Here is a 72,089-nt window from a genome sequence, read left to right as displayed (position 1 = left end):
GCCAAGCAATTTTTTCATACTTTTGATGTTCTCAAACTTTTTGAATCTTCACGCAATATATGAGCGTGACCCATGGATATAGCACTATGGAGGAATAGAATGGTGGTTGTGGAGAAGACAAAAAGGAGAAGATAGTCTCACATCAACTAGGCATATCAACGGGCTATGGAGATGCCCATTAATAGATATCAATGGGAGTGAGTAGGGATTGCCATGCAACGGATGCACTAGAGCTATAAGTGTATGAAAGCTCAACAAAAGAAACTAAGTGGGTGTGTGAGGGAGTCCTGGATTAGGGGGCCTCCGGACAGCCGGACTATCTCCATTGGCCGGATTGTTAGACTATGAAGATACAAGATTGAAGACTTTGTCTCGTGTCCGGATGGGACTCTACTTGGTGTGGAAGGCAAGCTAGGCAATACAAATATGGATATCTCCTCCTTTGTAACCGACCTTGTGTAACCCTAACCCTCTCCGGTGTCTATATAAACCGAAGGGTTTTAGTCCGTAGGACAACAATCACAACATACAATCATACCATAGGCTAGCTTCTAGGGTTTAGCCTCTCCAATCTCGTGGTAGATCTACTCTTGTACTACCCATATCATCAATATTAATCAAGCAGGACGTAGGGTTTTACCTCCATCAAGAGGGCCCGAACCTGGGTAAAACATCGTGTCCCCTGCCTCCTGTTACCATCCGGCCTAGATGCATAGTTCGGGACCCCCTACCCGAGATCCGCCGGTTTTGACACCGACATTGGTGCTTTCATTGAGAGTTCCGCTGTGCCGTCGCCACCAGGAAGGATGTCTCATCTCGTCTTTAAAGACGACACTATCGCTGAGGGAGCTTTGGCTATCAGCCAAACTCTCCGGCTAGGTGGTTTTCTTATGACCGCATGTTCGGCCGCTGCGCCGATGATGACTTCTCGGGTCATCGAAAGCAATCTTCACGTCAACTCGGAACTCGCCGAGCAGTTAGATCCAAAGGATCTTTCTTCCCTGAACGAGCTCTTGGATCGCATCGCCGCCCTGGGAGTCGCTACAGACTACGATCAGATTGGGCCTAAACCCGATCTGAGAGAGATCAACTCTCCCCAGGTCACCCATCACGTTGCAGTTATGGAGGAACAATGCGGCAACCCTTCATCTATCTTAAGAACTAGCTATGTATGTATTCCCGATCCCTCCAAGCCGGATACCCGCGGAGGGGAGGACGTCACTGAAGGCCCGAACCTAGAATCAGGCAGCAGGCTAGATTCATCGGAAAACATCCAAGAATCCAAACTTTCGAGTTCGGAAACTCCTTGGCCCCTGAGTCTCAGATTGGGTGAGGATTCGGATTCAATTCCACCCACCCACCCAAACATACGCGATCTATCCCAAATTAGGCAAGAGCCCGAAGAAACAGTACACCATTACTGGGCCAGATTCCTCCTGGTCATGAACAGGATAAAGGACTCCGCGAGGAAGACGCAATTTCGTTCTTCTGCAATAATTGCATGGACAAGGGAATCCTCAACGCCATAAGTCATCGCGAAATTACATGCTTTGTCGACTTGGTGTCCATAGTACGAAAGTACTGTGCGATGGAAAGCGCCTGGAAAACCGAAAAAAAAATTGGGATAATCCGGCCCTGAATACAAACCCAGTCCGAAATAAAAGGGTGCATTGTCACAATACACCTGGGTTAACTACCAAAAAGCAAAATCCCTCTACGGGGCAAGGAACCGTACTGGAGGGATGGCTCAACGGACCCTGCAAAATTCATAGTACAGTGGATGCAATACCAATGCGCAGCCTTAGAGCATGTTGGATACTCCGGCAGGTGGCAAAAAGTGGTGAGGATCTACTCCTCCCAAAGACCACAGAGCACCATCCCGTGGACAACAATACGGTGTTAACGGTCTCTGAGACCTTCGCGTCAAATAATAGACGCAAGCGAACACTCCGCAGCATGGCCGAAATCTGCCACATAGCAGAAATAAATCTTTGGAGTGACACGACTATTACCTTCAATGCCAGTGACGAACCTAAATTCCGAACAGCCTGAGCACCAGCCGCACTGGTCCTCAGTCCAATCGTGGACGGCTTTCGACTCACCAAGGTACTCATGGACGGCGGCAGCGGATTAAAGCTCATCTATGAGGAAACTCTTCAAAAGATGGAAATAGACTAGAGCCGCATTGAGCAAAGTAGCACAACCTTTAGAGGAATCATCCCCAGTCGGGAAGCACGCTGTGCTGGAAAAATCACACTAGACATGGTATTCGGCACGCGGATAATTACAGGTCCGAAGAAATTACATTCCATGTGGCCCCGTTCAGCAGCGGATACCACACTCTATTAGGGCAGGAGGCGTTTACAATCTTCCAAGCCATACCCCATTACGGGTACATGAAGCTCAAAATGCCCGGGCCGAACGGAATCATCACTCTTGTTAGTGATCCGGACATAGCACTCCGCACCGAAAATAAGATAGCTGCACTGGCCCTTGAGGCACTATCCGAAGCCCTAGCGGCTGAAGAACTAACTGCGCTGCGCTCCACGGTGAACAGGGACGACGTGATACTCGATAAAAGATCCAAGTCCACCTCCTTTAAACCGGCGGACGAAATAGTCAAATTCCAAGTCCATCCAATGGACCCTACAAAAACAGCTTCCATCGGGGCACAATTAAACCCTGATGTCGACGCCGCACTGCGAGAGTTCCTACATGAGAACTGGGACATTTTTGCCTGGCACCCTTCAGACATGCCAGGAATCCCACGCATGCTGGCTGAGCACAACCTAAATATCCTAAAAGGATTCAAGCCAGTCAAGCAGGCTCTTCGACGTTTCTCCGAGCCTAAAAGACAAGCCATGGGAGAGGAACTAGCCAAGTTATTGGAGGCCGGATTCATCAAAGACATAAAACATCCGGACTGGCTAGCAAACCTGGTGATGGTACCAAAGAAGGAAAAATCCTGGCGCTTGTGCGTCAATTTTAAGGACCTTAACAAGGCCTGCCCAAAGGATCCCTTCCCCCTCCCCCGCATCGATCAAATCATCGATGCTACCGCAGGACACGATTCATTGTGTTTCCTCGACGCATACTCCGGCTACCATCAAATTAAAATGGCAGAGCCAGACCAAGCCGCAATGGCATTCATCACACCATACGGCCCATTCTGCTTCAACACAATGCCCTTCGGGCTAAAAAATGTCGGCGCAACATATCAGCGCATGATTCAGACATGTCTGGCAAACCAGATTGGCAAAACAGTGGAGGCATACGTAGATGACGTGGTCGTTAAAACCAAGCATGTCGAAACTCTAGTAGACGACTTGAGGCTCACATTCAACAACCTCCGAACATATGACATCAAGCTCAATCCGGAAAAATGCGTTTTCGACGTACCAGCCGGAAAGCTCCTGGGATTCATTGTCTCCAGTAGAGGTATTGAAGCCAATCCGGCCAAAATCCGAGCATTGTCACAGTTGGCTACCCCAACAGACCTCAAACAAATACAAAAATTGACTGGATGCGTGGCGGCTCTAAGCCGCTTTATCTCTCGCTTGGGCGAAAAGGCATTACCCTTTTATCGCCTCCTCCGGCGCACCGAACGCTTTGAGTGGACGGATGCCGCCACGGCCGGACTCAACGAAATAAAAGCCATATTGGCAACAAACCCAGTCCTGGCCGCGCCAAACATTGGCGAACCAATGCTATTATACATTGCGGCAACTCATCAAGTTGTAAGCGCAGTGCTCGTCGTCGAGCGAGAAGTGGACGGACACAAATTCCCCCTTCAAAAGCCGGTTTATTATGTGTCCACTGTCCTTACTCCATGCAAATGATGGTACCCGCATTATCAAAATATAGCGTATGCGGTATTTATGGCATCCTGGAAGCTGCGACACTACTTTCAAGAGTGTTCGATAACGGTAGCCTCGGAAGTACCACTTAATGATATTATAAACAACCGCGACGCGACGGGCCGGATTGCCAAATGGGCCATCGAGCTCCTCCCATTCGACATAACCTACAAGCCACGGCGAGCTATTAAGTCGCAAGTTTTGGGTGACTTCGTCGCTGAATGTATGGAAGCCGAACTCCCTAAAGAGTACGACACATATTCAAACTGGATCATGCACTTCGACGGCTCCAAAATGTTGGCTAGTCTAGGGGCTGGCGTCGTTTTGACATCGCCAACAGGAGACACCGTTCAATACGTACTACATATAATGTATACGGACTCCAACAACACAGCCGAATATGAGGCCCTTCTACATGGTCTCCGGATGGTAGTATCGATGGGCATTCAACGCCTAGAGGTGCGCGGGGATTCGGACCTCGCGATATACCAAATAAATGGAGACTTTGATGCCAAGGATCCGAAAATGGCAGCCTATCGCAATGTCATCCTAAAAATGTCAGCTCGGTTCGAGGGGCTCGAATTTCACCATGTGGCTCGGGAAAACAATCATGCGGTGGATATCCTCGCCCGCATCGGTGCAAAACACGACGCGGTCCCTCCCAACATATTTCTGGAAAGGCTTTTCAAGCCATCCATAGCATGGGAAGGGGACACCGGTAACAACAGTCCGGACCCGGCCAAAATACCCGATACCGAACTCTCTGACACAATCGGAGGCTCCGCCATCGAAATAACTCAATCAGCCCACGAAATAATGGCCATTATTGTCCCGTGGACAGAACCATTCCTGGCCTACCTAACTAGACACGAACTTCCGAAGGACCAAAATGAGGCACGCTGCATAGTGCGGCGATCCAAGGCCTACAGGGTCCATGAGGGAGAATTATACAAAAAAAGCGCTACCGGAGTCCTTCAAAGGTGCATCTCCGAAGAGGAAGGGCGAAACCTTTTGGCAGAAATTCACGCTGGACTCGGCGGTCATCATGCCACAGCCCGGGCTCTTGTAAGCCAGGCCTTCCATACAGGATTCTATTGGCCAACGTCCCGGGAAGATTCACAGGACTTGGTCCAACGTTGCGCCGGTTGCCAGCTCTTTGCAAATCAAAGCCAGATGCCACCCACCGCCCTCCAAACAATCCCCATTACATGGCCCTTCACGGTCTGGGGGCTTGACATGGTTGGACGCCTTTAAGGGGGAACCCACAAGAAAAAATACTTATTGGTCATGGTGGATAAATTCACCAAATGGATAGAGGCTAAACCAGTTAAAACAGCTGAATCCGGACCGGTGATAGATTTCATATCCGGGGTTGTACACCGTTACGGCGTCCCCCACAGCATCATCACTGATAACGGCATGAACTTCACGGCCGACAAGGTAAAACTCTGGTGCAGCAAAATGGGCATCAAGCTCGATTATGCTTCAGTCTATCACCCACAAGCCAACGGTCAAGTCGAATGATAAAATGGTCTTATAATGAGCGGCATTAAACCCAGATTAGTGCGCTCCTTAATGGAGTCTGACACGCACTGGGTAGAGGAGCTCGACTCCGTACTCTGGGGGCTGCGGACCATGTCGAATCGTAGTACCGGATATACACCGTTTTTATGGTGTACGGCGCAGAGGCAGTGCTGCACTGTGACATAATTCATGACTCACCTCGAGTGCGCATGTACGAAGAAAGAGAAGCCGAGCTCGATCGGCAGGACAGTCTGGACACCTTGGAGGAAGAGCGCGACGTAGCCAAAGCCCGTTCCACATTTTACCAACAACATGCTCGCAGATACCAAAGCAGAGAAGTACGGGCCAAAACTTATAACGTTGGCGAACTAGTTCTACGGCTGCCGGATAAGAAAAAGAACAAGCTCGAGCCCAAATGGGAAGGTCCCTTCATTATCGACCAAGTTCTGACCGGTGGAGCGTACCGACTGCGGGATGCATCGACTAGTCGACTCGAGCCAAACACATGGAACGCAGCCAGGCTCCGAAGATTCTACGCCTAGCACCGGACTTTATGTTAGTCCCCTCCCTTTGTCCATTTTCTGCATATGCATCATCTGTCTTGTTTCCCTTTCTTTCTTTTATTTCTCTAGGCCTTCAAGGGTCACCTTGTGCCTCACTCATACATCACAGATGCGCTAGCCGCACTCTTCATACCTGGGGGCTTCTTTCACAGAAGCCTAAATTATTTACCTGGGCCTCACGCCCAACACATGTGTTATACTTCCGCATGTACCTTTTTTCACCATTATATGCATCGATATGACTTAAGTTTTGGCCAAGCTGGGTTGCCTGGCTCTTGTATTTATGCCCTACATTCCCGTTAATTTGGCTAGGGCATAAGGGGAGCACCTCTGCGATTGTTACCACCGAGTCAGCCAGACGTGTACCTCAGACTGGGTGAAGCCGAAAGCTAGCGTTCTTAAGAGAATATTCGGTCGGTGAACAAAAGATGACTTTTATTTATTTATTATCCATATCTGCCCCCAGATGCTTTCTCTGCGCTTCTTGTCGCAGTCCGGACATGCACTTTAGGGCATGCTTACCCAGGGAAAGGAACCCTTACCGGAACTATTCTCTCTGGAAGATGTTTCTTACTACCCATGTAATATGACATAACTAGTTGGGCACTTGTCTGATAAAGCACTAATGACCCCTACGCCTGGTCTCCACGCATGCCCGGTTCTTACATAACCGAGAGGGTATTCGGATACACTCCGGACTGTCGGGTCCCAAGGTTGAAGCGAAAAGGTCCGCCACGACAAACGATCTAAAATCCGGTTAGAAGGCATTATACATGTCACTTTAAAATTACATAGTCAATTTGACTGGTTGAATTCCTCTTCAATGCCATCCAATAGGCTGTCTAGTCTACAGTCCTGTTGGGAATACTTTGTGGCCTATTCTACTTGGTCGTACACTAAGCTCACAGGGATCTCCTTCCCATCAGGCCCCACAGGTCCGACTTCGGCCATGTGGTTCGGGTCAGCCTTCGTGTACCGTGTCTTCACCATTGCCCAGGCTTCCCTAGCGCCCTGACGGCAGGCCGATATCTTCCATAATCGGAAGCGCCGCCGTGCTCCCTTCAGCTTTTCTGCAAGCTCTCCAAGGCCTTCGGGTATGGAGACGGATGGCCACAAGGCCTGGGCGACGCCTTGCATCACCTGCTGAACTCGTTCGTGCAACTGTGAGAGCTTGGGAAGAAGATCACCCGTTGAACCAGGCATCTCCTCGGCAGGACGACCTGTTAGCATACCTACAGACATAACTCTGTCAGCCAGCTTCCTCGCCGAACTCTTTTTCAAAGTTCATTCAAGCACTTACTAAATAGGCCGCGTTGAAGCCGCCGATTCTCCTTAACAGAGTCCTACAGTTGGGCACGAACATCTTTTAGTTCCATGCCCAGCTTGGTGTTGGCATCTAGGAGATCATTCTTCTCCTGCCTCACCCTCGTAAGCACGCTCTCACCGGCCTTCAGCTGGCGTATGAGCTGTTGCTTATCTGGATTTACTCCAGCGTCATCTGCAATTTTATCATCAGATCTGCATATACACCGCATTCTAATATGATACTTATCATTCGAAGGATATGTTACCAGAGGGGGTCTCTTTGGGCTCCCCTGCTGCGGCCAGTGCAGCCTGAAGTTGGGATTTGCACTCTTCCAGCTCCTGGGACAGTTGAGTATTCTTTTCTGTAAGAACCTGCATAACAAATGATCCTTAAATCAGTTATCCTAACTATTTCAAGTCTCAAGGGCTACTGATATATATAATCATCCAATTTTCTCACCCGTATGTCTTTTACATACTGCTCCGCGACTCTGGCTAGACCATTTGAGCGGCACGGAGGTGCGCGTTTCCCGAGTTGAAGGCATCCAATGCCTCTGGGGAGAAACAAGCGTCACGAAGAACAGTCCGGTGACGCCTGTGGTTCATGGCACTTTCCACCTCGGAATTGGTGGCGGACAGTTTGTCCGCATCCTCTGTCGGAGGAGCGCCTGGCGCACACCTCATATTCGTTCCCGCCTTTGAATCCGGCCTTGGAGCCTGGCTGGTGGAGGCGCGATGGGAAGCCTCTCCAGGTATACTCCGGCGAGCGCTCTTTTTCCTAAAAAGAAGGCTTGGGCGCTAGTATGCATCTGAGAATAATGGCTTGCAATAAAGACGGCGCGCCATACCGCTGCGCCGGTGTCTCAATCCGGACTGCGGGTCTTTTCAGCCCGCCTGGCCTTGCGGCCCCTTGTTGGCTAGGCTCGGCCTTCTGCCCTGAGGACCTTCCCTGCAAAACACAACTGTTATACGGCAATCAAAAAAGCGCAAGGACGGATCCCTTTTTAAGTGCTGGGACTTCGGTCTCAGTCACCTGTGAGGCTGGAACTAGCCCAGGGTAATCGGCCGTAATGGCCACCAAGGCGTTGTCATTACTCGATTAGTAAAATACCCCATCGATCAGCTCCACAGATATGTCCGGATCCTCCTGGGAGGCCGGGTCAAGGGACCGTCCAGGGTCCTCGGGTTGTGGAGGAGGGCTGTTTATCTCCTTTACAGCCTGGCGCAGCTCCTGCGATGAAATCGCTAGACTGAATACTTGACTATGGGAATACGAAATGGATGAGCGAGAAAAAGTCTCCGCTTACCCAGCTCGTAGGATTGTACATAGAGAATTCGCCCTGCGGGTTGACACGAAGGAATTCCTCCTCTTCTCCCTTGTACAAAGTGGACAAGATCTTTATTAGATCAGTAGCCAATCCCGACCCTTTGCGGCTGTGGCAGGTGGCGTCATCCTCCCCGTTGAAATCCCACATGGGGTGGCCTCTATACTGGAGCGGCTGCACCCCCCGCATGATGCATATGGCCATGACCTCGATCATGGTCAATTCGGATCGAGATAAAAAACTTATCCGGCTCATCAGGTAAAGAATGTCCCTGTCATCTTCCTCCAGGGAGCTCCGTGGACGCCAGCTTCGGTGCTTCTTCAAAGGGGCGTTGTCGAACTCAGGAAGGCCGATCCGAATAGGATCCGGGAGGGGGACGTCTTCTATATAAAACCATTCTGAAGGCCAGTCTTCGGACGTCTTCTTTGGGGTCCCAGACAGGTATCCGGTCCCGGCAATACGCCACACTTCGGCTCCGCCCACTTGATATATTGACCCCTTCTGAGAATGGGGCACAAGGCAGAACAGCTTCTTCCACAGAGCGAAATGAGCCTCACAGCCCAAAAACAACTCACAAAGGGCTACAAATCCCGCAATATGCAGCAGGGAGGCAGGCGCAAGGTTGTGCAACTGGAGTCCGTAGAACTCCAGGAGCCCCCGGAGAAATGGATGAATTGGGAATCCGAGCCCTCTTACCAAATAAGGGACAAGGCATACCCGCTCTCCCTTTGAGGGATTGGGAAGGCTCTCCGCTTGCTCTCCGCCATTATAGGTGGCAAGCCCGGCTCGAACCAGGACCAGGTACACTGGGGGAAGAAATCCCTTAGTCTGAAGCATCACTAATTTGCTGTGCGGGACGGAACATCTCTCCCAATCTCCAGGCTTGGAGCTAGGGGGCGAGAGGAGGAGCTTCGTCGACCGACCATGATGGAATGGATCTCTGTCGGGTGCGCTCTGATGAAGGCTCGCCGAGGGAGGATGGTGTGATTTGGATCTGAATCCTCGTCTTTTTAATAGGCGGCTCATTCATACAGCTAGGTGGGTAAATGTGAAAACGCCCTGGCTCTTCACATTCGCTCGACACGTGGAAAGTGGCCATTATTAGGCGTGGAAGACAATGAGTACAACATTCACAAGAGACCGGACACTATTTCGACAGGTACACAGAATTTGGAGAGGAACCCGCCTTGCAATGCCGAAGACAATACTGCGCGCTGGACTCATCGTCATTGAAGCCTGGTTCGGGGGCTACTGAGGGAGTCCTGGATTAGGGGGTCTCCGGACAGCCGGACTATCTCCATTGGCCGGATTGTTAGACTATGAAGATACAAGATTGAAGACTTCGTCTCGTGTCCAGATGGGACTCTACTTGGCGTGGAAGGCAAGCTAGGCAATAAAAATATGGATATCTCCTCCTTTGTAACCGACCTTGTGTAACCCTAACCCTCTCCGGTGTCTATATAAACCGAAGGGATTTAGTCCGTAGGACAATAATCACAACATACAATCATACCATAGGCTAGCTTCTAGGGTTTAGCCTCTCCGATCTCGTGGTAGATCTACTCTTGTACTACCCATATCATCAATATTAATCAAGCAGGACGTAGGGTTTTACCTCCATCAAGAGGGCCCGAACCTTGGTAAAACATCGTGTCCCCTGCCTTCTGTTACCATCCGGCCTAGACGCATAGTTTGGTACCCCCTACCCGAGATCTGCCGGTTTTGACACCGACAGTGTGCATCCAACTTGCTTCTCACAAAGACCTAGGGCAATTTGAGGAAGCCCATCATTGGAATATACAAGCCAAGTTCTATAATGTAAAATTCCCACTAGTTTATGAAAGTGACAACATAGGAGACTCTCTATGATGAAGATCATGGTCCTACTTTGAAGCACAAGTGTGGAAAAAGGATAGTAGCATTGTCCCTTCTCTATTTTTCTCTCATTTTCTTTTTTTCTTTTTTATTTGGGCCTTCTTCTTTTTTTTGGCCTCTTTTCTTTTCTTTTTCGTCCGGAGTCTCATCCCGACTTGTGGGAGAATCATAGTCTCCATCATCCTTTCCTCACTGGGACAATGCTCTAATAATGATGATCATCACACTTCTTTTTACTTACAACTCAAGAATTGCAACTCAATACTTAGAACAAACTATGACTCTATGTGAATGCCTCCGGCGGTGTACCAGGATATGCAATGAATCAAGAGTGACATGTATGAAAAAATTATGAACAGTGGCTTTGCCACAAATACGATGTCAACTACATATGATGCAAAGCAATATGACAATGATGAAGCGTGTCATAGCAAACGGAATGGTGGAATATCTCGGAATGGCTATGGAAATGCCATAATAGGTAGGTATGGTGGCTGTTTTGAGGAAGGTATATGGTGGGTTTATGGTACCGGCGAAAGTTGCGTGGTACTAGAGAGGCTAGCAATTGTGGAAGGGTGAGGGTGCGTATAATCCATGGACTCAACATTAGTCATAAAGAACTCACATACTTGTTGCAAAAATCTATTAATTATCGAAACAAAGTACTATGCGCATGCTCCTAGGGGGATATACTGGTAGGAAAAGACCATCGCTCGTCCCCGACCACCACTCATAAGGAAGGCAATCAACAAATAAATCATGCTCCGACTTCATCACATAACGGTTTACCATACGTGCATGCTACGGGAATCACAAACTTCAACACAAGTATTTCTCAAATTCACAACTACTCAACTAGCATGACTCTAATATCACCATCTCCATATCTCAAAACAATCATCAAATATCAAACTTCTCTTAGTATTCAATGCACTTGTATGAAAGTTCTTATTATGCCTAAAAGCAAATTGCCATGTTGTTCTAAAGGACTCTCAAAATAATATAAGTGAAGCATGAGAGATCAATTATTTCTATAAAATAGAACCACTGCCGTGCTCTAAAAGATATAAGTGAAGCACTAGAGCAAAAACTATATAGCTTAAAAGATATAAGTGAAGCACATAGAGTATTATAATAAATTATAATTCATGTGTGTCTATCTCAAAAGGTGTGTACAGCAAGGATGATTGTGGAAAACTAAAAAGAAAAGACTCAAATTATACAAGACGCTCCAAGCAAAACACATATCATGTGGTGAATAAAAATATAGCTCCAAGTAAAGTTACCGATGAACGAAGACGAAAGAGGGGATGCCTTCCGAGGCATCCCCAAGCTTAGGCTTTTTTGTGTCCTTGGATTTTACCTTGGGGTGCCTTGGGCATCCCCAAGCTTAGGATCTTTCCAATCCTTGTTCCATAATCCATCAAATCCTTACCCAAAACTTGAAAACTTCACAACACAAAACTTAAAAGAAAATCTCGTGACCTCCATTAACGAAAGAAAAGAAAACATCACTTCAAGGTACTGTAATGAACTCATTCTTGATTTATATTAGTATTAAACCTACTGTATTCCAACTTCTCTATGGTTTATAAACTCTTTTACTAGCCATAGATTCATCAAAATAAGCAAACAACACACGAAAAACGGAATCTGTCAAAAACAGAACAGTCTGTAGTAATCTGTAACTAACGCAAACTTCTAAAACGCCAAAAATTCTAAAATAAATTGATGGACGTGAGGAATTTATCTGTTAATCATATTCAAAAAGAATTAACTAAATATCACTCTCCAATAAACAATGGCAGCAATTCTCGTGAGCGCTAAAGTTTCTTTATTTTACAGGAAGATCAAAAAGACTTTCCCCAAGTCTTCCCAACGGTTCTATTTGGCACAAACACTAATTAAACACAAAAAACACAACCAAAACAGAGGATAGATAAATTATTTATTGCTAAACAGAATAAAAAAGCAAGAAACAAAAATAAAATTGGGTTGCCTCCCAACAAGCGCTATCGTTTAAAGCTTTATAGCTAAACATACGGTTTCAAAGATGCTCACATGAAAGACAAGAATTTAAGCACAAAGAGAGAATCATAAAACACATGACAAACACATCTAAGTCTAACATACGTCCTATGCATAGGCATCTTATACGCAAACAAATTATCAAGGCAAGCAAAAACTAGCATATGCAAGGAAGCGGAAAGAAACAATAGCAATCTCAACATAACGAGAGGTAATTTAGTAACATGAAAATTTCTACCACCATATTTTCCTCTCTCATAATAATTATATGTAGGATCATAATCAAATTCAACAATATAGCTATCACAAAACATATTCTTAACACGATCCACATGTATGCAAAGTTGACACTCTTCCAAAATAGTGGGATTATCATTAACTAAAGTCATGACCTCTCCAAACCCACTTTTATCAAAAACTTCATAAGATTGAACATTATCCAAATATGTGGGATCTAAAGTTGACACTCTTCAAAACCCACTTTCAATATTATTTCAAACATTATAATCAATTTCATATTCATCATGGGGCTTAAATAAATTTTCAAGATCAAAAGAAGAATCACCCCAATCATGATCATCGCAACAAATAGTAGTCATAGCAAAACTAGCATCCCCAAGCTTGAGGTTTTGCATATCATTAACATAATTGTCATTAAGAAAATTTATGATAACATCATTGCAATCATGCTTTTCATCGAAGGAAATATCAAGTATGGGTGCAATATCAACGATCTCATGTTTAACATAAGGAACTATAGCAAACTCATCTTCATAAATATTGGCATCATGGCCACAAGAATAGCAAGCATCATGTTCATCAAGGGATATTTCAACCAAATCATCAGAATCATAATTATCTATAGATTCATGCATATCATTATTTTCTTCCGAAGCAACGGTCATTCTTTCAACAAATTCTTTGACATAGATATTATGAGCATAGTTTTCATAGCAATATTTAAGTATGTCAAGATTTTCATATTCGTAGAGAGTAATATCATACTTTTCAAACAAAGAAGCAACTTCATAAGCACCCTTAAAAGCAACAAATTCTTCAATTTGTTCGATATCGTAGTAACTATAAACACCCTTTGCATAAGAAGATAAGATTTCATTATCATTAAACTCACATAGGTAGGGGAGGTGTTTTTTAGGGTTCTTAGAGCAACAAGTCAGATCACAAATTTCACAAAGATTCCAAGCATAACATATCAATCTGTTTATTTGATCCCATAAGAGTATCCCCTTTTTAGACAAATGGTGACGCACGAAATGAGCATGCTCATCTAAAGATTTCCCATCAACTATGCTAGTTGGGGTTTCAACACGAGCGCAAAGGGATCGAAGATGATCCAAGTAGAACACTTTAACTGGATCCATATTAATAGATTCTTAGCAAGCAAAGATGCAAGCAAATGGAAGGCACATGGAAACACAAACAAAGATACATACGGGAAGAACGCAAAGAAAAGGCAAAGGTTTTCGAAAATCATTTTAGAAGTGGGGGAGAGGAAAACGAGAGGCAAATGGAAAATAATGTAATGCGAAGGATAAGAGTTGTGATGGGTACTTGGTATGTCTTGACTTGGCATAGATCTCCCTGGCAACGGCTCTAGAAATCGCACGTTGGCGGGAGATCGAATCTTGACTTGACTTGGTATGAGCCTCCCCGGCAACGGCGCCAGAAATCCTTCTTGCTACCTCTTGAGCATTGCGTTTGTTTTCCCTTGAAGAGGAACGGGTGGTGTAGTAAAGCAGCATAAGTATTTCCCTCAGTTTTTGAGAACCAAGGTATGAATCCAGTAGGAGACCACGCGCGAGTCACCTCGTACCTACACAAACAAATAAGAACCTCACAACCAACACGATAAAGGGGTTGTCAATCCCTTCACGGCCACTTGCAAGAGTGAGATCTGATAGAGATGATAATAATAAGATAAGTATTTTTTGGTATTTTTATGATATAGATTGAAAGTGAAGACTGCAAAATAAAGTAGATGGGAAACTTATATGATGGAGAATAGACCCGAGGCCATAGGTTTCGCTAGTGGCTTCTCTCAAGATAGCATAAGTATTACGGTGGGTGAACAAATTACTGTCGAGCAATTGATAGAAAAGCGAATAATTATGAGAATATCTAGGTATGATCATGTATATAGGCATCATGTCCGCGACAAGTAGACCGAAACGATTCTGCATCTACTACTATTACTCCACACATCGACCGCTATCCAGCATGCATCTAGAGTATTAAGTTCATAAGAACAGAGTAACGCCTTAAGCAAGATGACATGATGTACAGGGATAAAATCATGCAATATGATGTAAACCCATCTTTTTATCCTCGATGGCAACAATACAATACGTGTCGTTTCCCTTTCTGTCACTGGGATCGAGCACCGCAAGATTGAACCCAAAGCTAAGCACTTCTCCCATTACAAGAAAGATCAATCTAGTAGGCCTAACCAAACTGATAATTCGAAGAGACTTGCAAAGATAAACCAATCATACATAAAAGAATTCAGAGAAGATTCAAATATTGTTCATAGATAAACTTGATCATAAACCCACAATTCATCGGATCTCGACAAACACATCGCAAAAGAAGATTACATCGAATAGATCTCCAAGAGAATCGAGGAGAACTTTGTATTGAGATCCAAAGAGAGAGAAGAAGCCATCTAGCTACTAGCTGTGGACCCGAAGGTCTGAGGTAAACCACTCACACATCATCGGAGGGGCCATGGAGTTAATGTAGAGGCCCTCCGTGATCAATGCCCCCTCCGGCGGAGCTCCGGAAAAGGCGCCAAGATGGGATCTCTTCGGTATAGAAGGTTGCGGCGGTGGAAATAGGGTTTCGTGGTGCTCCTGGATGTTTGCGGGGTACGTGGATATATATAGGAGGAAGAAGTTGGTCGATGGAGCAACGAGGGGCCCACGAGGGTGGAGGGCACGCCCCTGCCTTGTGGCCTCCTCGATTGTTTCTTGATGCCCACTCCAAGTCTCCTGGATCACGTTTGTTCCAAAAATAACACTCCCGAAGGTTTCATTCTGTTTGGACTCCGTTTGATATTCCTTTTCGGCGAAACACTAAAATAGGCAAAAAAACAGCAATTTGGGCTAGGCCTCCGGTTAATAGGTTAGTCCCAAAAATAATATAAAAGTGTAAAAATAAGCCCATTAACATCCAAAATAGATAATATAATAGCATGGATCAATCAAAAATTATAGATACGTTGGAGACGTATCAGTGCCCGCAACCAATCCACCCAGATGTGTGTTTAAGTAGCCACCTTAACTTAATCATTAATTAACAATCTCACATCTATCATGGATACACTCAAACCCAAACCATGTCTACGAGCATAGCATGGCGATATAAGCATGACGTAGAAGTAACTCGAAGGGTTTGATAATAAAAGGGGCAATAGGTTCTACCTCATCATCTACTTCCCAAAAACCCACATGTTAAGAGATCCTACTCATGCAACGTTTGAGGGTTGTAACTAATGCATAAAAACCGGGTAAGAACAGAGTATGATCAAAGTGTTATTTGCCTTGCTGATGATCCGCAAAACCTAGTGATCGTAGTAGCACGCTGCGCACTCCAGGAATTCTAGCGCAAACAAACAATAGCATACATAAGCACTCAAGCAAGGATGCAAGGATAAAACTTCAAATAGAAGATCCAAACTGAAAGTTCAATTGAAGAGGTTCGATTTGCAAAAAGAATCGATCGAATCTGAGCTACGGAACTGAAACTACGGTCAAAAAAACCTCGAATTCAAATCTGCTTGAAACCAAATTTTAAATTGTCAAAACATTTTTTAAGTTGATTAAATAGAAAGAGGGACTCGAGACGAAGATTTTGGCGTTGGTTTCACTGGATTTGGACAAACGGTTAAGAAACGGCGAGGGTTTAAAGTTCTGGGCTAATCTGCGATAAAAGTAATCGCGGATAGGTCCCTGTCCGAAAACGAAAATAAAAAGAAAAGACTAACGGACGAACGTCCGCTAACAGAGACGAACGGGCGAATTCGTTCGCTAAAATGATTGAACGAACGAGCGTTCACAAACGAATTAAACCGAGAAAACCGAACTGGTCTAAAGAAAAAAACGCATCTAGGTTTTTTTAAAATCGAGCGGTTTTACCTAAACCTAAAAAAACCAACGAGGACCGGCAAATCCGGCGGTGGCGGCTGATCCGGCGGCGGCGGCTTCCGGCGGGGCTCCGGCAAGGCGCAGGGTGGCGTGGAGCTGCGGGGCGGCGGCGCGGCGGTGGAGTGGAACAGCAGGCGGCGGCGCGACGGCGGAGTGGAGCGGCAGCGGCAGGCAGCGGCTGTGCAGGACGAGGAGAGGAAGCGGCGGGCCTCGGCCCTATTTAAAGGCCAGGGAGCGTGCGGCTTGGGGTGGGGGTCACCGGGAGAGGGAGTCCTCCCCGGACTCGGCTGCGGCGGCGTGCGCCGGCCGGACTCCCGCGCGGAGTCGGGCGGGGCGAGGGGGTGGGCTACGGTGGCGGCCTGGCTCAGCTGGGCCGTTGGCCCAGTCAGGCGCGCGACTTTTTTTAAACAATTCCGCCGACAGAAAAAAATCCTAAATAAATAAAAATAAAAAAAATCTTAAAATGCCAAACAAATTTTCACAGTCTAAATAAAATATTTAGAACTTAGTGAACATTTTCTTGGCCAAAAAATGCAATTTTAAAAAATGCATATTTTTTCTAATTCAAATAAAATAGCAATAAAAATCCAAATAAAATACTTGTTTGATCTTAACATTTTCCTCCAATATTTCATTTATTTTGGAGAAGTCATATTATCTCCTCTCATATATTTTTAATATTGGAAATATTATTTGGAGAGAAAAATAATTAAAACCAAAGTGATCCCCTTTTCAATATTTGAGAAAATTCAAATATGAAAATAATAAAATCAACAACTCTCTCCGTGGGACCTTGAGTTACTTAGGATTTTAGGATCACAAAGCCAAAATGCAAATAAAATATGATATGCATATGATGACCTATGTATAACATTCCAAAATGAAAATTTTGGGATGTTACAAACCTACCCACCTTAGGGTGAATCTCGCCCTCGAGATTCGGGTTGGCTAGAAAATAGGTGTGGGTGGTCTTTCCGTAGATCATCCTCTCGTTCCCAGGTGGCTTCATCCTCGGTATGGTGGCTCAACTGAACTTTGCAGAACTTGATAACCTTACTTCGCGTGACTTAAGGATGGCAATGTGTAGGGTATGGGGCGGGTAGAGCAATACCATACCCATACCCGTTGCTACCTCTTGAGCACTGCGTTGGTTTTCCCTTGAAGAGGAAAGGGTGATGCAGCAAAGTAGCATAAGTATTTCTCTCAGTTTTTGAGAACCAAGGTATCAATCCAGTAGGAGGCCACGCTCAAGTCCCTTGCACCTACACAAACAAATAAGAACCTTGCAACCAACGCGATAAAGGGGTTGCCAATCCCTTCACGGTCACTTGCAAAAGTGACATCTGATAGAGAAGATAAGATAATATTTTTGGTATTTTTATGATAAAGACTAAAAGTAAAGAAAGCAAAATAAACGACGCAAGAAATAGCTTGTTGACGGGAGCTTAATATGATGGAAAATAGACCCGGGGGCCATAGGTTTCACTTATGGCTTCTCTCAAGATAGCATAAGTATTACGGTGGGTAAACAAATTACTGTCGAGCAATTGATAGAATTGAGCATAGTTATGGGAATATCTAGGTATGATCATGTATATAGGCATCATGTCCGTGACAAGTAGACCGACTCCTGCCTGCATCTACTACTATTACTCCACACATCGACCGCTATCCAACATGCATCTAGAGTATTAAGTTCCTAAGAACGGAGTAACACTTTAAGCAAGACGGATGATGTAGAGGGATAAACTCATGCAATATGATATAAACCCAATCTTTTTATCCTCGGTGGCAACAATACAATACGTGTCGTTTCCCCTACTATCACTGGGATCGAGCACCGCAAGATTGAACCCAAAGCTAAGCACTTCTCCCATTGCAAGAAAGATCAATCTAGTAGGCCAAACCAAACTGATATTTCAAAGAGACTTGCAAAGATAACCAATCATACATAAAAGAATTCAGAGAAGATTCAAATATTGTTCATAGATAATCTTGATCATAAACCCACAATTCACCGGATCTCGACAAACACACCGCAAAAGAAGATTACATCGAATAGATCTCTAAGAGAATCAAGGAGAACTTTGTATTGAGATCCAAAGAGAGAGAAGAAGCCATATAGCTAATAACTATGGACCCAAAGGTCTCAGGTAAACTACTCACACATCATCGGAGAGGCTATGGTGTTGATGTAGAAGCCCTTCGTGATCAATGCCCCCTCCGGCGGAGCACGGAAAAAGGCCCCAAGATGGGATCTCACGGGTACATAAGGTTGCGGCGGTGGAATTAGGTTTTCGTGGTGCTCCTCGATGGTTTGGGGGTACACGGGTATATATAGGAGGAAGAAGTAGGTCGGTGGAGCCACAAGGGGCCCACAAGGGTGGAGGGCACGCCCAGGGGGGTAGGCGCGCCCCCTGCCTCCTAGCCTCCTCGTTGATTGCTTGATGTCCACTCCAAGTCCTCTGGATCACGTTTGTTCCAAAAATCACGCTCCCGAAGGTTTCATTCCGTTTGGAATCCGTTTGATATTCTTTTTCTGTGCAACACTGAAATAGGCAAAAAAAACAGCAATTTAGGCTGGGCCTCCGGTTAATAGGTTAGTCCCAAAAATAATATAAAAGTGTATAAATAAGCCCATTAAACATCCAAACCAGAATATATAATTGCATGGAACAATAAAAAATTATAGATACGTTGGAGATGTATCAAGCTTCCCCAAGCTTAATTCCTACTCGTCCTCGAGTAGGTAAATGATAAAAACAGAATTTTTGATGTGGAATGCCTCTTAGCATAATTTTCAATGTAATTCTTTTTATCGTGGCATGAATATTTAGATCTGAAAGATTCAAGATAAAAGTTTAACGTGACATAAAAACAATAATACTTCAAACATGCTAACCAAGCCATTATGTCTTATCAAAATAACATAGCCAAAGAAAGCTTATCCCTACAAAATCATATAGTCAGGCTATGTTTCAATTTTGTCACACAAAACGTTCTCATCATGCATAACTCCGATGACAAGTCAAGCAATTTAACCCGCTTCAGTCTTTCAACCCTTACTCAATACATGAGCGCAAGCCATGGATATAGCACTGTGGGTGGAATAAAGTATAATGATGGGGTTATGAGAAGACAAAAAGGTAGAAAGTCTCACATTGACGTGGCTAATCAATAGGCTATGGAGATGCCCATCAATTGATGTCAATGAGAGGAGTAGGGATTGCCATGCAATGGATGCACTAGAGCTATAAATGTATGAAAGCTCAACAAAACAAACTCAGTGGGTGTGCATCCAACTTGCTTGCTCACAAAGACCTAGAGCATTTTGATGAAGCCCATCATTGGAATATACAAGCCAAGTTATATAATGAAAAATTCCCACTAGTATATGAAAGTGACAACATAGGAGACTCTCTATCATGAAGATCACGGTGCTACTTTGAAGCACAAGTGTGGAAAAAGGATAGTAACATTGTCCCTTCTCTCTTTTTCTCTCAATTTTTTTCTTGGGCCTTATTTTTTTTCTTTGGCCTCTTTTTTTATTTAGTCTGGAATCTCATCCCGACTTGTGGGGGAATCATAGTCTCCATCATCCTTTCCTCACATGGGACAATGCTTTAATAATTATGATCAACACACTTTTATTACTTACAACTCAAGAATTATAACTCAATACTTAGAACAAACTATGACTCTATGTGAATGCCTCCGGCGGTATACCGGGATATGCAATGAATCAAGAGTGACATGTATGAAAAATTATGAATGGTGGCTTTGCCACAAATACGATGTCAACTACATGATTATGCAAAGCAATATGACAATGATGGAGCGTGTCATAATAAATGGAACGGAGGAAAGTTGCATGGCAATATATCTCAGAATGGCTATGGAAATGCCATGATAGGTAGGTATGGTGGCTGTTTTGAGGAAGATATAAGGAGGTTTATGTGTGATAGAGCGTATCATATCACGGGGTTTGGATGCACCGGCGAAGTTTGCACCAACTCTCAAGGCGATAAAGGGCAATGCACGGTACCGTAGAGGCTAGAAAATTGTGGAAGGTTGAGAGCGTGTATAATCCATGGACTCACATTAGTCATAAAGAACTCACATACTTATTGAAAATTTTTATTAGCCCTCGAAGCAAAGTACTACTATGCATGCCCCTAGAGGGATAGATTGGTAGGAAAAGACCATCGCTTGTCCCCGACCGCCACTCATAAGGAAAGCAATAAAAGAACACCTTATGTGTCAAAATTATCACACAACTTTTACCATACGTGCATGCTACGGGACTTGTAACACAAGTATTTATCAATTTCACAATTACTCAACTAGCACACTCTAATATTACCACCTTTATATCTCAAAACACTTATCAAGTATCAAACTTCTCATGATATTCAATGAACTCAATATGGAAGTTTTTCTTATGCTCATCTTAGATGCCTATCACCTTCGGATTAATTTCACAATTAAAGAAAATTACCATGTTGTTTAAGACTCTCAAAATAATATAAGTGAAGCATGAGAGATCAATAATTTCTATAAAATAAAACCACCACCGTGCTCTAAAAGATATAAGTGAATCACTAGAGCAAAATAGCTCAAAAGATATAAGTGAAGCACATAGAGTATTCTAACAAATTCTGAATCATGTGTGTCTCTCTCAAAAGGTGTGTACAGCAAGGATGATTGTGATAAACTAGAAAGAAAATACTCAAATCATACAAGATGCTCCAAGAAAAACACATATCATGTGGTGAACAAAAATATAGCCCCAAGTAAAGTTACCGATAGACGAAGACGAAAGCAAGGATGCCTTCCGGGGCATCCCCAAGATTAAGCTTTTGTTTGTCCTTGAATTTTACCTTGGGGTGCCTTGTTCATCCCCAAGCTTAGGCTCTTGCCAATACTTGTTCCATTATCCATCAAATCTTTACCCAAAACTTGAAAACTTCACAACACAAAACTTAAAAGAAAATCTCGTGAGCTCTGTTAGTAAAAGAAAACAAACCACCACTTTAAGGTACTGTAATGAACTCATTATTTATTTATATTGGTGTTAAACCTACTGTATTCCAACTTTTTCTATGGTTCATAAACTCTATTACTATCCATAGATTCATCAAAATAAGCAAACAACACTCGAAAAACAGAATCTGTCAAAAACAGAACAGTCTGTAGTAATCTGTAGGTTTCGAATACTTATCGAACCTAAAAAAATCTAAACTAAATTCCTGTACATGAGGAATTTATCTATTAATCATCTGCAGAAAGCATTAACTAAATATCAATCCCCAATAAAAAATGGCAGCAATTCTCGCGAGCGCTATAGTTTCTGTTTTTTTACAGCAAGATCGCAAAGACTTTCCCCAAGTCTTCCCAAAGGTTCTACTTGGCACAAACACTAATTAAAACACAAAACCACATATAAACAGAGGCTAGATGAATTATTTATTACTAAACAGAATAAAAAAATCAATAAACAAAAATAAAATTGTGTTGCCTCCCAACAAGCGCTATCGTTTAAAGCCTTATAGCTAGGCATAAGATTTCAACGATGCTCACATGAAAGACAAGAATTGAAGCACAAATAGAGCATCATAAAACACGTGACAAACACATCTAAGTCTAACATACTTCCTATGCATAGGCATATTATAGGCAAACAAATTATCAAGGCAAGCAAAAACTAGCATATGCAAGGAAGCGGAAAGAAACAATAGCAATCTCAACATAACGAGAGGTAATTTAGTAACATGAAAATTTCTACCACCATATTTTCGTCTCTCATAATAATTGCATGTGGGATCATAAGAAAATTCAACAAAATAGCTATCACATAAAATATTTTCAACACAATCCACATGCATGCAAAGTTGACACTCTTCCAAAATAGTGGGATTAACATTAACTAAAGTCATGACCTCTCCAAACCCACTTTTATCAAAAAATTCATAAGATTGAACATTCTCCAAATATGTGGGATATAAAATTGACAATCTTCCAAACCCACTTTCAATAATATTTCAAACACTATTATCAATCTCATACTCATCATGGGGCTTAAATAAATTTTCAAGATCAAAAGAAGAATCACCCCACTCATGTTCATTGCAACAAGTAGTAGACATAGCAAGACTAGCATCCCCAAGCTTGAGGTTTTGCATATCATTAACACAATTGTCATTGAGAGAATTTATGATAACATCATTGCAATCATGCTTTTCATCGAAGGAACGATCAAGTATGGGTGCAATAGCAACGATCTCATGTTTAACATAAGGAACTATAGCAAATTCATCTTCATAAATATTGGCATCATGGCCACAAGAATAGCAAGCATCATGTTCATCAAGGGATATTTCAATCAAATCATCAGAATCATAATTATCTATAGATTCATGCATATCATTATTTTCTTCCGATGTAATGGTCATTCTTTCAATAAATTCTTTGACATAGACATTATGAGCATAGTTTTCATAGAAGTATTTAAGTATGTCAAAATTTTCAGATTCATAGAGAGTAACATCATACTTTTCAATCAAAGAAGCAACTTCATAAGCACCCTTAAAAGCAACAAATTATTCAATTTGTTCGATATCGTAGTAACTATAAACATCGTTTGCATAAGAAGATAATATTTCATTTTCATTAAACCCACATAGGTAGGGAAGGTATTTTTTAGGGTTCTTAGAGCAACAAGTAAAATCACAAACTTCACAAAGATTCCAAGCATAACATAGCAATCTGTTTATTTGATCCCATAAGAGTTTCCATTTTTCAGACAAACGGTGACGCACAAAATGAGCATGCTCATCTAAAGATTTCCCATCAACTAGGCTAGTTGGGGTTTCAGCATGAGCGGATAAGGATCGAAGATGATCCAAGTAGAACACTTTAAGTGGATCCATATCAATAGATTTTTAGCAAGCAAAGTTGCAAGCAAATAGAAGGCACATGGAAACACGAAGAAATATACATACGGGAAGAAGGCGAACGGAAAAAGGGCGAATAAAACGGCAAAGGTGAGGTGGGGGAGAGGAAAACGAGAGGCAAATGGCAAATAATGTAATGCGAGGGATAAGGGTTTGTGATGGGTACTTGGTATGTCTTGACTTGCACATAGACCTCCCCGGCAATGACGCTAGAAATCCTTCTTCCTACCTCTTGAGCACTGCGTTGGTTTTCCCTTTAAGAGGAAAGGGTGATGTAGCAAAGTAGCGTAAGTATTTCCCTCAGTTTTTGAGAACCAAGGTATCAATCCAGTAGGAGGCCACGCTCAAGTCCCTTGGACCTACACAAACAAATAATAACCTTGCAACCAACGCAATAAAGGGGTTGTTAACCCCTTCACGGTCACTTGCAAAAGTGAGATCTGATAGAGAAGATAAGATAATATTTTGGGTATTTTTATGATAAAGACAAAAAGTAAAGAAAGCAAAATAAACGGCCCAAGAAATACCTTGTTGACGGGAGATTAATATGATGGAAAATAGACCCAGGGCCATAGGTTTCACTAGTGGCTTCTCTCAAGATAGCATAAGTATTACAGTGGGTAAACAAATTACTGTCGAGCAATTGATAGAATTGAGCATAGTTATGAGAATATCTAGGTATGATCATGTATATAGGCATCACGTCCATGACAAGTAGACTGACTCCTGCCTGCATCTACTACTATTACTCCACACATCGACTGCTATCCAACATGCATCTAGAGTATTAAGTTCATAAGAACGGAGTAACGGTTTAATCAAGATGACATGATGTAGAGGGATAAACTCATGCAATATGATATAAACCCCATCTTTTTATCCTCGATGGCAACAATACAATACATGTCGTTTCCCCTACTATCACTGGGATCGAGCACCACAGGATTGAACCCAAAGCTAAGCACTTCTCCCATTGCAATAAAGATCAATCTAGTAGGACAAACCAAACTGATAATTCAAAGAGACTTGCAAAGATAACCAATCATACATAAAAGAATTTAGAGAAGATTCAAATATTGTTCATAGATAATCTTGATCATAAACCCACAATTCATCGGATCTCGAAAAACACACCGCAAAAGAAGATTACATCGAATAGATCTCCAAGAGAATCGAGGAGAACTTTGTATTGAGTTCGAAAGAGAGATAAGAAGCCATATAGCTAATAACTATGGACCCGAAGGTCTCAGGTAAACTACTCACACATCATCGGAGAGGCTATGGTGTTGATGTAGAAGCCCTCCGTGATCAATGCCCCCTCCGGCGGAGCGCCGAAAAAGGCCCCAAGATGGGATCTCACGGGTACAGAAGGTTGCGGCGGTGGAATTAGGTTTTAGTGGTGCTCCTCGATGGTTCGGGGGTACGTAGGTATATATAGGAGGAAGAAGTAGGTCGGTGGAGCCATGAGGGGCCCACGAGGGTGGAGGGCGTGCCCAGGGGGTAGGCGCGCCCCCTGCCTCGTGGCCTCCTCGTTGATTGCTTGACGTCCACTCCAAGTCCTCTAGATCACGTTTGTTCCAAAAATCATGCTTGTCGGTGTCAAAACCGGCGGATCCCGGGTAGGGGGTCCCGAACTGCGCGTCTAGGCCGGATGGTAACAGGAGGCAGGGGACACGATGTTTTACCCAGGTTCGAGCCCTCTTGATGGAGGTAAAACCCTACGTCCTGCTTGATTAATATTGATGATATGGGTAGTACAAGAGTAGATCTACCACGAGATCGTAGAGGCTAAACCCTAGAAGCTAGCCTATGGTATGATTGTATGTTGTGATTGTTGTCCTACGGACTAAAACCCTTCGGCTTATATAGACACCGGAGAGGGTTAGGGATACACAAGGTCGGTTACAAAGGAGGATATATCCATATTCGTATTGTCTAGCTTGCCTTCCACACCAAGTAGAGTCCCATCCGGACACGAGACGAAGTCTTCAATCTTGTATCTTCATAGTCTAACAATCCGGCCAATGGAGATAGTCCGGCTGTCCGGAGACCCCCTAATCCAGGACTCCCTCAATGCTCCTGAAGGTTTCATTCCGTTTGGACTCCATTTGATATTCTTTTTCTGTGAAACACTGAGATAGGCAAAAAAACAACAATTTGGGTTGGCCCTCCGGTTAATAGGTTAGTCCCAAAAATAATATAAAAGTGTATAAATAAGCCCATTAAACATCCAAAACAGAATATATAATAGCATGGAACAATCAAAAATTATAGATACATTGGAGACGTATCACCCGTGCAGTCAATGGGTAGAAAATTCTACCCATACCCGTACCCATGGGAATGAAACTTTGCCCGTACCCAGACCCAGCGGGTACCCATACCCATTGGGTACCCAATGGGTAGATCAAACAGTAAAAAAATTATTCAGAATTTGATATTCATCGGTAGCAAATTTGACCAAAAAACAGTTATAGTTTCTCGGGGAAAACATTTATCACAACTCGATAACAGATAGATGAGAGCATGAAAATTATCTCAATTCAAATTGACAATTGGTGACAATTTTGACATGGGTTCGCAAGCTCACGACACACTTCACCAAATAACACCCGACAATTAACAAATAACAAACATTCACGGGTAAGGTCCACATGTCAATATAAACGGGTCGGGTATGGGTATACCCAAGGGTAAAAAGTTATACCCGTGCCCTATCCATGACTTAACGAGTAGGGTATGGGTACTACCCATGGGTATAAAATTGTGTCCATACCGGTACAGTATCTGCGGGTACCCATACCCATGGGTAGAATTGCCATCCTTAGCATGACTCGGCTGGCAAAATCGAGAATCTTGACTGGTTTCTCCAAATAGGTCAGATCACTATCCAACTGAATTGCTTCCAGGGGCACTGTATCTCTCAGAGGGATGTCGTCCATTTCTGCATGGCACTTCTTCAATTGGGAAACATGAAACACATCATGAACTCCTGACAGTCCTTCGGGTAACTCCAACTTGTAGGCTACTTCTCCCATACGTTCCAAAACTCGGTATGGTCCTACAAATCTTGGGGCTAACTTTCCCTTAACTCCAAAATGTTTAACTCCTCGCAGGGGTGACACCCGAAGATATGCTCTGTCTCCGATTTCATAGAATACCTCCTTGCGTTTTGAATCTGCATAACTCTTTTGCCTGGACTGATCACATTCAGTCTATCTCGAATCAACTTAACCTTCTCTTCGGACTCTTTGATCAAATCTGGTCCAAACAACTGGCGGTCTCCAACTTCATCCCATATCAACGGTGTTCTACACCTTCTTCCATACAAATCTTCAAAAGGTGCCATCTTCAGACTGGCTTGGTAACTGCTGTTGTATGAGAACTCTACGTAGGGCAAATTATCATCCCGACTAGATCCATAATCGAGCGCACAAGCTCTTAACATGTCCTCCAGAATCGGATTGACTCTCTCGGTCTGTCCATCGGTCTGCGGATGAAAAGATGTATTGAACTCTAGCCTGGTACCCAAAGTCTGGTGCAGCTGGTGCCAAAACTTTGAAGTAAACTATGTTCCTCTATCTGATACGATGGTCCTCGGAACTCCGTGCAGACATACGATCCTAGTCATATATATCTTGACCAACTTCGCACTTGTATAGGTGGTTTTCACTAGGATAAAGTGAGTCACTTTGGTCAAACAATCCACTACTACCAAAATAGAATCGTATCCCGATCGGGTCTTGGGTAATCCGGTGATGAAATCCATGCCAAGCTTGTCCCACTTCCATTTGGGTATCGGCATAGGCTACAGTAATCATGTTGGCTTCTGATGTTCTGCCTTCACTCTCTGACATACATCACATACGGCTACATACTCGGCAATATCCTTCTTCATACCAGTCCACCAGAAATGCTCCTTAAAATCCAAATACATCTTGGTGTTTCCGGGGTGTATCGAGTATGGCGAGTCATGAGCTTCCTGAAGTATCAACTTCCCGATCTCTGCATTATTGGGTACATAAACACGGTCCGCAAACCACAAGGTGTCGTGCTCATCCTCACGAAAACCCTTGGCTTTTCCTTTGCTCATCTTCTCCTTTATCTCAGCAATTTCATTATCATCCTTCTGAGCTTCTCGAATCTTTCCCAATAATGTCGACTGAATCTCTAATGCAGCAACAAAACCTTTAGGGACCATCTCCAAACATAGCTCCCTGAGATCTTCAGCTAACTCTGTTGGTAATCCTCCGCTTATGAGGGTATTGGCGTAACTCTTTTGGCTCAAAGCGTCTGCTACGACATTGGCCTTGCCTGGATGATAGTGCAACTACATATCATAATCCTTTATAAGCTCCAACCATCTCCTTTGCCTGAGATTCAACTCCTTTTGGGTGAAAATGTACTTCAAACTCTTATGATCCGTGTACACATCACAATGATTCCCAATAAGGAAATGTCTCCAGGTCTTGAGCGCATGCACTACTGTTGCTAACTCCAAATCATGCGTGGCGTAATTCAACTCATGCGGTCGAAGCTGACATGAGGCATATGAAACAACTCTTCCGTCTTGCATAAGTACGCCCCCAAGTCCTAAGCGAGATGTGTCGCAATACACATAAAAATCCTTGCGTATATCCGGCAGAATCAGCACTGGGGCTGTAACCAAACGTTTCTTCAACTCCTGGAAACTTGCCTCACATTCATGTGTCCATTTGAACTTGGTGTCGTTTTTCAACAACTCCGTCATAGGCTTCGCAATCTTAGAGAAATTCTCAATGAATCTCCGATAATATCCTGCAAGTCCAAGAAAACTACGGATCTCTCCAACTGAGGTGGGTGGCAACCACTCAGTGACTGACTGAACCTTGGTAGGGTCTACTGCTATACCTTCTCCTGATATAACATGTCCAAGGAATCCAACTTCTTTCAACCAAAACTCACATTTGCTGAACTTGGCGTATAACTGATGTTCCCTGAGCTTCTCGAGAACTAAGCGCAAATGCTCCTTGTGTTCCTCTTCATTCTTTGAGTATACCAAAATGTCATCAATGAGCACCACGACAAATTTATCCAAGAACTCCATGAACACCTTATTCATCATACTCATGAAATAGGTAGGGGCGTTATTCAATCCAAACGACATAACCATGTACTCATATAGCCCGTACCTCGTGGTGAAGGCTGTCTTAGGTATATCCTATTCTCGGATCTTCAGCTGGCGGTATCCTGGTCGAAGATCGATCTTGGAAAATACTTTAGCTCCTTGTAGCTGGTCAAACAAATCATTGATCATCGGTAGTGGGTACTTGTTCTTGATCATCACTTCGTTCAATGCATGATAATCAACTACCATTCTCAAAGACTTATATTTCTTCTCAACCAGGAGCACTGGGGCTCCCCATGGTGACGAACTTCGGCGAATGTAACCTTTCTCCAATAACTCCTTAATCTATTTCTTAATCTCCTCCAGATCATTTGCGGGCATCCGGTAGGGTCTCTTTGATATTGGTCCGGTGCCTCGCAATAGCTCTATCAAAAACTCAATGTCTCGATCCGGTGGCATGGCTGGTAGCTCCTCTGGAAATACATCCGGATAATCCCTCACTACAGGCACCTCCTCTTAAACAACGCCCGTGAGGGAGTTTACGTGAGTCCTCTTTGGGGTATGCATGGATACATAATTAATCCTTTTTCCCTCCAGGGTGGTGAGAAGAATTGACCTACTAGCACAATCAATGTCTCCTCCATACTTCGATAGCTAATCCATACCCAGTATCACATCCAATCCTTGTGACTCCAGAATTATTAAGTCTGATGGGAAAACATGGCTGCCAATGTTTAAGGGTAACTGTTCGCACCATCGGCTAGCCATATACTCTACACCTGGTGAGCTTACTAGCAAGGGTGTGATAACCCACAAGTATAGGGGATCGCAACAGCTTTCGAGGGTAGAGTATTCAACCCAAATTTATTGATTCGACACAAGGGGAGCCAAAGAATATTCTAAAGTATTAGCAGCTGAGTTGTCAATTCAACCACACCTGGAAACTTAGTATCTGTAGCAAAGTGTTTAGTAGCAAAGTAATATGATAGTGATGGTAACGGTAACAAAAGAGTAACGAAAGCAAAGTAATGTTTTTGGTATTATGTAGTGATTGTAACAATAGCAACGGGAAAGTAAATAAGCGTAAACCAGTATATGGAAAGCTCATAGGCATTGGATCAATGATGGATAATTATGCCGGATGCGGTTCATCATGTAACAGTCATAACATAGGGTGACACAGAACTAGCTCCAATTCGTCAATGTAATGTAGGCATGTATTCCAAATATAGTCATACGTGCTTATGGAAAAGAACTTGCATGGCATATTTTGTCCTACCCTCCCATGGCAGCGGGGTCCTAATGGAAACTAAGGGTTATTAAGGTCTCCTTTTAATAGAGAACCGGAACAAAGCATTAGCACATAGTGAATACATGAACTCCTCAAACTACGGTCATCACCGGTAAGTATCCCGATTATTGTCACTTCGGGGTTAACGGATCATAACACATAATAGGTGACTATAGACCTGCAAGATAGGATCTAGAACTCTCATATATTGATGAAAACATAATAGGTTTAGATCTGAAATCATGGCACTCGGGCCCTAGTGACAAGCATTAAGCATAGCAAAGTCATAGCAACATCAATCTCAGAACAAAGTGGATACTAGGGATCAAACCCTAACAAAAATAACTCGATTACATGATAAATCTCATCCAACCCATCACCGTCCAGCAAGCCTACAATGGAATTACTCATGCACGGCGGTGAGAATCATGAAATGGTGATGGAGGATGGTTGATGATGACGACGGCGACGAATCCCCCTCTCCGGAGCCCCGAACGGACTCCAGATCAGCCCTCCTGAGAGGTTTTAGAGCTAGGCGGCGGCTCTGTATCGTAAAACGCGATGATTTCTTCTCTCCTATTTTTCTCTCCCCGAAAGCAGTTATATAGAGTTGGAGTTGGAGTCGGGGGATCTCCAGGGGGCCCATGAGGTAGGGGGCGTGCCCTAGGGGAGGGCGCCCCCCACCCTCGTGGCAAGGGTGTGGGCCCCCTGGTATTCATCTTTGGAGAGGATTTTTTACTGTAAGATATTCCGTGGAGTTTCAGGTCATTCCGAGAACTTTTGTTTTCTACACATAAAACAACATCATGGCAATTCTGCTGAAAACAGCGTCAGTCCGGGTTAGTTCCATTCAAATCATACAAGTTAGAGTCCAAAACAAGGGCAAAAGTGTTTGGAAAAGTAGATACGACGGAGACGTATCAACTCCCTCAAGCTTAAACCCTTGCTTGTCCTCAAGCAATTCAGTTGACAAACTGAAAGAAATAAAGAAAAACTTTTACAAACTCTGTTTTCTCTTGTTGTTGTAAATATGTCAAGCTAGCATTCAAGTTTTCAGCAAAGATTATAACTAACCACATTTGCAATAATTCTCAGGTCTCATGATTACCCGTGTCAATAGCATAATCAACTAGCAAGCCATAATAATAAATCTCGGATGACAACACTTTCTCAAAACAATCATAATATGATATAACAAGATGGTATCTCGCTAGCCCTTTCTAAGACCGTAAAACATAAATGCGGAGCACCTTTAAAGATCAAGGACTGACTAGACATTGTAATTCATGGTAAAAGAGATCCAATCATAGTCACACCCAATATAAATTAACAGTAATGAATGCAAATGACAGCGGTGCTCTCCAACTGGTGCTTTTTAATAAGAGGGTGATCACTCAACATAAAAGTAAATGGATAGGCCCTTCATAGAGGGAAGCAGGGATTTGTAGAGGTGCCAGAGCTCGATTTTGAAATAGAGGTGAATAATATTTTGAGCAGTATATATTCATTGTCAACATAAAAACCAAGAGATGGCGATATCTTCCATGCTACACACATTATAGGCGGTACCCAAACAAAATGGTAAAGTTTATACTCCCCCTCCACCAAAAAACATCAATCCATGGCTTGCTCGAAACAACGAGTGCCTCCAACATACATCAGGTCCCAGGGGAGTTTTGTTTGCAATTATTTTGATTTAGTTTGCATAAAGCATGGGACCGGGCATCCCGGTGACCAGCCATTTATCTCGTGAGTGAGGAGCGGAGTCCACTCCTCTTGAGAATTACCCGCCTAACATGGAAGATACAGACAGCCCTAGTTGATACATGAGCTATTCGAGCATACAAAACAGGATAATTATTTGAAGGTTTAGAGTTTGGCACATAGGAAGGTATAGTGGACTCATGTGGAATAACTTTGGGGTTTAAGGGATTGGATGCACAAGCAGTATTCCTGCTTAGTACAAGTGAAAGCTAGCAAAAGACTGGGAAGCGACCAACTAGAGAGTGACAACAACCATGTACATGCATTAAAATTAATAAACATTGGATGCAAGCATGAGTAGGATATAATCCACCATGAACATAAATATCATGAGGGTTATGTTGATTTGTTTCAACTACATGCGTGAACATGTGCCAAGTCAAGTCACTTAAATCATTCATAGGAGGATACCACCCTATCATACCACATCATAACCATTTTAATAGCATGTTGGCACGCAAGGTAAACCATTATAACTCATAGCTAATCAAGCATGGCACAAGCAACTATGATCTCTAATTGTCATTACAAACATGTTTATTCAAACAAGCCGAATCAAGAACGATGAACTCATCATATTTACAAAAACAAAAGAGGTCGAGTTCATACCAGCTTTTCTCATCTCAGTCAGTCCATCATATATCATCATAATTGCCTTTCACTTGCACGACCGAACGATGTGAATAATAATAAGAGTGCACGTGCATTGGACTAAGCTGGAATCTGCAGCATTCAATAAATAGGAGAAGACAAAGCAATATGGGTTCTTGGTTAAATCAACAATAAAGCATATAAGAGCCACTTCAACAATTTAAGCATGGTCTTCTCCTACTGACCCCCAAAGAAAAGAAAAGAAATAAAACTATTTACATGGGAAAGCTCCCAACAAGCAAAAGAAGAACGGGCAATATTTTTGGGTCTTCTTTTTAATTACTACTACAAGCATGGAAATTAAACTGATTAAAAGTTACAACTAATTTTTTTGTTTTTTCTTAAGGTTTATTAAACACACAAGAAGAAAGCATAAAAAGGGAAAATAAACTACCATGGATGATACAATGAAAAAGTATGAGCACCGACATCTAGCAATGAGTGTGTGTGAACATAAATGTAATGTCGGTGAGAAATACGTACTCCCCCAAGCTTAGGCTTTTGGCCTAAGTTGGTCTATGGCCATGGCTGGCCTGGCTGATATCCATAATAATAGTTGGGGTCGTACTGCGATGAGGAAGAAGAGGGCTCCGATTGCCACTGGCTGGCAATCATCTCCGGATCCAACTGATAGTTAGATTGTCTAGAAGGATCAAATTGTGGTTCCGGTTCTGGCTCCTCAGCTGGTGCAGGGTTCCGGTAGGCGTGGATAGCTGTCATCGGAACAAGGTACTTGCCTACAGTCAAATCAAACAAAGAAGGAGCAGGCAAGGTAATAGTCTCAGGATGATGTTTATTAAAGAACAATTGATATTTAAGCTCTCCTGCCCTATTCTTAACAATAAAATCATGTGCCACCATACTTTTATAATCTAGATAAAGACAAGGCAACACTTTTTCTTCCTTCTCAGCATGCCTAATGGGTATGTTAAAATGTGCAGCTAGGTGTGTAGCATAGATGCCTCCAAAGATGGGGCCCTTTGTACGGTTCAGACTTAACTGTTTAGCAATAATACCGCCCATACTAAAAGTGTTATCACTATATAGACTGTGGAGCAGAATAATTATATCAGGGATACTAAGGTTTCCATAGTTTCCGCGTCCAATTAAGCAACGACTAGCAAATAATGCAAAGTAACGTAAAACAAGAAAATGTATGCTAGTGATTCATGCATCGGAAACCTTTCTAGTCTCTCCTACAGTAATAGTATCAATAAACCCCTCCACATCATCATGATGTGGTTCTTCTGTCTTGCCCTCAAAAGGGACTAAACAAATTTGACAGAAATCATAAAGTGACATCTCCTTATGCTCATCATATAAATGAAATTCCACCGTAGGTGGTGAGTTCCTAGAATGAAAATGAAAGTTTTGCACAAAGGTATTTGTGAGTAAGAGATACTGATCGCATTGGTCGTGGAGGAAAGCGGTGAGGCCTGCATTATGAGCCAATTCATGAAAATCTTCATAAATCCCAGCTGCTCTCAAGAAATCCTCAGAAGGCAATTCACACGCCCGAACCTCCTCGGTGCACGACAAATTATACTTAGGCTTCGGTGCCTTTTCCTTCGAGCTTTGGCTCGATGAGCCCCTCAATAATCTCCTCATCATTTTCTGAAAAATTCTGAAATTTTTAGTAACTTCAAAATAAAAGTAAACCAAACTCAATAATATTGATAGCAACTACTCCTACAAGTGCCTAGGGCCTATATCATGCATCAAAACTACTTTTGACCATATAAATTTGACATGCAAACTCAAGAACAGGGTCACCTAAGCAGCAAAAATTTGCAATGAATAAAGCACTAGAACAAAAACTAATTGGACCAATGGAGGAGAAACATACCAAGGAACAATCTCCCCAAGCAGTTTTGTGAGAGGTGCTTTGAGCAAGGAGATCGAAAATGGCAGCAAAACGAGCTTGGACTCGGGTTTGAGCTGGTTTTTCGTGTTTGGGGGAGGAAGAAGAAGAGGATGGGTGCAGGAATAAGTGGAGGAGGGCCACCATGGGCCCACGAGGCAGGGGGCACGCCCTAGAGGGGTGGGCGCGCCCTCCACCCTCGTGGCAAGGTGGTTGGCCCCCCTGGTGTCTATTCAGTTCCATAAATCCTCAAATATTCTAGAAAAAATCATAGTTAATTTTCAGGGCATTTGGAGAACTTTTATTTACGAGGTATTTTTATATTGCACGGATAATCAGATAACAGACAGAAAAGTATTTATTTTCACTTTATTTCAACTAAATAACAGAAAGTAAAAGTGGGGTACAGAAGGTTGTGCTTCTAGTTTCATCCATCTCATGCTCATCAAAAGGAATCCACTAACAAGGTTGATCAAGTCTTGTTAACAAACTCATTCCGATTAACATGAAGCTGGAGAAATTTCGAATAACACTAGGTTACCTCAACAGAGATATGCACATCCCCAATAATAAGTATATCATATTTCTTCTTGACAGTAGGAAGAGGAAATTCAAAACCTCCAAATATAATCGATGGAATTTTTTCGATAGAATGATACTATGAACTTGAGGTTGTTTCCTTGGAAAATGTACCGTGTGCTCATTACCATTAACATGAAAAGTGACATTGCCTTTAGTGCAATCAATAACAGCCCCTGCAGTATTAAGAAAAGGTCTTCCAAGAATAATAGACATACTATCGTCCTCGGGAATATCAAGAATAACAAAGTCCATTAAAATAGTAACGTTTGCAACCACAACAAGCACATCCTCACAAATACCGACAGGTATAGCAGTTGATTTATCAGCCATTTGCAAAGATATTTCAGTAGGTGTCAAGTTATTCAAATCAAGTCTACTATATAAAGAGAGAGGCATAACACTAACACCGGCTCCAAGATCACATAAAGCAGTTTTAACATAGTTTCTTTTAATGGAGCATGGTATAGTAGGTACTCCTGGATCTCCAAGTTTCTTTGGTGTTCCACCCTTAAAAGTATAATTAGCAAGCATGGTGGAAATTTCAGCTTCCGGTATCTTTCTTTTATTTGTAATAATATCTTTCATGTATTTAGCATAAGGATTGGTTTTAAGCATATCAGTCAATCGCATACGCAAAAAGATAGGTCTAATCATTTCAGCAAAGCGCTCAAAATCCTCATCATCATTTTTCTTGGATGGTTTGGGAGGAAAAGGCATGGGTTTCTGAACCCAAGGCTCTCTTTCTTTACCATGTTTCCTAGCAACAAAGTCTTTCTTATCATAACGTTGATTCTTTGATTGTGGGTTATCAAGATCAACAGCAGGTTCATTTTCTACATCATTATCATTACTAGGTTGAGCATCATTATGAACATCATCATTAACATTTTTATTAGGTTCATGTTCATTGCCAGATTGTGTTTCAGCATCAGACATAGAGATACCATTTGGATTATCAGCTGGTTCAGCAATAGGTTCACTAGAAGTTTGCACAGTGCTATCATTTTTCTTTTTCTTCTTTTTAGAAGAACTAGGTGCATCAACTTTATTTCTCTGAGAATCTTGCTCAATTCTCTTAGGGTGGCTGTCAGTGTCAAAACCGGCGGATCTCGGGTAGGGGGTCCCGAACTGTGCGTCTAGGCCGGATGGTAATAGGAGGCAGGGGACATGATGTTTTACCCAGGTTCGGGCCCTCTTGATGGAGGTAAAACCCTACGTCCTGCTTGATTAATATTGATGATATGGGTAGTACAAGAGTAGATCTACCACGAGATCAGAGAGGCTAAACCCTAGAAGCTAGCCTATGGTATGGTTGTATGTTGTCTTTGTTGTCCTACGGACTAAAACCCTTCGGTTTATATAGACACCGGAGAGGGTTACTGAGGGAGTCCTGGGTTAGGGGGTGTCCGGATGTCCGGACTATACCTTCGGCCGGACTCCTGGACTATGAAGATACAAGATTGAAGACTTCGTCCCGTGTCCGGAAGGGACTTTCCTTGGCGTGGAAGGCAAGCTTGGAGATACGGATATGTAGATCTCCTACCATTGTAACCGACTCTGTGTAACCCTAGCCCTCTCCGGTGTCTATATAAACCGGAGAGTTTTAGTCCGTAGGACGAACAACAATCATACCATAGGCTAGCTTCTAGGGTTTAGCCTCTCTGATCTCGTGGTATATCTACTCTTGTACTACCCATATCATCAATATTAATCAAGCAGGACATAGGGTTTTACCTCCATCAAGAGGGCCCGACCCTGGGTAAAGCATCGTGTCCCCTGCCTCCTGTTACCATCCGACCTAGACGCACAGTTAGGGACCCCCTACCCGAGATCCGCCGGTTTTGACACCGACATTGGTGCTTTCATTGAGAGTTCCTCTGTGCCGTCGCCATCAGGAAGGATGCCTCATCCCGTCTTTAAAGACGGCACCGTTGCTTAGGGAGCTTTGGCTATCGGCCAAACTCTCCGGCTAGGCAGTTTCCTTTTGACCGCCTGTTCGGCTGCTGCGCCGATGATGACCTCTCGGGTCATCGAAAGCAATCTTCACGTCAGCTCGGACTTCACTGAGCAGCTAGACCCAATGGAGCTCTCTTCCCTAAACGATCTCTTGGATTGCATCACCGCCCGGGGAGTCGCTACGGATTACGACCAGATTGGGCCTAAACCCGATCTGAGGGAGATTAACTCTCCCCAGGTCACCCATCACATTGCCGTGGTAGAGGGACAGTGCAGCGACCCTTCATCTATCTTAAGGACTAACTATGTCCGGATTCCCGATCCCTCCAAGCCGGATACCCGCGGAGGGGAGGATATCATTCAAGACCTGAACTTAAAGTCAGGCGACGGACTAGATTCATCGGGCCGCATCCAAGAATCCCAACATCCGAGTTCGGAAACTCCCTGGCCCCTGGGTCTCAGATTGGGTGAGGTTTCGGATTTGATTCCACCCACCCACCCGTACATAAGCGATCTATCCCAAATTAGGCAAGAGCCCGAAGAAACAGTACATCATTACTGGGACAGATTCCTCCTGGTTATGAACAGGATAAAGGACTGTCGCGAGGAAGATGCAATTTCATTCTTCTGCAATAATTGCACGGACAAGGGAATCCTCAACGCCATAAGTCGCCGTCATATTACACGCTTTGCTGACTTGGCATCCATAGTACGAAAGTACTGTGCGATGGAAAGCGCCTGGAAAACCAAAACAAAATTTTGGGACAATCCGGCCTTGAATACAAACCCGGTCCAAAATAAAAGGGTGCATCATCGTCAGACACTCGGGTTCAATACCAAAAAGCAAAAGCCCTCTACAGGGCACGGAACCGTACTGGAAGGATGGCTTGATGGACCCTGTAAAATTCACAGCGCAGAAGGCGCCCCACCAACTCACAGCCTTAGAGCATGTTGGATACTCCGGCAGGTGGAAAAATTGGCGAAGATCTTCTAATTCCAGAAGCCACAGAAAGCCACCCCAGAGAAACCAGTACGGTATTAACAGTCTTCGAGACTTTCGCATCAAATAATATGCGAAAAAGAACACTCCGCGGCCTTGCCGAAGTCTACCAAGTAGCAACAATAAACCCATGGAGTGACACGGCTATTACTTTTAATGCTAGTGACAAACCTAAATTCCGAACAGCCCGAGCACCAGGCGCATTGGTCCTCAGTCCAATAGTGGACGACTTTCGTCTTACCAAGGTACCCATGGATGGCGGCAGCGGATTGAACCTCATTTATAAGGAAACCCTTCAAAAAATGGAAATAGACTGGAACCGCATTGAGCGAAGCAGCACAACCTTTAGAGGAATAATCCCCAGTCGGGAAGCGCGCTGTACAGGAAAAATCACACTAGATGTGGTGTTCGGCACGCCGGATAATTACAGGTCCGAAGAGGTCACGTTCCAGGTGGCCCCGTTCAGTAGCAGATATCACGCTCTGCTAGGGCAGGAAGCATTTACAGTCTTCCAAGCAATACCCCATTATGGGTACATGAAGCTCAAGATGCCCGGGCCTAACGGAATCATCACTCTCGTTAGTGATCCGGACATAGCACTCCGTGCCGAAAACAAGACAGCAGCACTAGCCCTCGAGGCGCTATCCCAAGCCCTAGCGGCTGAGGAACTGACTGCGCTGCACTCCACGGTGAATAGGGACGATGTGATACTCGATAAAAGATCGAAGTCCACTTCCTTTAAACCGGTGGATGAAATAGTCAAATTCTAGGTCCATCCAACGGACCCTAATAAAACAGCTTCAATCGAGGTATAGTTCAACCCTGATGTAGATGCCGCACTGCGAGAGTTCCTACGAGAGAAGTGGGACATTTTTGCCTGGCACCCTTCAGACATGCCAGGAATCCCATGCAGGCTGGCCGAACACAGCTTAAATATCCTAAAAGGATTCAAGCCAGTCAAACAGGCTCTTCAGCATTTTTCCGAACCTAAGAGACATGCCATGGGAGAGGAACTAGCCAAGCTATTGGAGGCCGGATTCATCAAAGATATCAAACATCCGGACTGGCTAGCATACCTGGTGATGGTACCAAAGAAGGACAAATCCTGGCGCCTGTGCATTGATTTCAAAGACCTTAACAAGGCTTGCCCAAAGGATCCCTTCCCTCTCCCCCGCATCGATCAAATTATCGACGCTACCGCAGGACATGATTCATTGTGTTTCCTCGACGCATACTCCGGCTACCATCAAATAAAGATGGCAGAGTCAGACCAAGCCGCAACAGCATTCATCACACCATACGGCCCATTCTACTTCAACACAATGCCCTTCGGGCTCAAAAACGCCGGCGCAACATATCAGCGCATGATTCAGACATGTCTGGCAAACTAGATCGGAAAAACAGTGGAGGCATACATAGATGATGTGGTCGTTAAAACAAGACATGTCGAATCTCTAGTAGACGACTTGAGGCTAACATTCGATAACCTCCGAACATACGACATCAAGCTCAACCCGGAAAAATGCGTTTTCGGCGTTCCAGCCAGAAAGCTCTTGGGCTTCATTGTATCCGGTAGAGGAATTGAAGCAAATCCAACCAAGATCCGAGCTCTGTCACAATTGGATATCCCGAAGGACCTCAAACAAATACAAAAATTAACCGGATGCGTGGCGGCTCTAAGCCGCTTTATCTCCTGCTTAGGAGAAAAGGCCCTACCCCTTTACCGCCTCCTTCGGCGCACCGAACACTTCGAGTGGACGGATGCAGCCACGGCCGGACTCGACGAAATAAAAGCCATCTTGGCAACAAACCCAGTCCTGGCCGCGCCAAACATTGGCAAACCAATGCTATTATACATTGCAGCAACCCATCAGGTCGTAAGCGCGGTGCTCGTCGTCGAACGAGAAATGGACGGACACAAATTCCCCCATCAAAAGCCGGTCTATTATGTGTCCACTGTCCTTACTCCGTGCAAGTCATGGTACCCGCACTATCAAAAGATTGCGTACGCGGTATTTATGGCATCCCGGAAGCTGCGACACTACTTTCAAGAGTGTTCAATAACAGTAGCCTCGGAAGTGCCACTTAATGATATTATAAATAACCGCGACGCGACGGGCCGGATTGCAAAATGGGCCATTGAGCTCCTCCCGTTTGACATAACTTACAAGCCACGGCGAGCTATCAAGTCGCAAGTTTTGGCCGACTTCGTCGCAGAATGGACGGAGGCCGAACTCCCTAAAGAGTACGGCACATATTCAAACTGGGTCATGCACTTCGACGGCTCCAAAATGTTGGCTGGTCTAGGGGCTGGCGTCGTTTTGACGTCCCCCACAGGAGACACAGCTCAATATGTACTCCAGATAATGTACACAGACTCCAACAACGCAGCCGAAAATGAGGCCCTTTTACATGGTCTCCGGATGGCAGTATCCATGGGCATTCAACGCCTAGAGGTGCGCGGGGACTCGAACCTCGCAATATCCCAAATAAATGGAGACTTGGATGCCAAGGATCCAAAAATGGCAGCTTATCGCAACGCCGTCCTAAAAATGTCAGCTCGGTTCGAAGGGCTCGAATTTCACCATATAGCCCGGGAAAATAATCAGGCGGCAGATGTCCTGGCATGCATCGGCGCAAAACGCGATGTAGTCCCCCCAACATCTTCTTGGAAAGGCTGTTCAAGCCGTCCGTAGTATGGGAAGGGAAATCTAGCAATAGCAGCCCGGACCCAACTGCACTGCCCGACACCGAACACTCTAACACAATTGGAGGCTCTGCCAATGAAATAACACCTTCAGCCCACGTAATAATGGCCGTCATCGCCCCATGGACAGAACCATTCCTTGCCTACCTTACCAGGCAGGAACTCCCCGAGGACCAAAATGAGGCACGCTGCATAGTGCGGCGATCTAAAGCCTATAAAGTCCATGAGGGAGAGCTTTATAACAAAAGCACTACCGGAGTCCTTCAAAGGTGCATCTCCGAAGAGGAAGGGCGGAACCTCCTGGCTGAAATTCATGCCGGACTCGGTGGACATCACGCTACAGCTCGGTCCCTTGTAAGCAAGGCCTTCCGTACAGGCTTTTATTGGCCGACGGCTCGGGCAGACGCTCAGGACTTAGTCCAACGATGCGTCGGTTGCCACCTTTTTGCAAACCAAAGCCATATGCCACCCACCGCCCTCCAAACTATCCCCATCACTTGGCCCTTCGCAGTCTGGGGGCTTGACATGGTTGGATCCCTTAAAGGCGGAACCCACAAGAAAAAATACTTACTGGTCATGGTGGATAAGTTCACCAAATGGATAGAGGCCAAGCCTGTTAAGACGGCCGAATTCAGACCGGTGATAGACTTTATATCTGGGGTTGTACACCGTTACGGCGTCCCCCATAGCATCATCACTGATAACGGCACGAACTTTACGGCCGATGAGGTAAAACTCTGGTGCAAAAACATGGGTATCAAGCTCGATTATGCTTCCGTCTATCATCCACAAACCAACGGCCAGGTCGAACATGCAAATGGTCTTATCATGAGCGGCATCAAACCCAGATTAGTGAGGTCCCTTAAGGAATCTAATACGCACTGGGTAGAGGAGCTCGACTCCGTACTCTGGGGGCTGCGGACCACGCCGAATCGCACCACCGGATACACACCATTCTTCATGGTGTACGGCGCAGAGGCAGTTTTGCCCTGTGACATAATTCATGACTCACCTCGAGTGCGCATGTACGAAGAAAGAGAAGCCGAGCTCGATCAGCAAGACAGTTTGGATGCCTTGGGGGAAGAGCGAGACATGGCAAAAGCCCGTTTCACATTCTATCAACAGCAGGCTCGAAGATACCAAAGGAGAGAAGTACGGGCCAAAAATTACAACATTGGCGAATTAGTTCTACGCCTGCCGGACAAGAAAAAGGACAAACTCAAGCCCAAGTGGGAAGGTCCCCTCATAATTGACCAAGTCCTGACAGGTGGAGCGTACCGCCTGCGAGATGCATCAGATAACCGACTCGAGCCGAACCCATGGAACGCAGCCCGTCTACGAAGATTCTATGCCTAGCGCCGGACTCTGTGTGCGTCTCCTTCCTCTGTCCATTTTTTACATACTTTCTATCTTACATTTCTCTCCTTCTCCTCTCTCTTTCTCTTATAGCCTTTAAAGCCTCATAAAATGACGCGCTATCCGCACTCATTAAACCTGGGGGCTTCTTTAAACAGAAGCTTATTTATACGGGCTTCATGCCCAACACATGTGTCACACTTCCGCATGTACCTTTTATTCGCCATGATATGCATCGATATGACTTAAGTTTTGGCTAAGCTAGGTTGCCTTGCTCCTGTGCTTACCCCTACGTTCCCGATTGTTCGGCTAGGTGGTAAAGGGAGCACCTCTGCGATTGTTACTACCGGGTCAGCCGGATGTGTACCTCAGACTTGGTGAAGCCGAAAGCTAGCGTTCTTAAGGTAATATTCGGTCGGTGAACTAAAGATGATCTTTTTTATTATCTATACGCCCCCAGATGTTTTTCCTGCGCCTCTTTTGCAGAATGGACATGCACTTTAGGGCATGCCTCCCAGGGAAAGGAACCCCTAACAGAACTATTCTCCCTGGAAGATGTTTCTTACTAACCATGTAATATAACATAACTAGTTGGGCACTTGTCTGTTCAAGCACTAATGACCCCTACGCCTGGTCTCCATGCATACCCCGGTTGTTATATAACCGCGAGGGTATTCGGACACACTCCGGACCGTCAGGTCCCGAGGATGAAGCGAAAAAGTCGGCCATGACAAACGATCTACAATCCGGCCAGAAGGCATTACACATGTCAATTAAAATTACATAGTCAATCTGACTGATTGTATTCCTCTTCAATACCATCTAACAGGCTGTCTAGTTTACAATCCTGTTGGGAATACTTTGCGGCCAACTCTACTTGGCCGTATACTAAGCTCACAGGGATCTCCTTCCCATCGGGCCCTACGGGTCCGACCTCGGCCATGTGGTTTGGATCAGCCTTCGTGTACCGCGTCTTCACCATGGCCCAGGCCTCCCTGGTGCCTTGACGGCAGGCCGACATCTTCCACAATCGGAAGCGCCGCCGCGCTCCCTTCAGCTTCTCCACAAGCTCTCTAAGGCCTTTGGGCATGGAGACGGATGGCCACAAGGCCTGGACGACGCCTTGCATTACCTGCCGAACTCGCTCGTGAAGTTGTGAGAGCTCGAGAAGAAGGTCACCCGTAGAAGTGGGCATTTCCTCTGCAGGACGACCTGTTAGCATACCTACAGACATTACTCTGTTAGTCGACTTCCTCGCCGAACTCTTTTTTCAAAGTTCGTTTAAGCACTTACTATATATGCCGCGTCGAAGCCGCTAATTCTCCTTCACGGAGTCCAACAGCTGGGCACGAACGTCCTTCAGTTCAACGCCCAGCTTGGTGTTGGCATCTTGGAGATCGTTCTTCTCTCGCCTCACCTTTGTCAGCACGCTCTCACCAGCCTTCAGCTGGCGTCGGAGTTGTTGCACTTCCGGATCTAATCCGGCGCCATCTGCAATTTCATTTGTCAGATTTGCACCCATGCCGCACCTCGCAAAATACTTATCTTTCGAAGTGTATATTACCAGAGGGGGTCTCCTTGGGCTCCCCTGCCGCGGCTAGTGCGGCCTCAAGTTGGGCTTTGCACTCTTCCAGCTCCTGGGGCAGCAGGGTATTCTTTTTTGCAAGAACCTGCATAATAGATGATCCTTAAATCAGTTATTCTAACTGCTTCAAGTCTCGGGGGCTACTGGTACATATATATAATTACCAAAATTTTCTTACCCGTATGTCTTTCACATACTGCTCTGTGGCTCTGTCTAGACCATTTTGAGCAGCACGGAGGTACGCGTCTCCCGAATTGAAGGCATCCAATGCCTCTTGGGAGAAACAAGCATCGCGAAGAACTGTCCAGCGACGCTTGTGGTTCATGGCACTCTCCACCTCGGAATTGGTGGCAGACAGCCTGTCCGCATCCTCCGTTGAAGGAGCGTCCGGTGCACGCCTCATGTTCGCCTCTGCTTACGGACCAGGCTTTGGAGCCTGGCTAGTGGAGGCGCGATTGGCAGCCTCTCCGGATATAGTCCGGCGAGGTCTCTTCATCCTAAAGAGAGCACGAGCATTAATATGCCTTGTAGGAATAACACCTGGGAATAAGGTGGCGTGCTATACCTTTGCGCCGGTGCCTCAGTCCGGACCGCACTTCTTTTTAGCTCGCGGGGCCTTGCCGCCCCTCGTTGGCTAGTCGCCACAGGCTCGGCCTCCCGTCTCAAGGACCTACCCTGCAAAACACGGTTGTCATACGGCAATCAAAAACACGCGAGGACAGATCCCTTTTCAAAGTGCTGGGACTCCTGTCTTAGTTACCTGCGAGGCTGGGAGTAGCCCTGGATAATCGGCCGTAATGGCCACCAAGGCGTTGTCCTTGCTCAATTGATGAAACACTCCATCAATAAACTTCATAGATAAGTCTGGATCCTCTTGAGAGGCCGAGTCGAGGGACCGTCCCGGATCCTCGGGTTGTGGAGGAGGGTTGTTTATTTCTTTAACAGCCTGGCGCAGTTCCTGCGTTGAAGTCGTTAGACTGAAAATTTAACAATGGGAATATAAAACGGATGGGCAAGTAAAAGTGTCCACTTACCCAACTTGGGGGATTGTACATAGAAAATCCACCCCGTGGGTTGACACGGAGAAATTCCTCCTCCTCTCCCTTGTACAAAGCGGACAAGGTCTTTATTAGAGCGGCAGCCGAATCTGGCCCCTTACGGCCGTAGCGCGTGGCGTCGTCCTCCCCGTTGAAGTCCCACATGGGGCGGCCTCTATACTGAAGCGGCCGCACCCCTCGCATGATGCATGCGGCCATGACCCCGATCATGGTCAGTCCGGAATGAGCTAACAATCTTATCCGGCCCATCAGGTAAATAACGTCCTTGTCACTTTCCCTCTGAGGGCTCCGTGGTCGCCAGCTTAGGCGCTTCTTTAGGGGAGCACTTTCAAACTCAGGGAGGCCGATCTGGACAGGATCCGGCAGCGGGACGTCCTCTATATAAAACCATTCCGAAGGCTAGTCCTCGGATGCCTTCTTTGGGGTTCCAGATAGATATCCTGTCCCGGTGATGCGCCATACTTCGGCTCCGCCCACTTGATATATCGACCCCTCCTTAGAGCGGGGCACAAGGCAGAATAGCCTTTTCCACAGCGCGAAATGAGCCTCGCAGCCCAAAAACAGCTCGCAAAGGGCTACGAAGCCCGCGATATGCAATATGGAGGCAGGCATGAAGTTGTGCAGCTGGAGGACATAGAACTCCAGAAGCCCCTGGAGAAACGGATGAATTGGAAATCCGAGCCCTCTTATTAAGTAAGGGGCAAGGCATACCCGCTCTCCTTTGGAGGGATTGGGGGTGCTCTCCGCTTGCTCTCCGCCATTATAGGTGGCAAGTCCGGCTCGAACCGGGACCATATAGGCCGGGGGGAGAAATCCCTTGGTCTGGAGCTTCACTAGCTCACTGTGCGGGATGGAGCACCTCTTTCAATCTCCAGGCTGAGGGCTGGAAGGGCGAGAGGAGGAGCTACGGCGGTCGGCCATGATAGAATGGACCTCTGTCGGATACGCTCTGATGAATACTCGTGGAAGGGAGAAGGTGTGGTTTGGATCAAAATCCTCGTCCCCTTAAATAGGCGGCTCATTCACGCGGCTAGGGTGTAAATATAAAAAACACCCTGACTATTTGTATTCGTTTGACACGTGGAAACGGCCATTATTGGGCGTAGAAGCCAAGGAGCACAACATTTACAAGAAACCGGACACTATTCAACAGGTACACGGAATTTGGAGGAGAACCCGCCTTGCAATGCCGAAGATAATCTGCGTGCCGGACTCGTCGTCATTGAAGCCTGGTTCAGGGGCTACTGAGGGAGTCCTGGGTTAGGGGGTGTCCGGATGGCCGGACTATACCTTCGGTCGGACTCCTGGACTATGAAGATACAAGATTGAAGACTTTGTCCCGTGTCCGGAAGGGACTTTCCTTTGCGTGGAAGGCAAGCTTGGCGATACGGATATGTAGATCTCCTACCATTGTATCCGACTCTGTGTAACCCTAGCCCTCTCCGATGTCTATATAAACCGGAGAGTTTTAGTCCGTAGGACAAACAACAATCATACCATAGGCTAGCTTCTAGGGTTTAGCCTCTCTGATCTCGTGGTAGATCTACTCTTGTACTACCCATATCATCAATATTAATCAAGCAGGACATAGGGTTTTACCTCCATCAAGAGGGCCCGAACCTGGGTAAAAAATCGTGTCCCCTGCCTCCTGTTACCATCCGACCTAGACGCACAGTTCGGGACCCCCTACCCGAGATCCGCCGGTTTTGGCACCGACATTGGTGCTTTCATTGAGAGTTCCTTTGTGCCGTCGCCATCAGGAAGGATGCCTCATCCCGTCTTTAAAGACGGCACCATTGCTAAGGGAGCTTTGGCTGTCGGCCAAACTCTCCAGCTAGGCGGTTCCCTTATGACCGCATGTTCAGCTGCTGCGCCGATGATGACCTCTCGGGTCATCGAAAGCAATCTTCACGTCAGCTCGGAATTCGCCGAGCAGCTAGATCCAATGGAGCTCTCTTCCCTAAACGAGCTCTTGGATCGCATCGCCGCCCTGGGAGTTGCTACGGATTATGACCAGATTGGTCCTAAACCCGATCTGAGAGAGATTAACTCTCCCCAGGTCACCCATTACATTGTCGTGGTAGAGGGACAGTGCGGCGACCCTTCATCTATCTTAAGGACTAACTATGTCCGGATTCCCGATCCCTGCAAGACGGATACCCGCGGAGGGGAGGATATCACTCAAGACCTGAACTTAAAGTCAGGCGACGGACTAGGTTCATTGGGCCGCATCCAAGAATCCCAACGTCCGAGTTCGGAAACTCCCTGGCCCCTGGGTCTCAGATTGGGTGAGGTTTTGGATTTGATTCCACCCACCCACCCGTACATAAGCGATCTATCCCAAATTAGGCAAGAGCCCGAAGAAACAGTACATCATTACTGGGCCAGATTCCTCTTGGATATGAACAGGATAAAGGACTGCAGCGAGGAAGACGCAATTTCATTCTTCTGCAATAATTGCACGGACAAGGGAATCCTCAACGCCATAAGTCACCGTGATATTACACGCTTTGCTGACTTGGCATCCATAGTACAAAAGTACTGTGTGATGGAAAGCGCCTGGAAAACCGAAACAAAATTTTGGGACAATCCGGCCTTGAATACAAACCCGGTCCGAAATAAAAGGGTGCATCATCGTCAGACACCCGGGTTCAGTACCAAAAAGAAAAGGCCCTCTACAGGGCACGGAACCGTACTGGAAGGATGGCTTGATGGACCCTGTAAAATTCACAGTGCAAAGGGCGCCACACCAACTCATAGCCTTAGAGCATGTTGTATACTCCGGCAGGTGGCAAAAATTGGCGAAGATCTTCTAATTCCAGAAGCCACAGAAAGCCACCCCAGAGAAATTAGTATGGTATTAACAGTCTTCGAGACTTTCACATCAAATAATATGCGGAAAAGAACACTCCGCGGCCTTACCGAAGTCTACCAAGTAGCAACTATAAACCCATGGAGTGACACGGCTATTACTTTTAACGCCAGTGACAAACCTAAATTCCGAACAGCCCGAGCACCAGCTGCATTGGTCCTCAGTCCAATAGTGGACGACTTTCGTCTTACCAAGGTACTCATGGATGGCGGCAGCGGATTGAACCTCATTTATGAGGAAACCCTTCAAAAAATGGAAATAGACTAGAACCGCATTGAGCGAAGCAGCACAACCTTTAGAGAAATAATCCCCAGTCGGGAAGCGCGCTGTACAGCTAAAATCACACTAGATGTGGTGTTCGGCACGCCGGATAATTACAGGTCCGAAGAGATCACGTTCCAGGTGGCCCCGTTTAGTAGCGGATATCACGCTCTGCTAGGGCGGGAAGCATTTACAGTCTTACAAGCAATACCCCATTACGGGTACATGAAGCTCAAGATGCCCAGGCCTAACGGAATCATCACTCTCGTTAGTGATCCGGACATAGCACTCCGCACCGAAAACAAGACAGCCACACTGGCCCTCGAGGCGCTATCCGAAGCCCTAGCGGCAGAGAAACTGACTGTGCTGCGCTCCATGGTGAATAGGGACGATGTGATACTCGATAAAAGATCCAAGTCCACTTCCTTTAAACCGGCGGATGAAATAGTCAAATTCCAGGTCCATCCAACGGACCTCAATAAAACAGCTTCCATCGGGGCACAGTTAAACCCTGATGTAGACGCCGCACTGCGAGAGTTCCTACAAGAGAACTGGGATATTTTTGCCTGGCACCCTTCAGACATGCCAGGAATCCCACGCAGGCTGGACGAACACAGCTTAAATATCCTAAAAGGATTCAAGCCAATCAAACAGGCTCTTCGGTGTTTTTCTGAACCTAAGAGACAGGCCATGGGAGAGGAACTAGCCAAGCTATTGGAGGCCGGATTCATCAAAGATATCAAACATTCGGACTGGCTAGCAAACCTGGTGATGGTACCAAAGAAGGACAAATCCTGGCGCCTGTGCGTTGATTTCAAAGACCTTAGCAAGGCTTGCCCAAAGGATCCATTCCCTCTCCCCCGCATCGATCAAATTATCGATGCTACCGCAGGACATGATTCGTTGTGTTTCCTCGACGCATACTCCGGCTACCATCAAATAAAGATGGCAGAGTCAGACCAAGCCGCAACAGCATTCATCACACCATACGGCCCATTCTGCTTCAACACAATGCCCTTCGGGCTCAAAAACGCCGGCGCAACATATCAGCGCATGATTCAGACATGTCTGGCAAACCAGATCGGCAAAACAGTGGAGGCATACGTAGATGATGTGGTCGTTAAAACAAGACATGTCGAATCTCTAGTAGACGACTTGAGGCTAACATTCGATAACCTCCGAACATATGACATCAAGCTCAACCCGGAAAAATGCGTTTTCGGCGTTCCAGCTGGAAAGCTCTTGGGCTTCATTGTATCCGGTAGAGGAATTGAAGCAAATCCAACCAAGATCCGAGCTCTGTCACAATTGGATATCCCGAAGGACCTCAAACAAATACAAAAATTAACCGGATGCATGGCGGCTCTAAGCCACTTTATCTCCTGCTTAGGAGAAAAGGCCCTACCCCTTACCGCCTCCTTCGGCGCACCGAACACTTCGAGTGGATGGATGCAGCCACGGCCGGACTCGACGAAATAAAAGCCATCTTGGCAACAAACCCAGTCCTGGCCGCGCCAAACATTGGCGAACCAATGCTATTATACATTGTAGCAACCCATCAGGTCGTAAGCGCGGTGCTCGTCGTCGAACGAGAAATGGACGGACACAAATTCCCCCTTCAAAAGCCGGTCTATTATGTGTCCACTGTCCTTACTCCGTGCAAGTCATGGTACCCGCACTATCAAAAGATTGCGTACGCGGTATTTATGGCATCCCGGAAGCTGCGACACTACTTTCAAGAGTGTTCAATAACAGTAGCCTCGGAAGTGCCACTTAATGATATTATAAATAACCGCGACGCGACGGGCCGGATTGCAAAATGGGCCATTGAGCTCCTCCCATTTGACATAACTTACAAGCCACGGCGAGCTATCAAGTCGCAAGATTTGGCCGACTTCGTCGCAGAATGGACGGAGGCCGAACTCCCTAAAGAGTACGGCACATATTCAAACTGGGTCATGCACTTCGACGGCTCCAAAATGTTGGCCGGTCTAGGGGCTGGCGTCGTTTTGACGTCCCCCACAGGAGAGACAGTTCAATATGTACTCCAGACAATGTACACAGACTCCAACAACGTAGCCGAAAATGAGGCCCTTTTACATGGTCTCCGGATGGTAGTATCCATGGGCATTCAACGCCTAGAGGTGCGCGGGGACTCGAACCTCGCAATATCCCAAATAAATGGAGACTTTGATGCCAAGGATCCAAAAATGGTAGCTTATCGCAACGCCGTCCTAAAAATGTCAGCTCGGTTCGAAGGGCTCGAATTTCACCATATAGCCCGGGAAAATAATCAGGCGGCAGATGTCCTGGCACGCATCGGCGCAAAACGCGATGTAGTCCTCCCCAACATCTTCTTGGAAAGGCTGTTCAAGCCGTCCGTAGTATGGGAAGGGGAACCTGGCAATAGCAGCCCGGACCCAACCGCACTGCCCGACACCGAACACTCTGACACAATTGGAGGCTCTGCCAATGAAATAACACCTTCAGCCCACGTAATAATGGCCGTCATCGCCCCATGGACAGAACCATTCCTCGCCTACCTTACCAGGCAGGAACTCCCCGAGGACCAAAATGAGGCGCGCTGCATAGTGCGGCGTTCTAAAGCCTATAAAGTCCATGAGGGAGAGCTTTATAAGAAAAGCACTGCCGGAGTCCTTCAAAGGTGCATCTCCGAAGAGGAAGGGCGGAACCTCCTGGCTTAAATTCATGCCGGACTCGGCGGACATCACGCTGCAGCTTGGTCCCTTGTAAGCAAGGCCTTCCGTACAGGCTTTTATTGGCCGACGGCCCGGACAGACACCCAAGACTTAGTCCAACGATGCGTCGGTTGCCAGCTTATTGCAAACCAAAGCCATATGCCACCCACCGCCCTCCAAACTATCCCCATCAATTGGCCCTTCGTGGTCTGGGGGCTTGACATGGTTGGACCCCTTAAAGGCGGAACCCACAAGAAAAAATACTTACTGGTCATGGTGGATAAGTTCACCAAAAGGATAGAGGCCAAGCCTGTTAAGACGGCCGAATCCGGACCGGTGATAGACTTTATATCCGGGGTTTTACACCGTTACGGCGTCCCCCACATCATCATCACTGATAACGGCACGAACTTTATGGACGATGAGGTAAAACTCTGGTGTAAAAACATGGGTATTAAGCTCGATTATGCTTCTGACTATCACCCACAAACCAACGGCCAGGTCAAACGTGCAAATGGTCTTATCATGAGCGGCATCAAACCCAGATTAGTGAGGTCCCTTAAGAAATCTAATACGCACTGGGTAGAGGAGCTCGACTCCGTACTCTGGGGGCTGCAGACCACGCCGAATCTCACCACCGGATACACACCATTCTTCATGGTGTACGACGCAGAGGCAGTTTTGCCCTGCGACATAATTCATCACTCACCTCGAGTGCGCATGTACGAAGAAAGAGAAGCCGAGCTCGATCGGAAAGACAGTTTGGACGCCTTGGAGGAAGAGCGAGACGTGGCAAAAGCCCGTTCCGCATTCTATCAATAGCAGGCTCGAAGATACCAAAGCAGAGAAGTACGGGCCAAAAATTACAACGTTGGCGAATAAGTTCTACGCCTGCCGGACAAGAAAAAGGACAAACTCAAGCCCAAGTGGGAAGGTCCCTTAATAATTAACCAAGTCCTGACTGGTGGAGCGTACCGCCTGCGAGATGCATCAGATAACCGACTCGAGCCGAACCCATGGAACGCAGCCCGTCTACGAAGATTCTATGCCTAGCGCCGGACTCTGTGTTCGTCTCCTTCCTCTGTCCATTTTTTACAAACTTTCTATCTTACATTTCTCTCCTTCTCCTCTCTCTTTCTCTTATAGCCTTTAAAGCCTTATAAAATGACGCGCTATCCGCGCTCATTAAACCTGGGGGCTTCTTTCAACAGAAGCTTATTTATACGGGCTTCATGCCCAACACATGTGTCACACTTCCGCATGTACCTTTTATTCGCCATGATATGCATCGATATGACTTAAGTTTTGGCTAAGCTGGGTTGCCTTGCTCATGTGCTTACCCCTACGTTCCCGATTGTTCGGCTAGGTGGTAAAGGGAGCACCTCTGCGATCGTTACTGCCGGGTCAGCCGGATGTGTACCTCAGACTGGGTGAAGCCAAAAGCTAGCGTTCTTAAGGGAATATTCGGTCGGTGAACTAAAGATGATCTTTTTTTATTATCTATACGACCCCAGATGTTTTTCCTGCGCCTCTTTTCACAGAATGGACATGCACTTTAGGGCATGCCTCCCAGGGAAAGGAACCCCTAACGGAACTATTCTCCCTGGAAGATGTTTCTTACTAACCATGTAATATAACATAACTAGTTGGGCACTTGTTTGTTCAAGCACTAATGACCCCTACGCCTGGTCTCCATGCATACCCCGGTTCTTATATAACCACGAGGGTATTCGGACACACTCCGGACTGTCAGGTCCCGAGGTTGAAGCGAAAAGGTCGGCCATGACAAATGATCTACAATCCGGCTAGAAGGCATTACACATGTCATTTAAAATTACATAGTCAATCTGACTGATTGTATTCCTCTTCAATACCATCTAACAGGCTGTCTAGTTTATAGTCCTGTTGGGAATACTTTGTGGCCAACTCTACTTGGTCGTATACTAAGCTCACAGGGATCTCCTTCCCATCGGGCCCTATGGGTCCGACCTCGGCCATGTGGTTTGGTTCAGCCTTCGTGTACCGCGTCTTCACCATGGCCCAGGCCTCCCTGGCGCCTTGACAGCAGGCCGACATCTTCCACAATCGGAAGCGCCGCCGCGCTCCCTTCAGCTTCTCCACAAGCTCTCTAAGGCCTTCAGGCATGGAGACGGATGGCCACAAGGCCTGGGCGACGCCTTGCATTACCTGCCGAACTCGCTCGTGCAGTTGTGAGAGCTCGGAAGAAGGTCACCCGTAGAAGCAGGCATTTCCTCTACAGGACGACCTGTTAGCATACCTACAGACATTACTCTGTTAGTCGACTTCCTCGCCGAACTCTTTTTTCAAAGTTCGTTTAAGCACTTACTATATATGTCGCGTCGAAGCCGCTGATTCTCCTTCACGGAGTCCAACAGCTGGGCACGAACGTCCTTTAGTTCAACGCCCAGCTTGGTGTTGGCATCTTGGAGATCGTTCTTCTCCCGCCTCACCTTTGTCAGCATGCTCTCACCAGCCTTCAACTGGCGTCGGAGTTGTTGCACTTCCGGATCTAATCCGGCGCCATCTGCAATTTCATTTGTCAGATTTGCACCCACACCGCACATCGCAAAATACTTATCTTTCGAAGCGTATATTACAAGAGGGGGTCTCCTTGGGCTCCCGTGCCGCGGCTAGTGCGGCCTCAAGTTGGGCTTTGCACTCTTACAGCTCCTGGGACAGCAGGGTATTCTTTTCTGCAAGAACCTGCATAATAAATGATCCTTAAATCAGTTATTCTAACTGTTTCAAGTCTCGGGGGCTACTGGTACATATATATAATTACCAAAATTTTCTTACCCGTATGTCTTTCACATACTGCTCTGTGGCTCTGTCTAGACCATTTTGAGCGGCACGGAGGTACGCGTCTCCCGAATTGAAGGCATCCAATGCCTCTTGTGAGAAACAAGCATCACGAAGAACTGTCCGGCGACGCTTGTGGTTCATGGCACTCTCCACCTCAGAATTGGTGGCAGACAGCCCGTCCGCATCCTCCGTTGGAGGAGCGTCCGGTGCGCGCCTCGTGTTCGCCTCCGCTTCCGGACCAGGCTTTGGAGCCTGGCTGGTGGAGGTGCGATTGGCAGCCTCTCCGGATATAGTCCGGCAAGGTCTCTTCGTCCTGAAGAGAGCACGAGCGTTAATATGCCTTGTAGGAATAACACCTGGGAATAAGGCGGCGCGCTATACCTTTGCGCCGGTGCCTCAGTCCGGACCACACTTCTTTTTAGCTCGCGGGGCCTTGCCGCCCCTCGTTGGCTGGTCGCCGCAGGCTCGGCCTTCCGTCTCAAGGACCTCCCCTGCAAAACAAGGTTGTCATACGACAATCAAAAACACGCGAGGGCAGTTCCCTTTTCACAGTGCTGGGACTCCGGTCTCAGTTACCTGCGAGGCTGGGAGTAACCCTGGATAATCGGCCGTAATGGCCACCAAGGCGTTGTCCTTGCTCAATTGATGAAACACTCCATCAATCAGCTCCACAGATAAGTCCGGATCCTCTTGAGAGGCCGGGTCGAGGCACCGTCCCAGATCCTCGGGTTGTGGAGGAGGGCTGTTTATTTCTTTAACAGCCTGGCGCAGTTCCTGCGTTGAAGTCGTTAGACTGAAAATTTAACAATGGGAATATAAAACAGATGGGCAAGTAAAAGTGTCCACTTACCCAACTTGGGGGGTTGTACATAGAAAATCCACCCCGTGGGTTGACACAGAGAAATTCCTCCTCCTCTCCCTTGTACAAAGCGGACAAGGTCTTTATTAGAGCGGCAGCCGAATCTGGCCCCTTACGGCCGTAGCGGGTGGCGTCGTCCTCCCCGTTGAAGTCCCACATGGGGCAGCCTCTATACTGAAGCGGCTGCACCCCTCGCATGATACATGCGGCCATGACCCCGATCATGGTCAGTCCGAAATGAGCTAACAATCTTATCCGGCCTATCAGGTAAATAACGTCCCTGTCACTTTCCCTCTGAGGGCTCCGTGGATGCCAGCTTAGGCGCTTCTTTAGGGGAGCACTGTCGAACTCAGGGAGGCCGATCTGGATAGGATCCGGCAGCGGGACGTCCACTATATAAAACCATTCGGAAGGTCAGTCCTCGGACGCCTTCTTTGGGGTTCCGGATAGATATCCGGTCCCGGCGATGCGCCATACTTCGGCTCCGCCCACTTGATATATCAACCCCTCCTTAGAGCGGGGCACAAGGCAGAATAGCCTTTTCCACAGCGCGAAATGAGCCTCGCAGCCCAAAAACAGCTCGCAAAGGGCTACGAAGCCCGCGATATGCAATATGGAGGCAGGCGTGAGGTTGTGTAGCTGGAGGCCATAGAACTCCAGAAGCCCCCGGAGAAACGGATGAATTGGAAATCTGAGCCCTCTTATTAAGTAAGGGGCAAGGCATACCCGCTCTCCTTTGGAGGGATTGGGGGCGCTCTCCGCTTGCTCTCCGCCATTATAGGTGGCAAGTCCGGCTTGAACCGGGACCATATTGGCCGGGGGGAGAAATCCCTTGGTCTGGTGCTTCACTAGCTCACTGTGCGGGATGGAGCACCTCTTCCAATCTCCAGGCTAAGGGCTGGAAGGGCGAGAGGAGGAGCTGCGGCGGCCGGCCATGATAGAATGGACCTCTGTCGGATACGCTCTGATGAATACTCGTGGAAGGGAGAAGGTGTGGTTTGGATCTAAATCCTCGTCCCCTTAAATAGGCGGCTCATTCACGCGGCTAGGGGTGTAAATATAAAAACACCCTGACTATTCATATTCGTTTGACACGTGGAAAATGGCCATTATTGGGCGTAGAAGCCAAGGAGCACTACATTTACAAGAAACCGGACACTATTCAACAAGTACACGGAATTTGGAGGAGAACCCGCCTTGCAATGCCGAAGACAATCTGCGTGCCGGACTCGTCGTCATTGAAGCCTGGTTCAGGGGCTACTGAGGGAGTTCTGGGTTAGGGGGTGTCCGGATGGCCGGACTATACCTTCGGCCGGACTCCTGGACTATGAAGATACAAGATTGAAGACTTCGTCCCGTGTCCGGAAGGGACTTTCCTTGGCATGGAAGGCAAGCTTGGCGATACGGATATGTAGATCTCCTACCATTGTAACCGACTCTGTGTAACCCTAGCCCTCTCCGATGTCTATATAAATCCGAGAGTTTTAGTCCGTAGGACGAACAACAATCATACCATAGGCTAGATTCTAGGGTTTAGCCTCTCTGATCTCGTGGTAGATCTACTCTTGTACTACCCATATCATCAATATTAATCAAGCAGGACGTAGGGTTTTACCTCCATCAAGAGGGCCCGAACCTGGGTAAAACATCATGTCCCCTGCCTCCTGTTACCATCCGACCTAGACGCACAGTTCGGGACCCCCTACCCGAGATCCGCCGGTTTTGACACCGACAGTTAGGGTTACACAAGGTCGGTTACAAAGGAGGAGATATCCGTATACGTATTGCCTAGCTTGCATTCCACGCCAAGTAGAGTCCCATCCGGACACGAGACGAAGTCTTCAATCTTGTATCTTCTTAGTCTATCAGTCCGGCCAATGGAGATAGTCGGCTGTCCGGAGACCCCCTAATCCAGGACTCCCTAAGTGGCCTGCAGGATACAAAGGTTCCTGAGTCATTGACGGTGTCCTGGACTAGGGGGTACTCACCACGTCATCTCCTGATCTGTTAGATTGGGCCGAGGACCCCCATGGCCGTATACTCATGGGCCAGTTCGGACAGCTGCCGCATACAAGGAAGATTCCACAAGACTTGGCGATCAAGACAAGGACTCCTCCCCACCGGCGTATTCGGCTAGGACTCTTGTTATCCTAGGCCTCTGGTACATTATATAAATCGAGGCCAGACTAGTCGATAGATATATACAAACAATCATACCATAGGCTAGCTTCTAGGGTTTAGCCTCTCCGATCTCGTGGTAGATCAACTCTTGTAATACCCACATCATCAAGAATAAATCAAGCAGGACGTAGGGTTTTACTCCATCAAGAGGGCCCGAACCTGGGTAAAACATCATGTCTCCTGCCTCCTGTTACCATCCGCCTTAGACGCACAGTTCGGGACCCCCTACCCGAGATCCGCCAGTTTTGACACTGACATTGGTGCTTTCATTGAGAATTCCGCTGTGTGATCGGCAAAAGGATCGATGGCTCGTTTGCAGGTCAACTGTGATGCCGGCATCTTCGTCGCCGGCTCGACTGGTCACCTTGGCTCGACCGAGGACCGTGCTCCATCTCCGATCGTCATGTTCGGACGAGGGCCTTCATCAACATCAACTCCGATCTCTATCAAGGTCATGGAGGAATCATCCATGGAGCTCGGGGGCTCAACGTCAACATTGCCCTCGGGCGACCGTGCTATTTTTCCGAACAACAAACTTGTATCCGCTGCCACCACCTCTTAGAGCATTGCTTTGACGATCCCTTTGGTGGAATTGTGCATAACTAAATCTACAACAACCTTGGAAAATTTCGTCGAGTTCCGATGGAGGAATCCCCGACAATCTACGATATACCAGAGCCGTGTCAAATCTGGATGGGATTCTGGACGAGTTTAGGGCGTGGTCTCCAGAGCCCAGCTCGGAGGTCCTTTGAAAGATCCAACCGTTCATCTACTGCGGAAATCCCGTATCTACCACCTCTCCAAATTTCAGCTCGATCCAACGGTTCAAACTCCGGGAAACTTCCAATGAGTGGACCAATTTTTGGATCTTTTTTCTGCGCGAATAAGGATCCGACCCGAATTCATGTTTCTTTATGAACGTGATATTGGACAACCTTTTTTAAGGAATTTTCTTCTATGGTATTGTGCGTTGTTTTTAAAACACGTACCCATAAAATTTTAATCCTCCTTCGAGGTAATCTTCACCATCACACTGGTGTCAAACCAGTTCGGCGGTATTGCTCCACGGCTGCCGACCTTTGTTAGACACGTCGCCGCTTTATTGAGCCGAGCTCAATTCCTTCGATCATCACCTCGGCAAGACGAACAAGAGTTCGGCGTCGCGAAGGATAAATCATCACCAACATCGCTGCCCCATGGATTACACGAAGCGGGAACACAGGCATCGCCGCATGGTCACTTTATCAAACCGGCATTGTCCGCGTCACAAGTTACGACCTGCGTCGGCATGGCCGCACTGTTGCTTCTTCAAGTCGATGTTCATCACGCCGAACTGCTTCAACACCTCGGCTGACACGACAGCTGCAACTTCTCCTTACCGACCTGCTCCGTCTCCTCGGCTAGACCATCTCTTCATCAACTTACTTCGGCGACTTCGGCGTCACCAGCCGACCAGCTTCATCGCATTAGCTAGACCACAGGCTTTTCCTTGGCGAGCCAAGCTTTGCTAGCATCGTCAGGCCATCGCTTTATCACCCATCAGGCAATGGATGTGCGGATCGATTCCCGATTTTGGGAGTCGCTTTTCTTCGGATTGCTACAACAAATAAACCAGGTGCTATTAATCCTAGTATTTTTTGCTTGTTTGGGTTTATTTTTCCCAAGGAATTATTACTCTAGTTTGTCCATCATCTGTACACAAGTCTATCAAATGATGGCTGCATTAACGATGGTCGCGTGGTGGTTCGGTCAGTTTCCGTACATAGTCCGGCGAACGCCGCATCCGGAACTCGGACCAACCTGTGAATTCAGGCTTTGCCACGCCTTTACCGCATCACGCTGACGCCCTGCATCGACATTGACTTCAGCGTCAGGCCGTATTTATTTTATTACTCACTTTGCATAAATTATTTATTATGCAACGATTTTTTTAAATTATTATTGTTACCATTATCTCCGGTTTGCACTATTTTTTGCGCACAGGAAAATGATCCGGGGACTTCGGCATCACTCTGCCGGTCTGCATTGACCGTGCTATGTCACCACTTCGGCATATCGAGCTCTCCGCCCCGCCACCTCGGGACCGGCTTGGGGGATGGAACCTTGCCCCGCATCAAGCTCGAACCGCGCCGAACACATTAACCAGCTAAGTCGCTTTCATGCTCAAAGTTTTAATTTTTAACTTGTGTTCGGTTCGACCAAGCATTATACTTTTTTGGAAAAAAGTTGCTTGTAAAAAATTTCCTTGTTCAAACTTTGTTTGTGACACGCATATTCAAATACCTCGTTTATTTGGGGGCTTCCTTTGTGAAGCTTTTCCTCTTGCATATGATTATACTTGTACGACTTCGTTCCTTGTTCGTGTATTATGCCACAATATGCACCATATTGACTTAAGCGATTTGCAAGCTGGGTTGCCTAGCTCCTGTGCTTACCCCGACGTTCCCGATTGTTCGGCTAGGGAGTAAAGGGAGCACTTTTGCGATTGTCACGACCGGGTCCTCCGAGCTCTGACCTCACACTAGGTGAAGCTGAAAGCTAGCGCTCTTATTGTTTTCAATCATGGTCGGCACACAACGGAACTCATGAGTATAAAAAATCTATTGCACAAGTCTCATAGTAATAATGAGCACCGAAGAAAGGTATCGGTGGGGGTACTATTTTCTTCGAAGATGCTTCTTACACTTCGTCTGTAATATAGCATAAGTTCCCTGAGCATGCTTTGTCTGTTACAGCCTTATGGCCCGGTTGCCTAGTTATCGGAAACACTGTCGATATTCTCGACAGGTGGAGTACATAACACTTTTTGGTCCTTGACAGAAGAGGGAGAAGCTGACGGTTGGTTAAGACGCGTTTAAAGTTCGGTTGAACAAAGATATGATATTAGTACTTCGGTACATACAATCATTATACATAAAATTCTTTTACCCAAGTCACATGGGGGCTCTTAAATTTATATGAGCCGTTTTATAATAAGTGTTCTTCTTCTTAGTCGTTGCAAAGTTTTTATTACTATTATTATTTATGACTCCTTTTTTCGACACGAGTGTGTGGTCACTAGCCGGGGAGCCTAATTTCTCTCTCAAAACCGCTAGAGTTTAGTTTGCTAAACTGGCCTAATGAGAAGTTCTCCGCCTTCGGGATAGGAGGTTGAAGCCGTAGGCTGACCCACTCGAAGTCTTGATATAGGATGTGTCATGTTAAAGCACGACAGAAGCACTTTTGTTCTAAAGTCCAATTTTTGGATTGGCACCGAACACTTGATATTGTTCGGATGTCACATTTTTACTGACGTTTTTTGGTTTTCCAAGCTTATGGCACTTTTAAACTATTTGTGTGTTTCCAGCACAAGTCTCGCAGTGCAATGCCGGACACCTTTATAGATTCGGCAAAAACATTCTCGGATCTCACTATATATGCATTGGTTTCGAATTGTGTCTTCGGTCAATAGTTGGGTTGCCCGGCTCCTGCGCTTGCCTCCTACGTTGCGCTTTGTTTGACTAGGTGTGCAAAGGAAGAACCACTGCGATTGTGCTTCCAGCTCACATGGTTAAGCACCTCAATGGAGAAAGCCGAAAACTGACTGTCACAATAAGCGTAAACTGGTCAGCAATCCGATGACGGTGTTAAATGACGGGCCATTCATAACAATGGCCGAAGTGTTTACGGCTTGACCTCGACTGTCGCCGAACACTACTGGCGGCTATTAACTGGCCTCCCAAACTAAAATCCTCGATATTTTGCTCTTACATTAGAGCTGAGGTTTCATGATCATGCTTAGCATGACAACCCAAAGAAAGGAACCGATAGCGGGACTATTTTCTTTGGAAGACATTTCTTATGTTAAACAGTAATATAACATATCTCTCTGCGTACCTTTGTTTATAAAACCGTATGGCCAGGTTGCCTTGTTTGTCGTAAATCTTTGCCCTCATAAAGGCGTTATAAAGTAGGACAAACACTCCCCGGCTTCTGGCCAAGGAGGTTGAAGCCGATGGTCGGTTAACAAAGTTTTGTACAATGCGGATCCGAGCATTAATGATGTAAAGTACTTGGATACATAGAGTCATTACACATAATTTGTGATTTTACTATGGATATCGATCCTTAATTCGGCCACTTGTGCCCGCATTAAGGCTCGGGGGCTACTGGGCTTTGGGCTTATTATTTACAAATATTAAAGGGGCACATCGATCCCCTGATCTGGTGTTGCCACCCGACCAGTGTCTCGGGGGCTACTGCATTGCATGTTCAATGCAGAAAATTTTAAGTGCAATACAGTTGCCGAGGAGATTTTGATCCTCAGGTTGGTCAGCCGCACCCAACCTGAGTCTCGAAGACTAAGCACGCCGCTTTTTGTGTCCCGAAGTATTCTGTCGAGCTAGGACTTGATCCTCAAGCCGAATTTGCAAATCAACCTGAGTCTCAGCGGCAACTGGGATCAGCGGTCTTACGTCATCCTTCAGGTGCATCTCGGGTTTTAGACCGATACACACCTTGAGGGCTACTGGCTATATATCTCGGCAGAGAATAAATTGCAATAATAAAAAATATTGACAAAAATCCGGCCCACAGTCGGGGTGGTGCACCACCTCAGAAGCAGTCCGGCATAAAGCTCGGGCGCTAGTGGTTGGCTCCATAGAGGGCATTTCCGGCATTAAGCTCGGCTAAACTCCTTCAACTTTTTTGAATCAAGGTGATATGACACCTTGGATATAGTCCAGCGTTGGAGCTGGACACTGTCCAGCGTTGGAGCTCAGATATAGTCCGGCATTGGAGCTCGGATACAGTCCGGTGTTGGAGCTTGGACATAGTCCGGCGTTGGAGCTCGGATACATTCCGGCGTTGGAGCTCGGAAGCGGTCCGGCATTGGTGCTCGGCCGCAAAAGATACCTTGAATGCAGTCCGGCGTTAGAGCTCGGACGCAAGAGGACACTTCCTCCCGGGAACAACTTCAAACCCGAGGTGTGGCATAAAAATAACAAGGCATTGATAAAGGCCGGAAACTTAAAGGGGCCCCTCGGATACCCGACGTGTAAACTCGCCGAATGCATTTCGGCGATCCTCAAGATCGAAGATGAGAAGATTTGTTGAACCAGTTTTCAAGACCGTCAACCGAAGATGAAGAACGGTTCAGAATAATCGAGGAGCGTCCCTAACTTGAAGACCGGTTCAGGGGGCTACTGACGGTGTCCTGGACTAGGGGGTACTCACCACGTCATCTCCTGATCTGTTAGATTGGGCCAAGGACCCCCATGGCCGTATACTCATGGGCCAGTTCGGACAGCTGCCGCATACAAGGAAGATTCCACAAGACTTGGCGATCAAGACAAGGACTCCTCCCCACCGGCGTATTCGGCTAGGAATCTTGTTATCCTAGGCCTCTGGTACATTATATAAACCGAGGCCAGGCTAGTCGATAGATATATACAAACAATCATACCATAGGCTAGCTTCTAGGGTTTAGCCTCTCCGATCTTGTGGTAGATCAACTCTTGTGATACCCATATCATCAAGAATAAATCAAGCAGGACGTAGGGTTTTACCTCCATCAAGAGGGCCCGAACCTGGGTAAAACATCATGTCCCCTGCCTCCTGTTACCATCCGCCTTAGACGCACAGTTCGGGACCCCCTACCCGAGATCCGCCGATTTTGACACCGACAGTCATTCTACCAGTTCTAGTAGCCACTTTAACAGCATAATCATTTTTCTTACTATTCATCTCATTGAGCAATTCCTTTTGAGCTTTAAGTACTTGTCCTACTTGAGTGGTAACCATAGAAGCATGTTTGCTAACAAGTTTAAGTTCACCTCTAATATTAGCCATATAATCACCCAAATATTTAATCATATCAGCATCTTGTTTTAATTGTCTACCAAAATAAGCATTGAAGTCTTCTTTCTTAAACATAAAATTATCAAAGTCATCCAAGCATTGACTAGCAATTTTAGCAGGAGGGATTTCAGCGTTATCATATCTATAGAGAGAATTTACCTTTACTACCTGTGTCGGGTTATCGAGGTCTGGAGGTTCTTCAATAAATAAAGGATTAAGATCATATGTTTCTTCGGCAGGCAGTAAATTAAGACCATGTATTTCTTCACTAGCAGGTAAATTCTTAACATCTTCAGCTTTAATACCTTTTTCTTTCAAAGATTTCTTTGCCTCTTGCATATCTTCGGGACCGAGAAATAGAACGCCTCTCTTCTTCGGAGTTGGTTTAGGAATAGGATCACTAATTGGAGCAGGAGCTGGCTCAGGAGGTGCCCAATTATTTTCATTTGTCAACATATTATTCAATACGATTTCAGCTTCATTCGGTGTTCTTTCGCTGAAAAGAGAACCAGCAGAACTATCCAGGTAATCTCTGGAAACATCAGTTAGTCCATTGTAGAAGATATCAAGTATTTCATTTTTCTTAAGAGGACGATCAGGCAAAGCATTAAGTAACTTGAGAAGCCTCCCCCAAGCTTGTGGGAGACTCTCTTCTTTAATTTGCACAAAGTTGTATATTTCCTTTAAAGCGGCTTGTTTATTATGAGCAGGGAAATATGTAGCAGAAAAGTAGTAGATCATATCCTGGGGACTACGCACACAACCAAGATCAAGAGAATTAAACCATATCTTAGCTTCACCCTTTAATGAGAATGGAAATATTTTAAGGATATAAAAGTAGCGAGATCTCTCATCATTAGTGAACAGGGTGGCTATATCATTTAATTTAGTAAGATGTGCCACAACAGTTTCAGATTCATAGCCATGAAAAGGATCAGATTCAACCAAAGTAATTATATCAGGATCAACAAAGAATTCATAATCCTTATCAGCAACATAGATAGGTGAAGTAGCAAAAGCAGGATCAGGTCTCATCCTAGCATTTAGAGATTGCTTATTCCATTTAGCTAATAACCTTTTGAGTTCATATCTATCTTTGCAAGCTAAAATAGCTAAAGAAGCTTCTTGATCAAATAAATAACCTTCAGGAATAACAAGTGATTCTTCATCACCACTTTCATCTTCATAATCAGATTCAATATTTTCAATTTCTCTAGCCCTAGCAAGTCGTTCCTCGAGAAAATCACTAAGTGGCATAGTAGTATCAGGCATAGAGGTAGTTTCATCATAAGTATCATGCATAGCAGAAGTAGCATCATCAATAACATGCGACATATCAGAACGAATAGCAGAAACAGGTGTGGGTGTCACAAGCTTACTCAAAATAGAAGGTGAATCAAGTGCAGAGCTAGATGGCAGTTCCTTACCTCCCCTTGTAGTTGAGGGATAAATGGTTGTCTTAGCGTCTTTCAAATTCTTCATAGTGTCTAGCAGATATAAATCCCAATTGACTCAAAGAATAGAGCTATGCTCCCTGGCAACGGCGCCGGAAATTAGTCTTGATAACCCACAAGTACAGGGGATCGCAACAGCTTTCGAGGGTAGAGTATTCAACCCAAATTTATTGATTCGACACAAGGGGAGCCAAAGAATATTCTCAAGTATTAGCAGCTGAGGTGTCAATTCAACCACACCTAGAAACTTAGTATCTGCAGCAAAGTGTTTAGTAGCAAAGTAATATGATAGTGATGGTAACGGTAACAAAAGAGTAACAAAAGCAAAGTAATGTTTTTGGTATTATGTAGTGATTGTAACAATAGCAACGGGAGAGTAAATAAGCGTAAACCAGTATATGGAAATCTCGTAGGAATTGGATCAATGATGGATAATTATGCCGGATGCGGTTCATCATGTAACAGTCATAACATAGGGTGATACAGAACTAGCTCCAATTCGTCAATGTAATGTAGGCATGTATTCCGAATATAGTCATACGTGCTTATGGAAAAGAACTTGCATGACATCTTTTGTCCTACCCTCCCGTGGCAGCGGGGTCCTAATGGAAACTAAGGGATATTAAGATCTCCTTTTAATAGAGAACCGGAACAAAGCATTAGCACATAGTGAATACATGAACTCCTCAAACTACGGTCATCACCGGTAAGTATCCCGATTATTGTCACTTCGGGGTTAACAGATCATAACACATAATAGGTGACCATAGACCTGTAAGATAGGATCTAGAACTCTCATATATTGATGAAAACATAATAGGTTCAGATCTGAAATCATGGCACTCGGGCCCTAGTGACAAGCATTAAGCATAGCAAAGTCATAGCAACATCAATCTCAGAACATAGTGGATACTAGGGATCAAACCCTAACAAAACTAACTCCATTACATGATAAATCTCATCCAACCCATCACCGTCCAGCAAGCCTACGATGGAATTACTCACGCACGGCGGTGAGCATCATGAAATTGGTGATGGAAGATGGTTGATGATGACGACGGCGACGAATCCCCCTCTCCGCAGCCCCGAACGGACTCTAGATCAGCCCCCCGAGAGGTTTTAGGGCTTGGCGGCGGCTCCGTATCGTAAAATGCGATGATTTCTTCTCTCCTATTTTTTTCCCCGAAAGCAGTTATATAGAGTTGGAGTTGGAGTCGGGGGATCTCCAGGGGGCCCACGAGGTAGGGGGCGCACCCTAGGGGGGCGCCCCCTACCCTCGTGGCAAGGGTGTGGGCCGCCTGGTCTTCATCTTTGGCGAGGATTTTTTATTATTAATTGTAAGATATTCCGTGGAGTTTCAAGTCATTCCGAGAACTTTTGTTTTCTACACATAAAACAACATCATGGCAATTCTGCTGAAAACAGCGTCAGTCCGGGTTAGTTCCATTCAAATCATACAAGTTAGAGTCCAAAACAAGGGCAAAAGTGTTTGGAAAAGTAGATACGACGGAGACGTATCAGGGTGTCCTAAGGCCTAAGGTGGGTAATTTAAACTTGTCCACAAACCCCCTTGAAATGTATGAATGCGATGCACCAGTATCAAAAAGAACGAGAGCGGTAAATGACTTAACCGAAAACTTACCGATAACTGCATCTAGCTGCTCTTCAACCTCCTCCACGTTCACGTGTTTCACTTGTCCCTTGTTGAAAGGGTTGGGCTTCTTCCCAGAGCTTCCATTGCCATTTCCCTTATTTCCTTCAGGACATTCGGTGGCGTAATGTCCACTCTTCCCGCACTTGAAGCAAGTAACATGACTTAGATCCCTCTTGGCGGGTGTGGTTGGGTTGGAGCGGTTCTGATTACTGCGTGCTCCATTCCCGTTTCCATTCTTGGAGCCACTGTGGTTATGCTTCCTCCATTGTGGTTATGGCCTCCATGGTTATGGGTATATCCTCCTGAGTTCGGGGTGAAACGGGGTTTCTGCTGAGCTCCTGAATTGTACCTCCCTTGTCCATTCTTCCTTTTGCGGCTCTCAATCTACTGTTGCTTCCCTTCAATCATAAGAGCCTTGTCTACCAACTCCTGGTAGTTGTTAAATATTGCCACCATTAACTGCATACTCATCTCATCATTCAGCCCTTCCATGAACTTCTCCTGTTTTGTGGCATCTGTGGCCACGTCATCTGGGGCATAACGAGCTAACTTGCTAAACTCATCCACATACTGCCCCACAGTACGGTTGCCCTGGCGTAAGTTGTGAAACTCACGCTTCTTCATGCTCATAGCTCCAGTTGAGACATGAGCAGCGCGGAACGCTTGCTGAAACTACTCCCAAGTAACATTGGCTATAGGGAAAGTGGCGGTGTAATTCTCCCACCATGAGGCGGCGGGTCCATCCAATTGATATGCGGCAAAACGCACCTTCTCAGCATCTGTGCAACCTGCGGTGGTCAACTCCCTTCCAATCCTGTGTAGCTAGTCATCAGCAACTATGGGCTTGGTGCTACAGGAAAACACCTATGGTTGTAACCTTAGAAAACAGGCTAAGTTGTCAACCGGAGGGGTGGTGGTGGGTTGTTGTTGTTGTTGTTGTTGTTGCCTTGATTCCGGACTAGCAACTGCATCAGTGTATTCTATTGTTGGATCAACTGACTGAGCTCTGGTGGGAAGACAAATCTGGGGTCACGTCTCGGAGGCATCTGATGGGTTTAGAGGGAAGAGATTAGAATAGAATGGGGTCTAGTGAGAAAGCACTACCCATATGCACATGAGACAAACACAATCAATAGCACTCCAAAACAATTTCAAGCAAGGGGATACAATTGATCTAACTATCATTACAGTTCTCGGACTACTAGTATATACATGGGGAAATACTACTAATAATATGGTGGTCTACGAGAAATTTTGATTGGTGGAAGACTCCATGATATCTGCTCCAGCTTCCTCTTCATAATCATCATCACTACTGTCGGGGTTAGAGTCGGTGTCGTCGATGATGTTGTAGTCCTTGGGATGGTCGTCATCTCCTCCTGGTGCGGGGTCTCCCATGAATACTCCTAGCTTCCTTGTCAGGTCGTCATTCATCTCCACTAGTACAGTGATTTCCTCCTTGTATCCGTCATGTGTAGACTTGAGTTCCTCTTCAAGCTCCATGTTCCTAGTCATCAACTTCTTCAGATCTATCATGCTTATACACATTTGGTTCTCCTGGCGACGAATGTGCTGGTTTAGCTCCTGGATGTAAGCTACGATGGACATGTCCTTCCTGGTGCTGATCATCTCCCATTGCTCATCTCAGCGCCCACATATCTGGCAGATAGTATCCTTAAGATCCTTGTGATAAACTTCACCGATGCGTCCTATGGCGATGTGGGCTGCCATGCTCTTTCCTAGACTCCAGGTTGGTGCATCAAAGGAAAACTATATGGGCTCAGTTACTGGCGTGAATGTCCTTCCTGGAACTTGAACTCAAATCATCCAATGCTCCTCTTCTGGTAAAGTGGCGGTGTAGGTCCCGGTGAAGCTTGGTATTCCAATATTTAGGTACCTAGTGACTTCCTTCAAGTGTCTCCCAAAGGGTGTGTCTTCATCCGGTTGTGCAAACTTGTTCCTTGTGTCCGCCATCCTATAGAGTAGAAAATGGAGAGAAGTCAGAAATGAGTAGACAAGAGTGACCTATGGCTCATCTTAGTGGTCTTGTCCTACATTCAGCATGTGCTCTGATACCATCTTGTAGCGATCCGACCTCAAACGGTCAAATCTCTATGCATAAGTGTCATCCCTGGATCGGTAATGCTGACACACACAGTACTTGAAGGATTTATAATAGAGTGGCAATCACACACTTATTATAACGAGTGTCTCAGAAGAGAGCTTATTACAATAAATATGGCTTAAGGCCATCTAAATAAGATAACAACGGAAGGCTTGGAAGATAAAGTGAGTCCATCAACTCCAATGGCATAGCTGAGTGCATGACAATGACCTAGCGCACCTTACTCTTCGTCTGAAAAGTCTGCAACATGATATGTTGCAGCCTGAAATGGGTCAGCACATGGAATATGCTGGCAAGATAACACAGTAGAGCAATGAACAGGTATAATGCTATCACTACATGCATATATGGCTGGTGGAGGCTCTATGGTTATAATGTTTTGCGAAAAGCCAATTTTTTCCTACAACAAAGGAATATGTTTTATTTAACTATCATGGTAGTTGTTAAGCATTGAGAAGGTTCCTCCAACTCAATCCCAATTAAAAAGTAATTAACGTCCCCACAGATTAATTTAGAGTGATGAGATCAACATGATGATCCAAGATCCAGATACTCAAGATGTCCATAATAGGGGACACGGCTAACCATGATTAGTTTGTACACTCTATAGAGGTTTGCGCACTTTTCCCCACAAGACTCGACCTCCTCCGTTGGATTTCTCGCACTACATGGTGTTTGAGAAACGGATGACCGAGACACAGTTTTTCAGAAGCATTAACTCTAACCCCGGGTAGACCGTACCAACCTACATCCCCTACATCTGCTAGCCTACCACTGGAAGAGATCATGCAACTTACTCCACTATGCTAGAGCCCATAATAGCTTGTGGCTGCACACTGAAGTTTCTAGCATGAATAATCTTATGATCCCTTTGAGCCTGGGTGGAGAACCATAGGATGATCACACGGGTACTCCGGGATATCCTAGGACAACACTGGATTCTCCAGGTGCCTGCAACCAATCCACCCAGATGCGTATTTAAGTAGCCACCTTAAGTTAACCATTAATTAACAATCTCACATCTGTCATCGATACACTCAAACCCAAACCACGTCTACGAGCATAGCATGGCGATATAAGCATAACGTAGAAGTAACTCCCAAGGGTTTGATGATAAAAGGGGCAATAGGTTCTAACTCATCATCTACTTCCCAAAAACCCACATGTAAAGAGATCCTACTCATGCAATGTTTGAGGGTTGTAACTAATGCATAAAAACTGGGTAAGAACAGAGTATGATCAAAGTGTTACTTGCCTTGCTCATGATCCGGAAAACCTAGTGACTCGTAGTAGCACGGTGCGCACTCCGGGAATTCTAGCACAAACAAACAATAGCATACATAAGCACTCAAGCAAGGATGGAAGGATAAAACTTAAAATAGAAGATCCAAACTGAAAGTTCAACTGAAGAGGATTGATTTGCAAAAAGAATCGATCGAATCGGAGCTACGGAACTGAAACTACGGTCAAAAGAACTTCGAATTCAAATCTGTTTCAAACCAAATTTTAAACTATCAAAACATTTTTCAAGTTGATTAAACACAAATAGGGACTCGAGATGAAGATTTTGGCGTTGGTTTCATTGGATTTGGACAAACGGTTAAGAAACGGCGAGGGTTTGAAGTTCAGGGGCTAATCTGTGATAAAAGTAATCACAGATAGGTCCCTGGCCGAAAAAGAAAATAAAAAGGAAAGACTAACGGACGAACGTCTGCTAACAGACGAACGGGCGAATTCGTTCGCTAAAACGATCGAACGAACGAGCGTTCGCAAACGAACTAAACCGAGAAAACCGAACCGGTCTAAAGAAAAAACGCATCTAGGGTTTTTTAAAAAAACTGAGCGGTTTTACCTAGACCGAAAAAACGACGAGGACCGGCAAATCCGGCGGCGACGGCGGATCCGACGGCGGCGGCTTCCGGCGAGGCGCGGGGTGGCGTGGGGCTGCGGGGCGGCGGCGCGACGGCGGAGTGGAGTGGCAGCAGCGCGAAGGCGGAGGCTGCAGGCGGCGGCGGTGCGGGACGAGGAGAGGAGGCGGCAGGCCTCGTCCCTATTTAAAGGCCGGGGGGCGTGCGGCTTGGGGAGGGGGTCGCCGGGAGAGGGAGTCCTCCCCGGACTCAGCTGTGGTGGCGTGCGCCGGCCGGACTCCCGCCCGGAGTCGGTCGGGGCAACAGGGTGGGCTGCGGTGGTGGCCTGGCTCGGCTGGGCCGTTGGACCAGTTGGGCGCGCGACTTCTTTTTTTTTTAAACAATTCTACCGACAGAAAAATCATAAATATATAAAAATAAAAAATCTAAAAATGCCAAAACAAATTTTCACAGTCTAAATAAAATATTTAGAACTTAGTGAACATTTTCTTGGCCTAAAAATGCAATTTTGAAAAATGCATATTTTTTCTAATTCAAATAAAATAGCAATGAAAATCCAAATAAAATACTTATTTGATCTTAACATTTTTCCTCCAGTATTTCATTTATTTTGGAGAATTCATATTATCTCCTCTCATATATTTTTAATATTGGAAATATTATTTGGAGAGAAAAATAATTAAAACCAAAGTGATCCCCTTTTCAATATTTGAGAAAATTCAAATATGAAAATAATAAAATCCCCAACTCTCTCCATGGGTCCTTGAGTTGTTTAGGATTTTAGGATCACAAAGCCAAAATGCAAATAAAATATGATATGCATATGATGACCTATGTATAACATTCCAAATTGAAAATTTTGGGATGTTACAACAATATGTCGATCATCCTTGGTAGACCCTTTTTGAATACTGCAGGGGCTGTTATTGATTGCAACAAAGACAATGCCACTTTTCATGTTAATGGTAATGAGCATATCGTACACTTTCCGAAGAAACAACCTCAAGTTCATAGTATCAATTCTATTGGAAAAATTTCAACTATTACTATTGGAGGTTTTGAATTTCCTCTTCCTATTGCCAAAAAGAAATATGATATTCTTATTGTTGGGGACGTGCATATCCCCGTTGAGGTAACCTAGTGTTATTCGATAATTCTTCGCTTTCATGTCATTCGGAAGAAGTTTATTAATAAGACTTGATCAACCTTGTTAATGGATTCCTTTTGATGAGCATGAGATGGATGAATTCAAAAGGCACAACTCCCTATACCCATCTTTTACTTTCTGTTATTTATATTAAATAAATAAAAAATAGTATTTTTGTCTATTTTTGAATTATTCATGCAATAAAAAATGTCCCGAAAATAAAAGTTCTCCAAATGCCCTAAAAATTTAGTATGATTTTTTTCTAGATTTTTTTAGTTTTTTTGGCACTTAACACACACCAGGGGGCCTCACCAGCTGGCCACAAGGGTGGAGGGCGCGCCCCTTGTCCTTGTGGGCCCCACGTGCCCCCTCCACTTATTCCAGCACCCATCCTCTCCCTCTTCCTCTAGAAAAAATCACTCCATAGCTCAAACTCATGTTCTTGCTCATCTTGCTGCCATTTTCGATCTCCTTGCTCAAAGCTCCATTCACAAAACTACTTTGGGGGATTGTTCTTCGGTATGTGACTCCTCCAATGGTCCAATTAATTTTTGTTCTACTACTTTATACATTACAAATTTTTGCTGCTGTGGTGACATTGTTCTTGAGCTTGCATGTCAAATTTATATGGTCCAAAGTAGTTTTGATGCATGATATAGCCTCTAGGAACTTGTAGGAGTAGTTGCTATCAATCTTGTTGAGTTTGGTTCATTTTTATTTCGAGTCACTAAAAATTTCAGAAATTTTCAGAGGAAGAAGTTGTTGAGGAGATTGTTGAGAGGTTCCTCAAGCCGGGGTTCAAAGGAAAAGGAAAATGAGGAGAAAGAGAAGCCTAAGTATAATCTTCCTCGCGCCATGGAGATTTGGCCGTGTGAATGGCCATGTGACGCATTCTTACAAGCAGCCGGAATTTATGATGACTTCTATTATTTGGCCGGGGATATAGGCATCACCGACTTCCTCCTCAACCAGTGTGATCAGTATCTCCTACTCACTAATACTTTTGTGTAAAATTTTCATTTTCATGCTAGGAGATCACCACCCATGGTAGATTTTCACTTATATGATGAGTACAAAGAAATGACACTTTATGACTTTTGTGAGGTTTGTAAATTATCTTATGAAGGTAGCGTCGAGGAACCACGTCCTAGTGATGTGGAAAGTTTTATTCATGAAATCACCGTAGGGGAAAATAGAGGAGTGTCGGGAGCAAGAGTGGCTAGTATACATTTCCCTGTTTTACGTTGTTACTCATTATTCGCTGGGAAATGTTTAATTGGTCGTGGAGAGAGTGGAGGCCTTAGTGCCCCTGGCCTCTCCATTTTGTGCTACGCTTTACATAGAGATAGAACTTACCGTTTGGGCGCTATTGTCACTAAACGGTTGAGTTTAAACCATACAAAGGGTCCTATTTTCGAAGGTATCTTTGCCTCCCGCCTTGCTAAACACTTTGAGATACCCATTAGGCACTATGAAAAGAGGAGAAATTGCTACCCACTATACATTTAGATTATGACAGCATGGTAGCACATAAGTTTATTCGCCATGATGAGGAAAAGAGATTTATTTATAACCTGGTATTTGGTGAGGTCACATTTCAGATTATTACCTTGCCTGCACCTATTTGTTCGATATTAATTCAGGTAGGTACTTTGTTTTGCCCACAGACATTCATGCATACTGGGAGGGGACACGATCCCCACCTTCTGAGCCAGAGCCATCACCTGATCCATATCAGGAGTCTATTTATCAGTGGGAGCCACACGAGCTTGCTAACCAGTGGAACCCCCAGGATCC

This window comes from Triticum dicoccoides, chromosome 2A (genome assembly GCF_002162155.2).
Source record: "Triticum dicoccoides isolate Atlit2015 ecotype Zavitan chromosome 2A, WEW_v2.0, whole genome shotgun sequence".
In the NCBI taxonomy this organism is placed as follows: domain Eukaryota; kingdom Viridiplantae; phylum Streptophyta; class Magnoliopsida; order Poales; family Poaceae; genus Triticum; species Triticum dicoccoides.
The sequence above is the reverse complement of the archived record's forward strand: the minus strand, read 5'-3'. Positions refer to the sequence as shown.